This window comes from Gymnogyps californianus, chromosome 2 (assembly GCF_018139145.2).
Source record: "Gymnogyps californianus isolate 813 chromosome 2, ASM1813914v2, whole genome shotgun sequence".
Classification (NCBI taxonomy): domain Eukaryota; kingdom Metazoa; phylum Chordata; class Aves; order Accipitriformes; family Cathartidae; genus Gymnogyps; species Gymnogyps californianus.
This window is the reverse complement of record NC_059472.1, coordinates 93,388,361-93,460,449: the sequence shown is the minus strand read 5'-3', so window position 1 is coordinate 93,460,449 and position 72,089 is coordinate 93,388,361. Positions and strand designations below refer to the sequence as shown.

Sequence of the window (72,089 nt, the reverse complement as noted above, 5' to 3'; positions counted from 1 at the left end):
CAATGACACCAATCTTGTGCTGCACTGAGTAATACATATGCTGTAAACTACAGATTACCAAGCTTGTGCAATGAATTTTAAGATCTATTCGAAGGACTGTCAAAAGCAGTTGCTGATCCCACTAACATCCATGGATTTCAACAAAAGTGTAATCAGGACAAAATGAAGCACATCTAAGCAAGTGTATGTTGTCTATCAGGGGCATGACTAGATCAAGACTGGAAACAATGCACTGAACTTTTGTTCTAATCCAAAGAAAAAAAGTGTAATTTGTTACTGTTTTGCTCTTTTATAAGTAAATATTAAGTAGAAATACAAACAGTCAAGCAACACATATACTAAACACAACAGTTTCCAAGAGTCCCCCTTAAAATGTAACTATACATTTTTATCCATGCAAACAATATCTTATTATCAAACTTACTCACTAATTTAAGTGGGGTTCCATCAAAAAGAACACCTAAACTTCAGCTAGCAGAGTAAAATTTCTAGTAAAAGTGAGGAGTATCGAATTTTGGATCCTAATCAAGGCTATGGATTCATCTTTAAAAATACTCAAAGGACTGACTGAAGTCACCGCCTTATTATTGAACATCAGGTTTTGTAATTATAGGCAGGAGATTTGTTCCAGCCTGTGAAGTTTGTTTTCAGAACAATGTCCTCTCAAATGAGTCCTGCAGTTTACAAAACATTAGTGCACTTGACTTTTAGTAACTGAAGTTCATGATGTTTTTGTTAAAGGCATTCACTGCCAACTAATGGTTGGGGAGACAAAATAACATGCATTTGAAAAAGTAATCAAGTTTACCATACTTTAAATACATCTGAAATTGACTTAAGAGAACGCACAAATACCTTAACATTTGCAATATTCTGGTTCTCACTTGCTCAAAAAGGATGGAAGGGCACAAATTGGTCTACGATTTGTTCATAAAACTATTCATATAAAATACAACTATTGCAGATTTCAATAGCTGAGCTGAGTACAAGCCAAGTTCTATTTAGTCACGTTTATGCAATCCTTCTGGAGTTAAGGGCAAGTCAAAGAACTGGGGAAGTCAAAGAATTGGGCCTTGAATTTATCCAAAATATTAATACTCCTGGAAAGCTAAACAACAAAGTAATCTGACCGAAACTATGGGATAATTTATAATAAAGTCTGCTGGCTCTCAGGATCTTGGCCCTGATTATGCTTCTACCAGCACCAGCGATGTGTAATTCAACTGGAGGCAGTGTAAAATGAGTAGGCAAGACCACAATCATGCCTTTTGAGTCCAGTATCAACCTCTTCACAACTTTTATTTAAAACAAAAGTTTTTTCCCCTTGATTCATATTACACTTTTCTTCCTAGAAATCCTGGCAGAAAAACAGTCTCTCTTATTCCTTCTCTCTCTTTTACTCTTTTTCCTCAGAGGTACATAGAAATTACACAGCACTTAGAGAAGCTGCCAAGGACAGTTCAGCTATAAGTGTCATGACAGGCATCACATTTCACATGTTTCTTAGCCAGCCTTGATGTAATGCAGGAAAGATCAGATGATCTTTGGCATGTGCGAGTGGAGGACAGACCAATCTACCAGGTCAAAGCTACAGCAGGAGGAAGCTGGTATGAATGCAAGGAGTTTACTTCCCTGGAAATATTCCAGCCTTGAAACTCAGGGAAAGCCCCTCAGGAAGAGCTTCAAAGCTTAGAAAACTAGGCAGGGAGCTGAATACTTGTGTCTTTTGCACCTCCTGAATCTCTCTGTGGGCATTTACTGCCAAACTTGCACTGACTGGGTTACTACACATCAGATCGACTCCTCATTTCTGCCTCCCGCCTTCTCATGTACAGGCTGTAGAGTAAAACAAGGGTCTCCGGCAACCAGTAGGCCTGCAAAGAGGACAAGTCTATTAAAGGCCAGGCTTCTGGGAATCCAAGCAGGGACAGCAGGGAACCATGGCCAGTAACAAAAGGGAAACAGGGAAATGTCTGTGACCTCTGTTACAACTCAGAGCACCTTCAACCTCTATAATGCTGTGTTACTGACAGCCAAAGGTGAGCGTCTGGAGGAATCTTGATTAAAATAAAATACAAACCAGCTGAGCCCAGTCTTATGCCTAATCACCATGCAGAAGGCTGGTTTGGATCTCTTACTGCATCACTTCCTTTGTGCCTGTCAGACACAGCTCCGTCATCAGGCTGTACCTCCTGTAAAAGTTCCTGAATCTCACATTTAAGAACAGCATCAGTTTGCATTGGTGTGTTTAGGAGACTTCCTCGTTGGTTCAGGAAGTGGCAATTACTACTGTCATCGGAACAACCTCAACAATTTCGCAGAAAATTTGGAAGGTGGGTAAATAAATTAAGAAAGGACATTTTTAAACTTTGGTCCATAAGAACTGGAGCCAAAGACCACCGAAGACAGCAGAAAAACCTGGTGCAAAACCTCTGCTGATGCTGCTACACTGTTTCCAGATCTCAGCTAATATCTGTACTCTAGACTGAGCTACAGCCTACAGACGGAGTGGCTCAGGGGACTAGTTTGGAGATTGCTGTGTTGTTATCTGTGACACAGGCAAGCTATGGGCACTGTTCTGAGACAGATACAGATGGATTTTAAAAGAGCATTTGTCCACCACAGTGGTAGTCAGTTGACAACAGTAGTTTTTTCCAGGAAACTTCACGAGAATTCAGGAGAAAATAGGACTGTCCCTACATTGGTCTATTCGCAACGCAAGTCCCACAGCTTTTTCAGCATCTCCTCCCACTACAGATCTTAATTATTCATGTATCCAGCCTCATTTTACTGCATCTCAGACTCCTATAAAGGCTTTTGCACTCTTCTTAACTCTCATAATTCTAATAACAAACAATTTTGTGGTGGGTTGACCCTGTCTGGACGCCAGGTGCCCACCAAAGCTGCTCTATCACTCTCCTCCTAAGCTGGACAGGGAAGAGAAAATATAATGAAAGGCTCATGGGTCGAGATAAGGACAGGGAGAGATCACTCACCAATTACCATCACAGGCAAAACAGATTTGACTTGGGAAAAAAAATTAATTTCATTTATTACCAGTCAAATCAGAGTAGGATAATGAGAAATAAAACCAAATCTTAAAAACTCCTTCCCCCACCTCTCCCTTCTTCCTGGGCTTAACTTTACTGCCAATTTTCTCTACCTCCTCCCCCAAGCAGCACAGGGCGACGGGGAATGGGGGTCGTGGTCCGTTCATCACACATTGTCTCTGCCGCTCCTTCCTCCTCAGGGGGAGGACTCCTCACACTCTTCCCCTGCTCCAGCGTGGGGTCTCTCCCATGGCAGGCAGTCCTCCATGAACTTCTCCAATGTGAGTCCTTCCTACAGGCTGCAGTTCTTCACAAACTGCTCCAGCGTGGGTCCCTTCCACAGGGTGCAGTCCTTCAGGAACAGACTGCTCCAGCGTGGGTCCCCCATGGGGTCACAAGCCCTGCCAGCAAACCTGCTCCAGCATGGGCTCCTCTCTCCACGGGGCCACAGGTCCTGCCAGGAGCCTGCTCCAGTGCAGGCTTCCCACAGGGTCACAGCCTCCTTCGGGCATCCACCTGCTCTGGTGTGGGGTCCTCCACGGGCTGCAGGTGGATATCTGCTCCACCGTGGACCTCCATGGGCTGCAGGGGGACAGCCTGCCTCACCATGGTCTTCATCACAGGCTGCAGGGGAATCTCTGCTCCGGCGCCTGGAGCACCTCCTCCCCCTCCTTCTTCACTGACCTTGGTGTCTGCAGAGTTGTTTCTCTCACAGATTCTCATCCTCTCTCCGGCTGCAATTGCTGCTGCGCAGTAACTTTTTCCCCTTCTTATATATGTTATCCCAGAGGCGCTACCACCGTCGCTGATGGGCTCGGCCTTGGCCAGCAGCGGGTCCGTCTTGGAGCCGGCTGGCATTGACTTTATCGGACATAGGGGAAGCTTCTAGCAGCTTCTCACAGAAGCCACCCCTGTAGCCCCCCCGCTACCAAAACCTTGCCATGCAAACCCAATACAAGTTTTCAGGAAAAATAAGTTTTTGGTCTGCTTACAAGGGTCTTCGTACATAGAATAAGATTTTTAAAGTACTAAAAGTCCTGCAAATTTTATTTAAGTAAATATTGAGCCACGCACAATGAGTTCAGAGGTAGCAGGTTTCTGTTGTGACTTACTCCTTTGTACAATGGTTGAGATAGATAGTTTGAGACAGGAATGGCAAGTTCTTACTGCACCAGCTAGAGCAGCAGAGAGGCTCCTGGGCACGTATGAAGGGAGGGAGGGAAGGAAGGAAATGAAGAGGGGGGAGCACCATTTTTCAAGACAGGAAGAGGACAATAACCTCTCATCTCCTTTAGCAGAGAAACACGGGTGTAGATGGAACATCATAAGTTAATGTGTTCAAGTGCCCTGCTAAGGCATTTCTGCTAACCTCAAGATTATTATATTGATGGCCAACTTATACCCATTTGTTCTTGGGACAAGACTGAGAAGAGCTATATGGCTTTCCCTTATTTAAAACTCAGTGCTTGCTTGTTGATAATAAAGGCAGATAAAACAAGATGTCCGTTTCATTCTTATTTAAGCAACCTTTTATCTAATTAAATCCAGTTCTTATGCTTCCCTTCCTCCCTCCCCAAAAGGGACGAAACCAAAATAATCAAGACCTTCTTTTCACTTTTACTTTATTAAAAAGGTTGTTTTAAAAAAAATATATAGAATTTTCTTCAAATGTCAATGAAAGTTAAAAATAGGAAGGTATCAGAAAAGCCTTTTATAGTGCAGTCATAACAGTACCACATCATTGTTGAGCACCACAATTAAAATGATACATTATGACAGTGATGTGATACATCTCTGCATTTGGTCTTTCAGGATGCAGAAAAAAATTAGTACAATTTTTGTTCTGTCTGCCAACCATTTTTTCAAATGGGGTACTCATATACTTTGAGATGGTAAAGTATTCTTTCCTTTAGATGCTGTGAGATGGGTATTTTTTAAACACATTTTTGAGGTGTTAAAGTAACATTATTGTATAGCCACCAAACGTACTAAGACAAGAAAAGGAAGACTAAGAAAAACTCTGGGATACGTAATACTTTTAGCTGAACCCAAGAGCCACAGTTTGTTTGGAAGACTGCGACCAGGATAGTTATGTTGCCTTTTGTGAATTAGATAAGAGTTGCAGGTGTGAAATTACTTTTGATATTTAGATAATTAAATTAATTTAGGAGACAAATTCATGCTGACACTTGTGAATGGGGATGCTGCTACAGTTCAGATTGAAAATGAAATGTGAAAATCCTTTAAAGCTGAAGCCATTTAAAGAGGCATTTGTGAATTATATGAATACTGTGTTTTCTTTGCAATGAAGGACCATCACAAAAGAACGTTTTCTTCAAAAACCAATCCTGTTCTATAATGCATAAATGATTATAAGTGTCTACAGTACACTAAAATTTAAGTAAGTCAATCTTAATTTATAACCAGCCTTATTAAGATATTAATGACTCTTTTGTTCCTTTATACTATATGAATTAAGATCAAGGAAAATTGCAAAGTGAAATGAATTTTCAGATGCATTTATTAAGTAGATAAAAGGCAGAAAATTCACCATTGCACCAAATCTTGAATATGCAATGAATCACACCAGTGAATATGAATCTAAGTTTAAGCACTCATAGGTATTTGCAGCATTGTGTTAAAAATGGATGAGAACCCCAGTGGCCAGCCTATTTAAGACCCATGCTCATGAAGCTCCCCTCCAAGTTGATTTGGCCATAGAATCATCTGTTTGTGATATGAATGTTATGTACTCCAAGATGTTTGGTTGATCTCTCTTTGCAGAGAGGACTTTCAGAAACTACAGATTTTTTTTAATAGATGTTTCTGCCTATACAGATGACACAAACTTGCATACATCAAGGTGTCTAAGTCAGTAGTATTGCATCAGTGGAAAAACTGGTGTAGGGAGGAATAACCTCAGAAGGTAAGACTCTAATTGCTGTTTAAGCAACGTAACTATTCTTCATAACTCTAAGGACTGGGAAATTTAGATTATTTATTTATCCAGGATCGATAGGTCAAGACTGCAATTGGTAACTCAACAACAAAAGTGATATTGAAACTAGAAGGCAATTCACAGAAGAGCATGCTACCAATGATGTGATAAAAGTGTTGCATGAAGCAACACTGAGAAGAACCAGAGTATATAGTGATGACACTTAACTCAGAAAAAAGGCAACAGGGGCAAAAAAAACCCAAATCCACAACTATCTATCCTAAGTGGGGCAGGGCGTGAGGGGGGATGACTTGTTCGCCAGGACAGAGTAAGTTATTTCATATCATTACATCTGAAAAGGAACATTGATAGAAAAAAATGTTTCCTGATGTTAATTGTAGTGGTAAGAACAACTGGAATATGGGACAGTATAAAGGCCATTTGTAGAATCTGTACTACTGGAAACACCCAAAGTCAACTGAAGAATAAACTGAGACTATTCAATTGGCAGTTTTTCTACCACCTAGACTGTAACACCCCAACCTGGGCAGAAGGATGCTGTGTGAGACCCTGTCATCCTGCTAAAGTCAAAGTAGACAACATCCACTCCTCCTTCCTCATCCGTAGATCTAGTAATTTCATTATAACATGAATCAGGTTGGTCAAGCATATTACCCTTGGCAAATCCACACTGTCTGTTCTCAGTGACCTCCTTCTCCTTCACATGCTGAGAACTGGCTTCCAAGTGGACTTGCACCATAATTTCCTAGGGACATAAGCAAGGTTGACCCATCTGGTCCCATGAATTTGTACGGGTTGAGATTTCTCAAGTGAACCCTGACTCGATCCTCCTCCACTACCAGTAGTTCCTCTCCTGTTTGAACCTGTCTCCAGGCACAAAGGCCTGGGAGATGCTGGTAAAGACAGAAGCAAAGAAAGTGTCGAGTACCTCAGTCTTATTTGTATCTGCTGCCACTAGTTTACCCAGCACATTTAGCCATGGGCTTACATTTTCTTCATTTGTTCTTTTGCTGCTAATGTAGTGGTAAACATCAAGGGGATGTTTATTGTCAGTTTCAGGTCTAGCTGAACTTTTGCTTTCCTACTACCACCCATGCCATCCTGGGCAACTTCTATATTCCTTCTTTGTAGTCTGCTCCTGCTTCTGCCTCTTATATATGTTCTTTTTGCATTGGAGCTGAGTCATGTGTTCCCTATTTGGTCAAGCCAGTCTTGTGATATGTATACTCATTTTCCTGAGTCCTGGCATGGATAATTCTTTACTCCTTAAGGACGGTATCTTCTGAGTCAGCTCTCTTGAGCTCCTTTGCCCTTCAGTGCTGCCTTGTACAGGATCCCACCTACCAGCTCCCTGAACAAGCCAAAGTCTGCTCTTCTGAAGTCCAGGGTCTGTCCCCTGTTCTTTGCCTCCCTCACCCCCCTCAGGACCTTGAACATCGCTGTTCCATGGTTGCTAGGGACAAGGCTGCCATTGATCCCATCAACAAACCCCATCATCTCAGATCATAACGTTCAAAGGGCTAAGGTACTCAGTCCTACAACACATGTAGCAGAGATCACTCCTTTAAGGCTGAAGTCCCAAGACTCAAAACACTTGCAGAGGAAGGTTCATTGTGCTGCAGAAAATGTGTTTATTTTCTTTTCCTTCCTAAAAATGTAAGAAATGGCAAAGGCTGTAGTGTGCGTATGTATGGATTTCATTATTTAGGGGAATTTATATCAGCTTTTACAAGATACAGTTATCAATCCTGACATGTCACATAAATACTTTTATTCTTTATAGAATAGGGCACTGGGGGATATTGAAGATGTGCTCTTATCCACTTTCTTTTAAATGCCCAGCAATGACAACTGTACCAGTCTCCTATGAATTCAGAGGCAGCTGTTTATTTCTTTATGCTTCACTGTCTTTCTCCACCCTGTTGTCTCTTAAATTGTAAGCTCTTTGTGGCAGAAAAGCCTTTTGTTCTTTGTTTTGTGGTGGGTTTTTTTGGACAGCACCCAGCACAATGAGGAATGAGGTTCCTAAGCTTTACCGTAATGCTAAGTAACACATGTTCATCCCTTTTTTTCTATTTTTATATCTATATAGGTGACATTTTAGACCCTTTTTATCCAGCTCAGCCAAACTCCAGAAACTGCTCCATACACATCTCCCCAAAGACAGTGGTTTCAGCTGCAGTGAGCAGAAGACGGTTCCAAATACTCTTCTTCAAATATGTGTAACTTAAATACTGCCCAATATGTCATCTACAGATAAAATTATCTTTCTGAAGAAAGACAGAGGCACAAAAAGGTGACCAAGTTAGGGGCTGCTATTGCCAGAAAGAGCAAAACGATCTTTGTTACAGTGAGTGGTTTTGTTCAAAAATAACAGAAAGACAAATTGGAAAGAACACGATATTGTTCTTCATGAGAGAGGAAGATAGCTCTTATTAAGTGCCACTGAAGAACTGGCATATTTGTACTTAAGTTTTTACAGTATGCACTTAGGTCCAGAGAAAGGTTACTTTTTATTTTTGAAAGCTTTGGAACACCAGAACACCAGTGTTTCATCATGCCTTCAGTGACACACAGTCATGTAGAATAAACTTCACCCTTAAAAAAATTACACACTCCCCACAAGCATAGGTGCACATTCATGGACGGTGAAGAAAGTAAAAACAGCTTGCCTCTAAAGGCTTCGTTCCTTGTTTCACAGGTACACACGCTGTTCCTTCTACAATTACTTGGTAAGTTGAGTTCCTTCCAAAGCATAGCAAGTGCTGCCTAAAAACACCACTACCTGCTGGGGAGAGGCAACAAAATATATGCCTCTTGCCTCTGGAGATGACACTACTCAGATCAACAGAGAGGTGGTCCAACTACCTGACACCTGACCCATGTTTTTCAGACAGTTCAGTACTGACAGTCACTCTCATCCCAATAGCTGCAGTGTTTAAGAACACAGTCTACAGCTATGTAGTCTCTTCAAGCATAACCAAAATAGCACAGGATTTCAGGAACACTGATGAATGACTGTATTTTCTCATTTGTGTCTACGTGTCAGAACCGTTTCATTGTGGTTGTACTTCGGGTGGAACACCTTTTTGTTCCAGCAGTGACTATGTATTCTTAGCAAGATATGAATAAATTAGTCTCTCCTTTCACCTACGTGAATAAATTTCCCAACACTTCGGGAAAACAAAGTGGAAAACAAAAAAAATTGACCTTTCTTGAAGCGTGACTTGCATAATATTTTGTACTTTGTGTGTATTTTTCTTGAGAGGATCTCTCATGCTCTGAAACCTGGGTTTATGCCACAAGAATCTGTTAAAATTTCAACTGTTTAGGCCTGTAAACTGTATTAAATACGTCTGTAATAAACTCCTGAAGCAAATTCACCACATTTACCTTACACCATGCAATTCTATCAAAGATCGAAGAACTAAGAAACAAGCTTTATCTCTGAAGTGCAGCTGTAAAGTTCTTGCAGCCTGCACGTGCAAAACATTTAAGGTGTGCCTCTCAGAATTTTTCTTTTATCATTTAATATTTTGTTCCCAAGTCTGCTAGTTTTTCTGAGATGCTTATAATAACCACTTTAAGACATGAGTTCTTTTTACTGCATGTGAAAAAGAAACAGCTAGATAATTTGAGCTCATTTTTAAGTGATCCCACAAACAGCAAAGGATTCTGGTGCATCATCTTACAAGGCTGACTTTTCTTGTTTGTTTTACACTGAGAATAGAGTCCCTCACACCTCTACTGCCTTGCAGTACTCCAGGTATTTCAGCTGATGACTCACAAGGGGAAAGAGACTAACGAAGCGACAGTTTTCTACCTCACCCCATCAGTACTAGGCATACCAGGATATCATGCAACACAGAAGACTGTGCTGCCTTTTCCCAGCCAACATCAAGTCCCTTAGAGTGATAAACATCCAATGAACCACCAGTGGTACCAAGTCTATTTATAGGGATTATCAGAGTCTTATGGTATACAGGGTGGCTTTTCTGTATGAGCAGCTTTTCCGAGATGGTCACTGAAATCAACATTGAGTGCAGCAAACTCAGTGTTGTTCCTGCACCTACTGGTACTGCAATTATTTCCATAATACTAGCAAGTAATTGATGCTGCTCACAATAATACTGAATGCATGTTTGAAGGATAAGTGCCGAAGCTATGGAAGTAGCAATGAAGGAGGATCTAGAGTATGCCATTCTAAAAGAGAACATGTAACATAAAATTCACACAGCCTCAGAAGATCCAGGTGTCCACCTAGTGTTACTCCAAAGCATTAATTCATGGGGTACTCTCCTAAGAGCTCCCCAGAGCTTCAATCATATTGTGAATCCACATGTTGCCTGAACACCTGAACTAGACTTAAATAAAACGCATTCAATAAAGTGCTGCACCCCTGTTCTCAGTGAAAACGTGTTCAAATACTATTGTGTCAAAAGAGGAAGGCAGCTATAATTCCAGCAAGGGATAAATTTCTAGGAAGTGACAAACAAATTTCATGAGAAACAACAATACAAAGGCAGAATGTTTCTTTTTTCAGACAAAGGCCAAATGCTTCAAGGCATAAAGGAATCACAAAGGATTAATTAGTTCACTGACATTGTCTACTTGAAGTGGGTACTTCAACCAGTCAGCAGTACTTATGGTGACATCTACCAAGAAAAATTTAATACCATCTTTCAGACTTATTCATTTTCACAAATCATATGTTTACTGAAGCATTCTTTGCTTACCCATGAGATGGTAGTAATGGAAACCTAATAGTTTTTTTGATATTTCTCCTCGGTATAATGCCCATCACGTCCATATAAGTAGAGGCTTCTAATAAAAGGAACTGGATGCTACGAGTGTAATTACCAAGGGGTCAGAGACTCAAGGCACAGAGGGCCAGACAAGCTGAACTATCCATGATATCTGTTTGTCTACAATGTACATAGAATACCTTTGTCAGCTAGCCATCCGGTTGCCTACACACATATTGAAACAGAAGATTTTTGTTCAGGTTGTATTTCAAAGCCCTTTTGAAAGTACTCCCTTAATCTAGGTGGTAAATAATGCTTCTCAGACTTCAGGGTTTTTAAAAGGATTTAGTTTTATGAGAGGACTAGGTATCACAGAATTGCTGACCACCAGAGCACTTGTATACAGACATTTGGATAAACACAATACAATTGAATAATTAATCTGAACTCTTGCAGATGACAGGGGCCTGGGATTCAAAGAAATCAAGAGGATCTTGTGATCTTGCTCAAAATACTCAAGAACAACTTGAGTAGAACAACTGAGAACAACAGATCCAGCAAGGAGTTAATCAGGCGGCTGTCAGCCTGTGAAACTAGTCCTGCCATATGTTTCTTCGGAGCAAAGAGAAGATAGCTTCCAGATCTGCCTTGAAAGAAAAGAGAAATGTCATAGTAATATATCTACTAGAACTTTACATGGTTTTGGATCTCATCTGAAAGAAAAGGGTGCAGACCTCTCAGGAAATAATGTTATAGTCAAACAAGACAGGTTTATTTGGACCATGTTAAGTGTTGCTCTAATGTCCTATTTTTGCTCTGAGAACTGCCCTCCTCCCCCCATAGTAGGCTCAATTTCTATAGATCATGATTAAAAAAACAGAACAAAGCAACTTCAGGAAAGGAGCAGCAAAGAATGCAAGTCATGCTAAAACCAGCCCCAGGCCAGGTTGGTATTATTGCTGGTGTAAGTCTCAGCCAAAGAACAAACAGTGCGAATAGTAATTTGCAGAGTTTCTGGAAAGTGCCCTGTCATTGGCAAAGCAAAACAGCGCAAAAACCTAGAATTGATGTGGTAATCCATACATGCTGGGGCATAGCAATAAAATGTGCTGACAGGTACAACAGAGACTTACAAAAGTGTTTGTTTTAAGAACACACCTGCAGATCACAACATGATAGATGAACACTTTTTTGCATAGCTTCATCAATAAACTGCATTTTATCAAATGCTTGACCAAAAGCACAGCTAAAAAGATATTACAAGCATAAGCATGACAAAGGTATCTATAATACTTCTATAATACTTAAAGCAGTTCCTCTGCTTTAAGCTAGCCAAAGATCACTGTGAGGAAGCCTGACTCCTCAAATTATCTGTGGAGGAGAGATGCACTCCTGTTATTTTGCTCTCAGTAGGTATAAATAAATCAGTCATTTCTGAAGACACAAATGTACCTGTACACCAAGCGGGGGAGTACAGCAATGAAATCCTGCACAACATACCAGAAAAGGGGAAAACCAAACCAAAGTTTAGTAAGAGGGTACGCTGCCTTGGAATTGATACCTGCTGCATTGGGTTTGCATGGCAAGGTTTTGGTAGCGGGTGCGGGGGGCTACAGGGGTGGCTTCTGTGAGAAGCTGCTAGAAGCTTCCCCTATGTCCGATAAAGTCAATGCCAGCCAGCTCCAAGACGGACCCGCTGCTGGCCAAGGCTGAGCCCATCAGCAACAGTGGTAGCGCCTCTGGGATAACATATTTAAGAAGGGGAAAAAAAACTGTGCAACAGCAACTGCAGCCAGAGAGAGGAGTGAGAATCTGTGAGAGAAACAACTCTGCAGACACCAAAGTCAGTGAAGAAGGAGGGGGAGGAGGTGCTCCAGGCGCCGGAGCAGAGATTCCCCTGCAGCCTGTGATGAAGACCATGGTGAGGCAGGCTGTCCCCCTGCAGCCCATGGAACTCCACGGTGGAGCAGATATCCACCTGCAGCCCGTGGAGGACCCCACGCCAGAGCAGGTGGATGCCCGAAGGAGGCTGTGACCCTGTGGGAAGCCTGCACTGGAGCAGGCTCCTGGCAGGACCTGTGGCCCGTGGAGAGAGGAGCCCACGCTGAAGCAGGTTTGCTGGCAGGGCTTGTGACCCCATGGGGGACCCACGCTGGAGCAGTCTGTTCCTGAAGGACTGCACCCTGTGGAAGGGACCCACGCTGGAGCAGTTCGTGAAGAACTGCAGCCTGCGGGAAGGACTCACATTGGAGAAGTGCATGGAGGACTATCTCCCATGGGAGGGACCCCACGCTGGAGCAGGGGAAGAGTGTGAGGAGTCCTCCCCCTGAGGAGGAAGGAGCGGCAGAGACAACGTGTGATGAACTGACCCAAACCCCCATTCCCCGTCCCCCTGTGCTGCTTGCGGGGAGGAGGTAGAGAAAATTGGCAGTAAAGTTAAGCCCAGGAAGAAGGGAGAGGTGGGGGAAGGTGTTTTTAAGATTTGGTTTTATTTCTCATTATCCTACTCTGATTTGACTGGTAATAAATTAAATTAATTTTTTTTCCCAAGTCAAATCTGTTTTGCCTGTGATGGTAATTGGTGAGTGATCTCTCCCTGTCCTTATCTCAACCCATGAGCCTTTCATTGTATTTTCACTCCCCTCTCCAGCTGAGCAGGGGAGTGATAGAGCAGCTTTGGTGGGCACCTGGCATCCAGCCAGGGGTCAATCCACCACACCTGTAAACCAGTGACCAGCCTTTGCAGGATTCCTGTCTACAACTTGCATCAGCAGTGCAAGTGAAAAATGAAAACACCGTAGTCTTTGCAAACGGGTGAATTCATCAGCAGACCTCTTCTGGGCTTGAGCAAGTCTGGAGTTTTCCCAGCTCTGTGTCGTGGTTTAACCCCAGCCAGCAACTAAGCACCACCCAGACGCTTCCCCCCCCCCCCCCCCCCCCAGTGGGGTGGGGAGGAGGAGGGAAAAAAAAAAGTAAAACTCGTGGGTTGAGATAAGAACAGTTTAATAACTAAAGTAAAAATAAAATACACTACTAAGAATAAGAATAATATAACAATAATAATTGTAATGAAAAGGAATACAATAAGAAAAAAAACCCACCACAAAACCAACACCCAAGAAAAGACAAGTGATGCACAATGCAATTGCTCACCACCCGCTGACTGATGCCAGAGCAGTGATCCGCCCTTCCCGGCCAACTCCCCCCAGTTCATATACTGGGCATGACGTTCCATGGTATGGAATATCCCTTTGGCTAGTTCAGGTCAGCTGTCCTGGCTGTGCTCCCTCCCAGCTCCTTGCACACCTGCTTGCTGGCAGAGCATGGGAAACTGAAAAATCCTTGGCTTAAGATAAGCGCTACTTAGCAACAACTAAAACATCAGTGTGTTATCAACATTATTCTCACACTAAATCCAAAACACAGCACTGTACCAGCTACCAAGAAAAAAATTAACTCCATCCCAGCTGAAACCAGGACACTGTCTCAGAATTTGCAGGAATTCACATGGCACCTGTATGTCCCTAAAAGTGCAGCAACTGCTATTAGTGAAAGCCATTAGCAATTCTTCTGCTCCAGAAAGTTGCTATTTCACTCCAGACAGCTCCTGCTGTGCAAAAGCTACCTATACCAGCTTGTACTCTATGCAAAAGTAAAGCTGGATTTGGGAGATTTCTGCAGTATTGGCCCACGGTATCACTTCCAGACAACTAACTGGCTGGCTTGCAGCAAATGTCCTAGAACATAGAGCTGTATTAGCTATAAACTTACACTGTTCAAAAGACCAGTGAAGTAAAGGATGCTAAAGATCATTTTGAGGTGGATTGGTGGGAGGAGAATTAGTAGGTTGTCTCAAGTTTACATTTAATGCCTTATAATTAACTAACAGTACATCTAGTGGCCTTTCTCCAAGAAGAAAGATAAGGTGTTTATTTATAAAACAATGGGTATATGTTATATTTCCTAGATTGTGTTAAGAATCTTTAATTACTAAAGAAGCATGGCTTAAGCATTACAACTTGTGTTTGCTAGTAGCGGGGAGGGTAATGTCATTAAAAATACACATCAAAGCTGCTATATTCCAGGTTACCAAAGGCTACTAAACCCTGGACGTAGAGATATATTTTCAGAAAGCATCATTAGAATTTATGCTTCAGATGTTACCGATTGCTAATGTTTCTGATCTTACTGCATTTACTTATTGGGGTTGCATTCAGCCCTGCATTTTCTATTCTTTGCAGCTTGCAATCTGAAAGCTATTCTACAGGAAAGCAAGCATATACAACACTGGTATTTCTCCACACTCAGTTACTTTAAGGATTTGACAGATTATGAATCATTTGATTAGTGGGGTTTTTTACACTGTATTTGATTATCTGTGCTGCTCCAGTACAAAGGATACCGTCTTAACATCTTCCTTGTCCTCATTTTGCAATGTTTTACCACCAGGAGGAGCTGTAAGGTGCCTTGTAACGAGGTAGAAAACTCCGGGAAAATTTACCTTTGAACACACACGTAGCAAGCCTTTGCTCCAGACTCAGCCACTGCTGGAACAAGTATTTCAGCCAACTGCTTACAACAACATTTATGATCAGAATACTTAACACGGCTGAAAATCAAAGGCTACACGAGACTCTTGTCTCCTAAAATTATCCAATGCAATTTCTATTCTTTTGAAAAACACTTTTAGGTTACTAATAAAAAAGAGTTAGCTATTATTCCTAGCTTCCACTTCTTCTCCCAAATGCAGGATGAGTGGAACCAACTGTTAGCACTGGGATTCATGCATAGTCACATGCATGTGTGCGTGCAAAGGTCCCTCCTGTATGGGAGGTTTGTTTTTTTTTCAAGCAGGCAAGTCTACCACAAGCTTAAGCCTATACTAAACCGGCTGAGTTGTCTCCAGAGAACAAAGGAAAATGGGTTAGCATATATTACATTCTAATGTCTTCTAAAAATTTAGTGTACACATTATTTTTAAATCCCAGAGGAGAAATTAGTCAAGAATTTTGTTTGAAGCCTATGGAATTTTATGTTATTTCCTGCTCAATTTTACAACAGCTTTACTATTTAGTTATAGAGATGTAAAACACCAATAGCATACTGTGAACATGCTATTCAAAGCAATAGTCATAACAAATATTTTACAAGCCAACCATACTTTGAAATGTTTTAACTTTTTTCCTAACTCAGATTAATGACATATTTCTTTATGAAGCAGAAAAGGATGAGAAAATTACCACATATTTTTCACCAATTAACAGGAAATAAGTATATAAATGAAATAGTACAACTATATCCTTCTTCTGTTTTCTGTGTTTCAGCATCTAGCCTTCTCTATCCTGAATCAGATACTTCAGTCATTTGCTGATATTTCTTCTGTCCCAACCTTTCCTTCTCATTCTCTTTCTCCCAATGTATGAGCAGTAGAAATCAGTTCACTCTTCAGGTCTGTTCATCCTTTTGCTTCTCTACTGCATGCTGCTGTCTACCAGCATGACAACCGGTGCTAGCGACTGGTATGATCTGGACACCTATTTGCTAGGAATTAGAAGCAAGCTTGATCTAATTCCATCATATGCTTCTTCAGGACTGCATTTTACTTTGCAAAAGAAATCCCTATTTCCAAACTTGACATGTTCAAATACATCATCCCAGGACATTCAGTCAACAGTAAAGTTTCATTTTAATTGCAGGAACTTTACAATTTTCTTTCAGTGATATAATAAACAGGATAATTTGGAGCAGTGAGATGTTTTACTAATAGCTTTCATCACTTACGCTGAGGGTCTCTAGGCCCTCATATGAATTGGAGCTATACATAAAAAAGCTGCTGTCATGAATATAACTGCATACACTATGTACTCTTTCAATAAACTAACACTCCATTTTCTTTCTGTATTGCCAAAACAAATCCAAAATCCACAACACATATATTTAGGGTCTCCAAAGATAAATCAGTTCAAATCTTCTGAGAGGCATACTATGGCTCTGCACCTTCCAAATAAATAATAGCGCAATGTTAAGGCAAATAGCTGGAAAACATTCTCCACACATGACTAAAAGCACGTTTTAGAGCTGGACTATGAAAGGGTATCCACTGTGTATTGGAGGAAGTACGCCTTTATCCTTTCCTCAACCAAGCATTTCCACCACGACAGAGAGAGTAAAATTCTACTGACTTATTGCAACGACACTAAATTCTTTGTCAGGCATGGTTCGCCCCTTTAAGAATGAGGCAATGCTTATGGCTCACAGCGTTTATAGCACTGGTGGGATGCACAGATTGAGTGCATACATTCAGGAAGAAGGCATCGTGCTTTTCAGCAAACTTTACCTAGTTGCTTGAGAAACAATCTTCCTTATTGGAACAAAATGGGTGACGTTAGACTGAAAGATGCTAACTTCTACTCCCGGCTATGCCAGATCCATTTCATCCAGCTTGGGCTTCCCTTTTGAGCAGAAGCAGTCTTGCCTTTCATTGCACCTACAACTCAAGGCCATTTACTGGTGACGGTCAAGTTCTCTCAATGAGAAGTACAGTGCCCCAGGATTGCCCCAGTTCATTTTGTAATCAAGCTGGAGCCCAAGTTCTCACTTCATTCATAGTCATGAGATCCCTGATTTCATTAGGGTGCTTCCATGCAATGGAAAGAAAAGTAGCAATGGAGGGTCAGAGCATTGCCAAATGGATAAATGCAGGTAAATGCCTTGGTCTCCATTACAACTACATGATTTAAAGGTTTTCTCCATGATCTTAGCAGCGAGATTTGCACCAAAACCAAAATATTCTAAAACATGATTGGGAAAAGGCATTTTCATAAACACTCCCCTCTAAGAAAAGCATCTCCACCATGTGGATTACCCTGTTTTAGATTATTATTGATTGAATTGATTTAAAACAACTAGTAACACAGGGGCAAATCTGAGGTCAGGGGGGACAAGGGGGGAGAGGGGAGCGCAGGAGAATAAAGACTGAGAGGGTAATTTGAGAAAAGGAAACAAGATAAAAGGAAGAAAAACCTACAGGAAGAAGAGAGAGAAATTACTTAAGAGAAAGCGAAAGGAGACTAGATTTTAAGTATTGAGATTTGAAAATTTTGACCAAGTATGGTAAGTTTTTACTTGAATTGACTCTCAAATTACAGGATTCTTTAAAAGGGCGGGGATTTCCCCTAGGAAAGTACCACTATTATTCTACTGATTAATACATTCCTTTATACGTGCTGTTTATCAACCCAATTTAAAAAATAGATAGTTTTAAAACAAATGAAAGAAATCAGTCAGATTAGTTACACATCAGTTCAGTGTAATATACCCCTAGTATCAAAGCATCTAGGTAGCAGGTACACTTCCTTAACCTCATAAGATGCCTATGATGTAGAGGCATTTCGATCCAATTCATGCAGATGTGGAACAAAGATGCCTAGAGTCTGTAAGGGACGGAAAGAGTTAACGTCTGTCGATGTCTCAAACATTGTAGCAACCAAGGTACAGTCTGCATAACAAAGACGGCCATTAGCAAGAAGTTGGTTGGCATGGACACAGGGGGTGTGCCGGAGGGTATGCAGTCCCGTGTTCTGGCAGAACCAGCCTGGTAACCCACCATATACGGCCAGAGGCCACACACAGCTTATTTGAGGAGGCGGCTTGTAGCTCCTTGGAAAGTCCCTAAGATCACCACCCCCATAAGCCACACATGCTCAGTAGGTGAAGAACTATCTGGAATACCACCATATATGTCAAGAACTGTCTAGAATGAACCCATATAAGTCTTCAGGAGGCGTGACTGTGGACAGAGATTTAGACTATAAAAGACACAATTGCGAAGAGCCACGTTGTGTTCACCTGCCACTGGAGGACTACAACCCAGAGCAGAGATCATCGCTGGATCCAAGGGTGGTGATATCTTTCTCTCTCTTTCTCTCCCCTTTTCTTGTATCTCTCTTTTTCTCTCTCTGTTTCTGACCTTATTCTGGGCACATAAGGGTAATATCATTGTGAGTTTGTTGTGGTAATATCATTGCGAGTTTGTCGTGGCTATACTGTTACAAGTTTTGCCAAGCCACTATCTGCTTTTTTCTACCAAGTTTTAAGTTTTGAGTAAAGTTGTGATCTGACTGAACCTCTCAAGTAATTGTCGTTGCTCCGGATTACCGCACAGAGAATCAAAAGGTTAACCTCACCCACTGAGTGGGATGGGACAGAGTCAGCTCTCTGTTTTAATTGCTATTCAGCACAAAACTGATGTTACCACAGAACTATCTATTATAACTCTATTATTCACCCTGAGTAGAAGTAAATACTTTAGCATCTCTATTCAAAATAACTATTTTCTTCCTCACATGTGTATCATTTAACATTTATCTGGACTGAATTCATCTGCCTTTTTATCATCCAGTCACTCATGATGTCCTTCTGCACATCCTTGCCATTGGCATGCATCATTCCTGCTGTGAATAGCTCCATCAGGAGTTATCAGGTCAGTGGATGAGGAAAGAGCAGTGCATGTTATTTATCTTGACTATAGTAAGGCTTTTGACGCTGTCTCCTCTAACATCCTCATACACAAACTGATAAAGTACAGACTATATAAGTGAACAGTGAGGTGGACTGAAAACTGCCTGAACTGCTGGGCTCAAACGGTTGCGATCAGCTGCGTGAAGCCTAGCTCGAGGCCAGTCACTAGTGGGACATCCCTAAGATCGATACTAAGACCTGTACTGTTTAACCTGGATGACAGGACTGACCAAACCCTCAGCAAGTTTGCAGATAATACAAAACTGTGAGGAATGGCTGATACACCAGATGCTTGTGCTGCCAGTCAGAAGGACCTGGACAGGCTGGGGCACCAGGCAGACAGGAATCTTACGAAGTTCAACAAGGTTCTGCACGTGGGACCGCACACCAAAACAGGCTGGAGGCTAAGTGGCTGGAAAGCAGCTTTGCAGAAGAGGACTTGGGGGGTCCTGGTGGACAACAAGTTGTTCATGAGCCATGGATGTGCCCTTGTGGCAAAGGTGGCCAACAGCATCCTGGGCTGCATTAGAAAAAGTGTTGCCAGCAGGTTGAGGGAGATGATTCTTCCCCTCTACTCAGCACAGATGAGATACATTTGGAGTTTTGTGCCCAATTCTGGACTCCACAGTACAAAAGAGACATGGACATGCTGGAGAGGGTCCACTGTCCACGATGATTAAGGGATCAGGACATCAGACGTACAAGGAGAGGCTGGGAGATTATGGAGAAGAGAAGCCTCGGGGATCTTATCAAGGTGCGTAAATATCTAATGGACGATGTAAAGATGATGGAGCCAGACCCTTCTCAGTGCTGCCCAGTGATAGGACAAGTGGCAATGGACACAAATTGAAATACAGGAAATTCCTTTTAAACATAAGAAAAAACTTCTTTACTGTGACAGTGGTCAAACAGTGGTACAGATTGCCCAGAGAGGTTATGGAGTCTCCATCCTTGGAGATATTCAGAACCCAATTGGACATGGTCCTGAGCAACCTACTCTAAATTTACCCTGCTTTGAACAGGTCACTTGGACTAGATGATCTCCAGAGGTCCCTTCCAAACTTAACAATTCTATGACTCTTTAGAAAAAACATGCCAAAAGAATACATCATATTTATCTATGTCGTTACAAATTCTATTCTTTTTTAATAATTTCTATCAATCCTACATAATTAAGAGGTCTTTTTAATATATACTGACTAAAATTGCATTTCAAAACTAAACTTGCCTTAAAGCAAAGAGACAAGCGAAGAAGAATTACAAAGGAAAAACGTTATGTATTAGGGTAGCTTCCAAGAACATCATCAACACCCAAAAAAATCACTAGCTCACATTTAAACAGAGGTGACCAGCCTCTGACACCTGAACTTTGCAAGCAGTTCAAGCACAGCTCCTGACACGGATCTACGTCATACCCTTGTCAACAGGCTTGTGGTGGCCTGGAGTCTGCTAGGTCATCTAAGCCCTGGGCTGTGCGAGGAAGTGACTTAGCAGGAGCTAGTCTCCAAACTACACTGAATCCTAGCCACATGCCCTGCCGCACTTACCTCCAACCCAGCTGTGATTTACTGCTAAAATTCCTTCTTTCCCTAGCTTGCTGATACCTGTTTTCTAGCTCTTCGCTAGATTAAGATTTTGATACATGACTATAGTCATGGGAAGATCAATTATCCCTATATTAGAAGGTGATTCTTACACTTCTGGATAAATACATAGAAAATATTGATATTAATATAAACAATAAGAATGAGAGAACATGATTGCAAAACAGCACTTAAATAAACCTATACCAAGGCTGCTATGCTGCCAGCACACATGTATTTTATTCTGTTCAGCTGAACAGTCCCACTGAGATTAACAAAAATAGAAAGCATGTTACAGTTCCATACCTTACAGAATTGATGACTTCAGAAAATTAATCAATTGGAAATAATGAGCTATACAGCGCAATTACAATCAAAAGGAAAGACTGGTGTCTTTCAATGAAAAAGGCTTAACCAAGATCTAGTGGCAATTTTGATTTTTTTTTTTTTTTTTTTTTTAATGAATACAGAAATCCTTACCTGGAAGGAAAACCAGTAACAGTTTTCTTCTCTTGAGCTTGCAGCCCAGGCCAAATCTGAACCAGCTATTACTGCCTGACAACTTGTTGCCATGGCCTCCAGCCAGCCCAGCTGTGGCTAATTTAATTTGTCACAGGTGCAGCAGTAATCAGCCGGCAGGAGCCAGGGCAGTAGCCACAGGCATCCTGCAGAAACCAGCCGCTCACTGCAGGCAGGGAGCTTGAGGAAGTCAAGGCTGAGAGGACGGCTCAAAACACATTTGCAGCCAGCTCAAGATACAAAGTTGCCTGGTTCTCTTTCCCATCTGCCCTCTGCTAATTTTATTTGCCATTAAAATCAATGTAAGAGGACAGCCTGTACATGACTTAAGAGCTGTGGAAACTGCAGAACACTAGTAAAGCAATACTTAAATTTAAGGCTTTTTTGTAAGAGATAGAAGCTTGAACCTAAGCCTCTCAAGGCCTGACTGGGTGCGTTCACCTGTAGGTAATGTGTAAAAGATGGGCAGAGTCTACTTTTCCTGCTCCATCCCTTTCCCTGCTATTCCCTTCATTCCTATGTTAAGATAAGAACAAGCTCTTTAAAATTGTTTCAAGAAATGAAGATAGGTATGTACCCTTGGGGGAATCCTATGGACACTGTCCCTCATTGGAGGGTCATCCTGTCTGCAACCCTGTGTCAGCTCTAGCGAGAAATGGGACTGAAAGCATTCCCCTAAACTTAGCAATTCATGCCAGTGAGCTTTAGGCAGCTCCCTAAACAGAAGATAAAGTTTAATGTCATCCTTCTGAGGTCTTTTTCTCTCATACAAGTGCATGGGAAATTAAAAGTTGGGCAACAGTAGGAGGCCCTTCAATCCTTTTGAGGTATAGATCTCTTAAATAAAATTAAAGCAAGTTATATGCCACTTTTGGATGCCGAACCTATCAGCAGGTACATAGACTTGTATGGCACTGTGACTGTGGCTATAGATGCTTTTCCACTGAGAATGTTTTAGAAGATCAGGGCCTAGAATTTATTTTGTTGGGTTTTTTATTTTTCCATCTGGTTAAAAATTTGTGACAGTTCAGACATATCTACCACCACTTCCTCAGAACCATTGTTTTAGTAACCTTTCCTAGTATCATCACCAGTACACCTCAGAATGGGTCCTGTTCTCAATGTAAAATAAATTGAGGCTACAAAAATTGTAAGATACAAGTATTTTAATACTGTTTTGTACCTGGCAAATATGAAGTACCTGACATGCTGAGACCATTGCCTGCTCCTTTGACCAGTGTTGTCACTGCTATGTCTTGTCTCACTCATTCCTATCTGTATGTTGTCTCTTGATTTACAGTCTTACAAGACACTGTAAACTTTACTCCTTCTGACATAGAAAGTCTTCTTGTCTTGTGTCTGTACAGAACCTGTCACTATGGGGAGCAGGCCTGTGACTCATGCTACCACAAGACAAGTTTTAAACAACAAAGAAACAAAACTTGGGCTTAACAACCCTCCAGAAGAGATTAATGCTCTGCATAGTCCCCTTGGGAAATTCAGAGCTGTTCTGTGCTAAACACAAACTAAACCATGCATATGTATTGACCATAAAGGATGATTTAAGCATGCACCTGAATAAATCAAGGAGTAATTAAAAATCACCTAAATCCTAAGAAGTAAAAAAAGTATGAGTACTGTCATCTGAAAATGTCAGCTGGAATGCCAGTCCTCATTTAAAAAAAAAAAAAAAATTCCTTAACCAGAAATTCACTACCATTCAAGACCATTGCTAAGTAATAAATACCAAATTGGCTGGGTTCCAGTAGGCTGCACTGTGGCGGATGAGCCCAAAACATTCTGACAAACCTTCTTTCAAAAAAAATCCAAAATAACTCACACTAATAATTCTTATTTTTCAAGGACGTTGTTTGTGATTACTTTGGCTACCTAATTTAACCAAAAACATTTCTACAATAAAGCAGGAGAGGTGCTATCAAGGAAGGTGAATATCCTGGTGATATCCTGGTCTAGACAAAAGCAGAGAGAGATTAAGGGTTGCGGAGGTGCAATGTAGATATCAAAGAATAATCACCAGAGCACAGTATGAAACCTGTTTATTGAAGTGGCATTATTTTATAGTTTATTTAAAACTTTTGTTTTTTCACCGTAGATTAACTGTCTGAATGTATTATCGAAGCCTTATGTCAGGAAAGGTGAGAAACTCCAGGAAAGCTTTGTAACAGATCTAGATGAGTTACTGTCCATCAGATTTGGGGGGAGAAAAGGGGATAGTGGCATACACTAAAGGTCAAAGCAACACAGATACGTTTTGCAAGACTGAAAGTTACAGCTTGAAAGAATGCCAATAGTTAAACTTTGTTAGGAGACAATGTGATTACCTATGACCTCCTAAAAGCTAATACAGAGAGGGATGGAAAGGGGTCTGCCCTCCCTCAAATGAGAAGGATGTTACTATCTTAAAGAGATCCACGAGGGAAATTTTGAGGTGAATGTTGCCTTTACTGGAACAGAATTGCCCTGGATGAAGAAAATCACATCAGAAATCCTCCCTTAGCAAAAGGATGTATTAAGTATGTGCTGAAGTATTTTGGCAACATGCAGACAAAAACCATGTTGAATTACTTAGCAATCTAATTGAGACCATCCTGAAAAAAACTCTGCCCTTGATAAGTAAACCAGTCCTGCACAACAGGCAGCCTGCAAAGCAAATTACACACTGAGCAGCCAAAAGGCAGCACATACATCCTGCAGTCTGGATGCTCACTGGGCCAAACTGGGATTGCTGAAGTGCTGGAGTTGTAGGAGGTGCAGTCCAACACTGGTAAACCCAAGTCTTAAATGGTTTAACTGCTCTAAGTTTTTGCTGCCCTGAATTCAGCAGCTTGGTAGGAGTCATTAGATAGTTGATACCTTTTTCACTAATGTTCATGTTAATAAAGCCAGGCAGAGATCTACCCCAGTTAGACTGTGGTCACCATATGGAAAGTGAGATATACTAACCTAGTGAAGGAACTAAGTCTTACTAGACATAGGGATGTAGTCCAAATATAAATGTTTCAGCAATCATGCCATCTTGAATAGTGACTATGCTCTGAGCTGTGTCAGCTCCACTGATTTTGTGGAGAGAGTAAATCAAAATGGGAAACTGGCCCAGCTGATGGGTTTTCTTGGGTGGATTATTTTTTAACTGGATCAGTTCTCTGATCTGGTTCACTGAATGCCCACACAAATACTGGTGTTGGCACAGCACAACAGGCTACGCAAGGGTGAACACAAACAAGCAGAGGCAGAGATTGCTGTCACTTACAATACATCGAGGCCCAGAGAATCCCACATATGAGAAAAATGTTTACTGTGACAATTGTTTGATAGAGGGTGAAGCTCATGATGCAGTCTTTTGCTTACTGGGACCATTAATAGTTTCCCTTTCCTCTGTCAGCCAAAAAAATGTGTAGGGACTTAATATCTTCCCCTATCTCTCTGTCAACTTTCATTTTAACATGCTAATAGATACACATTACTATTGCTCTATAACGCACTTCCTAGAGGAGCAAGCTAACAACCCTATTTATACCTACTTACAGAGATACTTTCTGTGATATGAAAGTAAAACATTTTAGCAATATAAACAGCCCAAGACAGAAAGCATACCAAATCCCTCAGAGGCAATGCGTTAATGCTTTAATGTCATAAGCTGACGTAACAAAGCACTGCTGCCGAAAGAAGCAATCCTACTGCCTGTCAGGCTCCCTTACATCTCCCTCCTTGGCACTGACATGAGCGTGCATTCAGCTGTGTGATGAAAAGGATCAGGGGTTTGATCTGGGTCACAATTAACCTTTAGTCATTTACTTACTTGGTTTCGCCTGGTTAATTGTAACTCAGATCAATTCCCTGAACGGGTTCAATGCTTGGCTGTGAAAACAGCCATGTCAGCAGAAAAGAAGGCATGGGAGTGAACCGGGAGGGACTGAGGAAAATAGAAAGACTGCTCCTTTCAGCAGCAGTGTTTGCTTATCCTCACTGAAAGTTTAAACTGTGAAATGATGGCCCAAAATACTTTTTAAAGTGAAAGTACAAAAAGTAGGAGTGCCAGTTCTTTGGCAAAAGGGTCTGAGAAGCCCACAGCCAACACCTGCATCGTTTAATGGTTCAGGAAACTAAAAAGGACTCCAGCTTAGGAAGATTTCAATTCCTTTAATTAACAACAATTCTGTTGTTAGTTGATTCATATGTAAAATAAGACTCCATTGAACTCCTGCCAATAACGTTTCTTTCCCAGGTGCTCTTAATGTGAAAAACCGATGCAACCCAACATACCACTTTAGATGCATTCAAACAGTACTTTCTCATTTCCTGCATTTCGCAGATTATTTTTAAGTGGTTATCTTGCCAGTTCTGGAAAATAGGATATGATATGTAACCTTTCACAAATAATTGTAGCACTTCAGAACAGCAGCATGAGAATGTACACATTCCATAGATTGTTAATAGGGGTTGCAAATCTACAACATATTTAAAAACATGCAGGTCTTTCAAAAGCTAAATGTACAGATTTGCTAGTTACCAGGTAAACCTCTACAAAATCTCTTTGAGGTTGTTTTGTATGTTTTTTCCTCAAAAAAATATTATTTGTAATTGCACTTTTGTTTCTATTCTGGTTAAATATCTTAAGAATAATATTCCTATGCAGCTTAAATGTTCAGTCAATACACTGAGCAACCTGCTGAGGAAAGTGTAGCAATTTCTGAACACCAACACACTAGTTACAGAGAGAAGCCTCAAAACAAGATTACCAAATAGTTTATTTAAACATGCAACAGTGACTTGTAAGAGCAGCTAAGTGCTGGTGATAAGAAGCACAAAAGCTATTATGACTACAGAGTATACAGCCTTCTCCTGTTTCTGAATACTGGAAGCAAATGGTGAATGACCGAAGTAAATAGGAATCTGCCCATGTTCTACCTAAGGAAAATTGTACTAGACCCTGCACAACACAGACGCCTCCTGTAGCTGTATTGTAAAGGGATCAGAAAGACTGTACAGTGAAATACTGAGAGAAAATATTGAGAGACACTACAGCACATAGAGCGGAAGACTAAGCAATAAAAATACAATGTGACAGCTAACTTTATGACACACTTGAGGCAAGTCCTTCAATAGCAGCAAAGTGCCTAAATAATTACAGTACTTTCCAGACATGAGGCTTAGCCCTTCAGATCCTCATTTGTGAAAATATTTGTGAGGTAGGCCTAAACTTGTAGTCCAGCACATAAGATCTTAATAAAAATGATACGTGTTGTCCAACTTCAGTGAATGCTGAGAGTTTTGGAAAGATTTATAATTCAAGAAAGAAGAGATTATGTTTTTATTAGATGAGGATAATCTGCAGCTAGATGGGGTAAATTAATTTGCATTCATGGTAAAAGAACTGCAATGATTTGGAGCAGCAAGGGTGCTTTTGGATGGAACATTATAGCAGAGTGTGAGAAGACAGAGACAGCTGAAGGCATGCACCACGTGGTCAGTAGAGGTGATTACTGAGAATTGTGGACTAAGAACTTGGTATTTTAGATCCAGACTAAGGACAATGCTACAAAAAAGCTATTTCTCCAGAATTACTGATTGCCTGGGAATGAACCAGCAATCCAGCCAAGAAGAGTGGAGTAGAGCACTGTATAATTAGTTAGCTCCTGATTAGAGCTCATGTTTATATTTCTCTGTCAATAAAAATCTCTGCTTAAGTAAACGGGTCCAAGTGTAATTTCTTCTTGGGTGTTGGGAACTGAACATATCTTTCATGCTGAGGTAAGAATGTGGCCCACGTAAACAGGGGTTTCCAAAACCAGGCTTACAAAGACGTCAGTGATTAATGCCCTTTTTGCTAACGTTGTAGTTTCCTACACTGTAGCAGCAAAACTATGAAAACCCCTCTCCCACGTCCGAAATGGCTTATCATCATCAATGCAAAAAATATGATAGTATCACCACACAAGTAAGTCCTGCAGGATTTATTGGACTGATTTTCAAGGGGAAGGTGAATAAATCATCAAGATAACTTTCTGTTAAATATGTATTAAAGTTCCCTGTAGTGATAATGCAAAACCATTTGCCATGGAAATCAAATCCTGAATAATAAAGTACCCAACACATCTGCTTCCTGGATAAACAATTTCTATCAAAGAGAGAACAGCTGCCTTGTCATGGTAAAGGATGACAAATATTCAACTCCTTAATACTGAGTTCAGTTCAGTGGCATTACAGAAAGCATATTTTAGAAAATCTATGGGAAAAACTGTCAAACACTTGACATAAAGACTGCAGAAATTATTGTAAAGATGCAAGAATTATCATTACAGCAAAAAGAAGATGATGGTGCTGGTCAGATTGTAGAATATTTTGCAATCTTGAAGAAACTGGAGATGCAGATGATACAGTGATCACCTTGATGTATCAGAATCTGCTCCCATGATGTCAGCACCATTCCTCCCTTCCACCGTGAAGTTACGCAAAGCACTTTTTATTCAGGCTTGTATCAGCATGTCAAAGAACCTGCAATTACGCTGAAACACATAGCACATAGGTATAGATTACAACAGCCAAACCACTCATTCTGCAACCAAAACATCAGGATCCAGTGGTCTGAAAACTTACTGCGTGATTTTGTGCTTTGTAATAAGGGCACAATAGTTTCTCTAGCATATACATGGCTTATAGTTATTATGACAGGACATATACGGCAAGATGCACTTATGCACATATACAAAGGGCCAGGAAAAAAGTGTGTAACATTAAGCCAACTTTAATCCCATTCTGTGAGGTATGTGACTTTGCTCCCCCAAGATCCCACTTCCAGGAGTAAGAATACATTGCAAAGAAGAAACGGTTAAAAGCATGCTAAGAAAATAAGTAATATCATGTATGTAAGGAAAAGGTAACACCACCAATAGAATAGAAAGATGTTTGTGTGACATGCTATTCACAAAATGCTTTTTTAATATCTTAGCTCACCTGAGCAGTCAGATGGATCGCCGCTTGGGGACTGGGCATCGATCAGCGAGTGGTGAGCAATTGCATTGTGCACACTTGTTTTGTATATTCTAATGCTTTTAGTATTATTATTGTCATGTTATTTTATTATTATTATTATTATTTTCTTCCTTTCTGTCCTATTAAACTGTCTTTATCTCAACCCATGAGTTTTACTTTTTTCCGATTCTCTCTCCCGTCCCACTGGGTGGGGGGAGTGAGCAAGCGGCTGTGTGGCGCTTAGTTGCCAGCTAGGATTAAACGGTGACAATGAGAAAAAGAAGTCATTGTGGCTACTACTTCTCTATGCCCCTCTCTGGTGAGCACTGAATACTGCTGGTGTCGTATTTAATTCCTATAACATACAATCCATCTTTGACTGAACACAGAGATGTCTTTTTGCTGTCTTCAGGTAAAACTGGAGAACGTTCATTCATTCTCAGAAGTTCCAGTGTGACTTTATTAAAAAGGCAGGCCTATTTAAACTGACATACATTCAACAGAAAGAATTAAGAAAAATAAAATCTAAGATATTTAATCTCAGAAATTTAACTGCAAAAGCTTTCTGCAAGTGGTATTGGGTGAGAAGGAAGCTCCCAAATAAAGCACAGCTGCTGTGCTTTGTATTCACCTGCATAGAGGCAATAGAAAACATACTGCAAGAGACTATTTTGCCTTGGAATTGAAAGGGGTGAGCTGGGTCTAATGGGTCTCTTTCATCACTGTTAGTTATCTTCAACTAAGCAAATATATAAAAGGCTCTTATATTTTTAAGAGGGTAATAATTTAAAGGCAAAGAGAATTCAGGAGAAGTGCACTTTTTTTTTCGTCCTCATGTAGCTTCTAGACAGTAGCACAAAATGTGAAGCTGTACTATTTTGAACTAAAGGAAAGAATATGAGAATTTTACACAAGGATAAAAATGCAGCCAGGAAAACCCCTTCATCTTACCATTAACAATAAAATGCTAGAGAGGGCATTGTCATTAGGGACTTCGTCAAACAATAAATCTGAAGCAACTTACTAAATGAGTTCTCTAGGGAGTCCTCTCTAGATTCATTACATTAATGCTAACAATACTACTACAGTAGACTTTCAACTGATGTTCATTATATTACAATTCTGTAATGATTTTTCTGGCCTTTTCAAACTACAAGACTAAAACTGTTGTGTGCATAAGGTTTCAGTAAAAAAAAGTGTTATTATTTGACAAAACAAATGCTAGCATTTTAGAGCCAGATTCTCCTCTTTCTTATTCACAGAAAGCCTCATTCCTGTATCTCGGAGCAAAATTTAGCCCTTAGTTTGGCTTTATGCATTCAAAATACTGTCTCTGTCTAACAAGGTACATACTTAAAAGCCATGAGTTTTGCTTGAGTAGGGCTATAGATCAACAAGAGCATTTACTACAACACTTTTGGGAGGGTGCTTTCAAAGTCTTCTACAAATGTGAATTAATTTCACCTCACAGCCCTGTGTAGCAGAGAAGGAAATTGCCACTGAGAGGCTAAAACGCAAATAAATACCTATTTTAAGTAGATCAGCAAGAGGTGCAAACCAGTAAAGATTGTGTCTGAAATTGAGAAATGCTAGGCTTTTGGATCTGTAATCGTAAGTAAAATTCAAGGTGTATCAAGTTCGAAGAAGAACATCCGTACTTGAAATCCAACACTATGTCAGAAAAAGTCAGCTACGTGTGATTTGACCAGGGTCACACATCACAACCTTCACAGTACAAGGGGAAAAAAGTGCTATCCTAATTGCTAGTCACCAATGGTCACATACACTTTTGGAAAACTGTAATCAAACATTTAAGAAAGGAGAACCCCACAATTCATTAACAGCTTTGAAACATTTATCCTTGAGGGAGAACTCCAAGTCTTAAACGCATCTACTTTTGGGAAAGAGGAAAAAAAAAAACCCAAAAACCAGGACTAAAAGGTGATTTTATTGGATGTGTTTTGAAAGGAGACTGACAGAGCTGAGTATCCGAATCGTGAAGATCCTCCCAGCACCTAACCGAACACAGAAACATCTTTCACAGAGCCGATAACGTCAGCAAGGAAAAATTAAATATACTCTCAGGAGCTGAAGCTGAAAGAGCAAAAACTTAGCAATAAATAGCGGTATCTTTTAAGTCAGGTGGGGCGGACACTAGCATTTATTCCACCTTCACACAGCGCCAGCCCTACTGAGGTACCGAGACAAGGCCGTTCAGCAGCCCCCCAGGTGATTCGTGTGGAAAAACAGCAGCGCAAACATTTTTAAGAGCTACCTAGGATGCAAAAATAGAAAGATAATACAAGTAACGGCCCTGATTAATGACGTGATGTCCACTACAAGGCACTTTCGGGGGGCTGAGCCGAGTCCACAGCTGACTTTTGCCCACGGAGAGGTTCTGGTTTCACATCCGTTCATTTTCCACAGACCGCTCGGGTGACACTGGCTGCCTGTCAGGTTTGCACGACAGCCTGCTTCATTTCTGACCCCGAAGTGCGTTTTCTAGGGCATGGCTTCAGAGCGCTGCCACACAGCTGTGCGCGGTTCCTTGGAGCCACGGGAGAGGGGATTTGCCGCCCGGCCCCTCCCACACCGCCGCCTCACGGCTCCCGCCAAGCCCGCCCCGGCCTTGCCGCTGTCCCTCACCGGCTCCCGGTGAAGCCACCGCCCGCAGCCCGGTCTCCCCGCGGCGCTGGAGGCGCTGAGCTCCCCGGGGAAGGAGTGGGCGCCTCCCATCTCCTCAGCCGAGGGCGCAGAGGCTCGGGCGGGGCGGGGTTTGTCGTCGTCTCCTCCTCCTCCTCCCGCCCTCGCTCGCCCCTGTCATGGCGGCCCCGGCCCTGACCTTCGTCCGGAGGTTGTGCTGGCGGCCGCTCTGCGAAATAAGGTGAGCCCCGATCGCCCGCGCACCGTCCCGGTGGCCGGGGGCCCTGGCGCCGTCCTGCCCCGGCGAGGGACCGCTCCGCGAGCCTCTGTCTCCCCGCCCCGCTCCCGGCGTGAGTGGCCGGCAGCGGGCCCTGGGCGGCCTTCCTCCCTTGCCCTGCTCCTCCGGGGCTGCTCGGCGGGGTTCCCTCACAGGGGTCGGGGGGCCAGGGGGAGGCCGGGGGTGTAAGTGCCGTGGGGCTGGGGGAGGGCCGGCCTTTGCCTCAGGCCGGGGCAGTCCCATCTCTCTCCTGCCGGGGTCCGGCGGGGTAACCAGGTGCGCTCTCCTGGCTGTGCCGCTTGATGAACTGGGTTGGCTTTCTCTGGATGGCCCATGTGTACGCGGTTAATGCACAGGACGAGACATAGCTTTCATCCTAAGACGAGGAAGATCACTTTCTGCTTAAGTTGGGGACACTTCCAGCCATACCAACCCCCTTTTAAGTGTTTGAACACAGTGTGGGAGTGGGAAACCTGCATTTGATGGTTTCCACAAATAGGGCCTATGCCCTCATATTTCTGTCTCCTGAGGCAAATGTTTGACCACCAAAGAAATTGTTGGTTAGGCTGGGTGTAAGGCATCTGAAACTGTACTAAAATACAGAGAAGAATGTGTGATTCTGTGTTGGCTCGATCCCCCGGCCCCCCCCCCCCCCCCCCCCCAATCAGTGCCACAAAAACAAGCTTAATTTTGTGTCCAGCTAACTAAGTCTTCTTGCTAAGAATACTCCAACTTTCCAAATAGTGATGTAGATTCTCCTGCGGTGTGCTTTTATTACATATTGCTTTTAAGCTGTTTCCAAATAAAGTGCCACATGCAGTAGTGTGTGCTGTGGCAGCTGTGCACTGTCAGTGTTAGTTGGGCTGTGGAAAGCAGAAAGGGTGGCTTGACTTGCAAGTAGACTGAGAAATGCGGGATTGACATTTTTATTGAAAATGGTTAAACTGGAAATGCACTGTAAAATTGCTTGTGTATGAATAAGAATCACAAAGTATGTCAATTTGTAGAATTTCCTCTTCCTATCAAAAATAGCTTAATAAATACTCAAAGGAAAGTAAGCATTTGGTGTGTTAAGTATACTCGGTAAGCAAGTTCCTAAGTAGAATAGTGAAGCAGGTGTCATCATACCAATAGATTAAAGACTTGTGGTACTCTGATTGTTAACAATGTGCAAATTCGACTGTTGTAATGCACACTTTCATAAGTGAAATGCTTTTGCTTAAGTATCTCCATTGGGCATGAGTGCATCTTGACCAGAAAACTGTAGTCATTTATGCATTAAATTGTAATATTTTTCTCCCAAAGCTTTGTGAGAAATTGTTTGAAGTATGTACATGAATATCTTAAGATACAGGGAGAAACAAAGAGAATGCGAATTGTGTGATCAGTGTGACTTCTGCCCTCATTTCAGAAAAAGAACTCTTTAGGCAAGCTTTCTACAGATAAATAATATTAATTTCATATAGCTAAGTTGTTACAATGACGGGGAGGGAAAGTAATTCTGAATTGGAAAACACTTAGAAGACTAGCCTGCTGGACATCATTAGGCTGGTAGAGTCAGATGTATTTGAAACGGCAAGATTCTGTAAGTGAAATAAGGTCATAAATCAATATTAATAATGGGTAAATGTTTTTAGTATATGATCAGATATAATATAGAAAAATGGTGCAATTTTTCCAATGGCAGAACACCAGACAGGTGGGCTTTATTTTCTATATCAGCAGTACACTAGCAGAATTATATCAAAGACACTGGCAGCCTTGCTGTGCCAATGAATTTAGGAAGCTTTTTTTGCAGCCTAAACTAAAAAAAAAAGAGGCATATCCTTGGAGCGCTGGGAGAGGAAGACTCATACAAATATAAGGGCAAAATGCAAGAATTCCTCTTATGTTGTTGGTTTGTGGGTTTTGGTTTTTTCTAAGCAGGACATTCCTAATCCTTTCAGACATGGAGTTGTGAGTTCCATGGGCTCCTGTCCCACATGCCCACTTCTTGTCTTGCCAGGTTGCGATATGTAACTTTTCCAAGTTTGAATTTGTCTGAGGAGGGGGGACGCTGACACAAACTCACATTCAGAAGAGTCTTACTGGGGCTGTACCCGTTCGACAATCTTTGCATTCAGCTGTTTGAGATCAGAGGCCCCACAACTCTGCTGCTGTGTGGCCGTATCTGCGTTTGCAGCAGGTCTGACCACTGGGTGTTGCAGGGAAACCTGCATCCACACTATCCTTGTTTTGGGGGTTTCCTTCAGGCTATTTGTAGTATGATCCCAGCACTGAATGCCTATCAGCAGCTGGAGGTCATCTCCTGATTTTATGTAATCTAGAAGGGATTTAACTTGTATGTGCCAAGACAGCTCTGCAGCACAAACCAGGGGAATGGAGTTGGTGACACCTTACAGACTTGCTCCAAGAGCACTCTCCTGAGCCAAACTAAGACAGTAACATAGTCACACCCTAACTTCCTAGTGTGTTCCTTGGTACAGTTGTCTCAGGAACTTTAAAGGAGGTCAGATCTTATCAAAGACCAATCTTTCCATGAGCTACTCTTTATTTCTCAGCAGCTCTGAAGAGCCTTTTTCAGAGGAGTGCTATTAAATGCTGGTCTTTAAATAAAGGGGATTGGAAAACAGTTAATTTTCTCTTAAGCTGTTGGCTTGTCCTTGCTTATGTGGCCTTGTTGGTCTTTGCCCGTGCCTGGAATACTTCCTGCTTACAGTAAATCTGTCTGTACTACAGTATCTGCTCTTCAGCTTGGGAGGCAGCAGTCTTAAGGGTTCAAGTTCACTTCCATCCTGGCTCTTGAGCAGTGTCCCAAATCTCTTCTTGGCTTCCCTGCATCATCTCATGAAGAGACATCTGCATGCTTACAGCCCACCCACATGGCAGGAGCTCAGGTGCTATTAAGTCCCAGCACAATATGCAACAGTCCTTATTCAGTCTGTGCAGCCCTTTTCTGTTTCTGTCTGGGAATTAATTGAACCTCTTTCCTGAATTGCTTATGCTTTACTTTGTAGTGCAGTTGCATTCTTTGGTCGTTATATCAAGGACCCGTTGATACATTTACGGCAAAGCAGGATATTATAACCCTTCCATCTCCTCCTTTTCCTGTCTCTGCAGACCTTATAGCTCTTTTCTCCCTTCCCTCCCACTGTGTTAACTAAGCCAGTCAGATGTAAGGTCCTGGGAAAAGGCCGAGGGGGATTGTCTTTGCCCTGGAACTGTGCGCGTTATGAGGAAACTCCTCCGTTGAGGGTGGAGGAAGAACTGATCTCTTGCGGCTGAGGGATTTTTTTCTGGCTGCATTGAATGGCTGTGCTCTGGGGCCCCTCAGTGAGAAGAGGCTCAATATTCCAGGTCATTCCCTGCAATTCTGTCTTTATTGCTGTTAATGGTCTGTCGACTGCATTGTGGGGTTTTGTTTGCTTGTTTTTAATATGTGAGGAGGATGTAAACACAGTCTTCCACTGGTACAGACATGCAATGAAGTTTCCTGCATTTGGGGATAATTGCAGATGTCAGCACACCCAGAGCACATGTAAGCCTTGCCTTGTGGAAAACCTCTTTGAGGCTACTATCATCCTGGAGATGACCAGTAAGTTTGGTGGTATCCCTTCCTCTGCCCTGTTTCTTTTTTCCAGGTTTGGCCACGAGGAGCTAATCGGCTTCAGAGGGAGTCTGCCTTGTATCCCTGTATTGGGAAATGTCTAGTCCTTTCTGTCAATCCTATTCAGATAGCTGTGGTTGGATACAGACATACAAATTTTGGTAGCTTTTCTGATATTCTCGTGCCGGCTAAGCAGAAAGGACACTATTGCCTCTCACTTCTCGCCCACTTTCTCGCTGCCAGGCCTGGTTTCTGTGTTGCCTTCTCTTTCCTGCTGCCTGCTGTTACCCTCAATCCAATCCCCTTTTACAAGGAGGAGGACTGGACTTTTATAGTGTTGCTCTCAAGTAATATATCAGACTATGTTCTTAAAACCCCTGTTTGCTAACACTCTTGAGTCTTCTGTGGGTCTGTACCAAAACCTCTGGTGCTGGCAGCAGAAGTTGCTTTTATGCCTGAAACTTCTACCCAGATGTTAGGTCTTGCCTGAGTTGGATAAGGTTTCCCTCCTGATCTGAGTGTGGCATGGGCAGGAGGTGTCCTGCAGCCTCCTGGACATCTGCCCACCAACTTCCCCACCCACTAGCAGTTGGGTGGGAATGCATCCTGGCACGTTGACATAGGAAATGTGTCCATATACAGGATTGTGTTTTATCCATGGAACAAAACATATATCCTGATCCTACACCAGGGATGCCCTGTGGAGTATGCTTTTTACTCCCTGTTGCTGTCTTACATGGGCTCTTGTGTTTTGGTTTCCGAGTCTCTTAAGTCGTGCCTCTCGGTGCTGTGTCTCAGGCTGTACTATCTTGCCTTGCTCAGCTGTTTGCTATTCTCTGTCAGCCAGGCAACATTTTTTTTTCTGTGACAGATTTCTGTTTATCAGCTCTCCTTGGCTTACGCTGGATTTTGTAGGTCTCAGGTACTCTGCTCTGCTCCTCCTGCTCAAGATAACTGTGCTTATCTTTTCAAACTTCCCTTCGGTAGGTCAGGCCTCTAGTTCTAGTTAATGCTTGTGAGCCAAGTTGTCTTGCCGAACCTTTGACTAACTGTGGACCCCAGGTCCTTGCCTGACCACCAGAAAAGCAAGCAGAGCACATAACTGCCTTGATTTTAGATCTCTCATCCCAGCCCCCCCCCCCCCCCCCCCCCAAGCTTAGTCTTTTCTCTCTTGGTGCAGGTCAGTAAAAAGTTTAGAGAGCGCGTCATACTTCCCTTACCTTTTAAGTAGTAATAATTTTCTCTTTGTATTAAAAAAAAACCCAACCAACACCTTCTTTCCTTTCTTGAAACCTTGCCCCATTTGACTTTTGCAGTAACTTTTTGCAAAATGCTGGTAAAATCAGCTTCCCCTAACATTGTGACTGTAAGGCAACTTTCAGAGTCTTTCAGAAAGGGTTTTGTAGCACCGATGAATCTTGAATTTCTCTTTTTCTTTAAGACTTGGGATTCTGAAACATAGCCATTAAACTCATCCACTGTCTTTTGAATACTGAGCCTAACTAGTCAATGGAAAATGAACAATTAAATCTCTTAATGGGAGGCTTTTTGTGCAAATACCAATGTTAATTGCATGAGTTACTACGTCTTGTTTGCACATGCTGGTTTACCAATATGACTTAAAAGACAAAAGGTAGTGGTGAAATGATTGAACAGTTGTCCAGAAAAGCATCTTAATAAACTTATGTCCTTATTTAAGCACCCTCTTAAAATGTTTTGAACAGAAATACACCCAGCAGTTAAAATCAACAAAACAAAATCTGGAGCAGCAAGCTCACTAACTGTATGTAATTCAGCTGGATTTGACAGTTCATAGCTAGTATCAGGCCAAGGTGTCTGGAAGTCTTGAAGATGGATTGGCTTGGAACACAGCTTTCTGTTGTAGTTAATTTGCTTTGAAGCAGCTGTTCATTGAAGTCAGCGTGACCTTGTCAGCTTTGCCTGCTTAAGTCAGTGATCACCAGGTGGTTCTGTAGCAGCTTTGCTGCCGAGTTCAAAAGAGTCTGATAATGTGAATCCAAATAAGGTGGTGGTTAACTACACTTTTTGTCATTGAATTTTGCTGGGCTTGAACAGCCGTTCTCTCCAAAGTGGGCTCTCAAGTAGCTCCCACTTGACATGAGGAACCAAAGTTTCTTTCTGCCCTTGCTTTTTAAGGTTTCTCTCCCCATCAGAAGTTAGTTATGAGTTTCTTGAGGAGAATGTAAATACATTTTCAAATGTGTTGTTTTTTTTTTTTTTAATTTAATATGGTGCTAGGCATTAATTTTGAGCTTTTGCCAGGGTAGCAGATACTATCTTTGAATAGTACCATTCTAAGAAGCCAATTATTTCTCTCTTCCCTTGTACTTCTCCCCCTGTGCAAATTGTTCTGTCTGCAGCTGCAGTCTAGGTGAAGAGAGCAAGCAAGCTATACTTCATTCGTGCATAGCAGTCCTCATTAGGGTGGAAACTGGTGTAATTATTTCTAGCAAAATTTTTGGAACATTGCACATACGAAGAAATGAAAAACACTTGAATGTCAGGAATTCAGAATTCGTAGTGCAAAACATGACGTTCTACCTGGGCTTGATATGCAGACTTAATTCACTGTAATGAACCTTGTTTACAAATAACCTCCATTTATAGTAATGCCAAAGTAGACCCCAGAGGTTTCACTGGTAGTTGTCTTTGTTAGAGTGAACACATACAGGAGATTGAACCAGTTACGTCAGTCTCTTCTTTTTTCCACTTTATTGTTGTATTCAGCATAAGAATATTTGTGATTTTTTTCCTATTTCTTGACTGTTCTATTTTAAAAGAATACTTTAAATGTTGTTCAATGTGAAATAATCTGCCTAAAACTATTCTATATTGATATTCAGCTGAGATTGGATGTTTCTTCATTATTCTGATGTAGTAAATGGTTGAGCCTTTCTTTTGTGATGAGCCCACTGATTACAGCGAGCATTTTTCAAGTTCCCTTGAAGTTCATTATAACAAAATTTAGACTGTAATCAGTACACTCCAGCAACTGTGAGCTAAGATTTTAAAGGTCTTGTTAAACCATCCTTTATTTCACAGAGAAACAGAAACCATTGTCAAGTAATTCAGTACTAGCTGCTCCACCAGAAAAGAGGAAGCAGAAGCTCTCTTGGAATTGGTTCTGGAAGGCTTCTTTCTTCCATCAAAACTCGGACTTTAAGTCATTGAATAAGTGGTGCTATTTGTTTGGCTTTTGAGAGCTCTGGTAGCTATTGACACATAACAACTTGATAATTTCCCAACATCCTCATTTTAAATTATCCTGGCAGTAGTCTTTTATCACTGAAAGCAATGATATTAAAGAAAAAAAAAATCACTCTTACAATTGTCAGAATAGTATTTTATCAGCTAGTGCTTTTAATATGAGCAGTGGTAAGTAATGCAGGTTAGCCAGCCACAGAAAGGAGACCATAAGCATTATTGGTGAGCTACTAACTTCATTATTTTGTTCATAAGCTACTGACTTTTCATGTTGACCTAAATACCTACAGAAAGGATAACAGCACTAGATAGCAGTAAACTCAGTAGGCAGACAGATTTCATTTGTGCTGAAATCCAGAGGGAACTTGTGTCATGTTTTGTTATGTTGTTGTTTTGCTGTGTGTATGAAAGCTACCTTTTTTCTGATAACGTGGAGTACTGCAAGTGGAAACTTCTGTGATCCAGTCAGTGAATGAAGTCTATTTTAATTGAAGATTAAATCGAAATTATCACTGTGTTGGTTTAGAAAGAAGTAAACACAACTTTGCCCTCAGTGCTATCTGACCACATAGTTCATAGTAGCTTTTTGACCATGGTAGCGCAAAGCCACGTTTAAAACCAAACAAATTAAAAAACCCCACCCATCACCCCCAAAACCAAAAACTTCCTCCTATCTGAATATGGTAGAGTCCTTTTAACCTGCTCACAAAAGTGTTGTCTTCTGTTGGCATCTGACTCCCTAGAGGGAAAGGTTTTTTTCCCTTTCCCCCCGCCTCGTTTCCCTTTCCCCCCGCCTCGTTTCCCTTTCCCCCCGCCTCGTTTCCCTTTCCCCCGCCTCGTTTCCCTTTCCCCCCGCCTCGTTTCCCTTTCCCCCCGCCTCGTTTCCCCCTGTAATCTTATTGCTCTGCCAAAAGTAAGGTTTGGTTGGAGAAGGAAGCCACACAAGAGTTGTCCCTTGTAGGTCCTGATGTAATTCTTGATATTCCACATATTTTGTCTGTAGGTAGGGTGGCTTGCAGATGAACCTCTTTCCTTGTGGCAGAGGGCATGCGCACCCACCCTTCATCCCAGCCTGGTCTGTGATTGTCTGAGCAATGGCAGAGGGGGGAACTTTGCTTTTGGCAAGTGTTATGATTTCAAGGAGTTCATAGTGTACTTTGCTCTGTGAAAGATCTTTACTAATTCAGCAGTCAGTAGTTTGGGGGATTTTTTTCTGTCATGATCCTGCAGGTGGATCTTTGAGTGGACTTCCTGGCTACAAAGACTGGATGCGTACGTTCATCTCGGTCCTGTTTTTGTCCTTGAATGTAGACTGACTTACAGAGTGAGCCTGCCAGCTGAGGCTGGCAGTCACTGTGCAATAGCACAGTGTCTATAGCAATATAGACTCTATAGTGCAATAGCACTGAGTCACAGTGCAATAGCAACTGTAGTCTTCCTATTTTCTGAGTGTCCTAGAACAGATCATTCCGATTCCTCCCCTGAAACAGACTCTGAACCTTTCACATGAAGGCTAGAAGAGCTGTAACTTCAAAGTCTAGTCTAGAGATGAACTGTTAAAGTTAGTGGGCCGGTTGTGTACTCCTTCAATATAGCTAGCAGGTTAAGTGTACTTGTTTTTCACAGAATCACAGAATGGTTGAGGTTGGAAGGGACCTCTGGAGGTCATCTGGTCCAAGCCCCCTGCTCAAGCAGGGCCACCTAGAGCTGGTTGCCCAGGACCATGCCTGGACAGCTTTTTAATATCTCCAAGGATGGAGACTCGACCACCTCCCTGGGCAACCTGTGCCAGTGCTCACTCACCCTCACAGTAAGACAGTGTTTCCTCATGTTCAGGAGGAACCTCCTGTGTTTCAGTTTGTGTGCATTGCCACTGGGCACCACTGGAAAGAGCCTGGCTCTGTCTTTATACCCTCCCTTTGGTTATTTATATACATTAATAAGATCCCCCTGAACCTGTTCTTCTCTAGGCTGAACAGTTCCAGCTCTCTCAGCCTCTCCTCATATGTGAGATGCTCCAGTCCTTTAATAATCTTCATGGCCCGTCGCTGGACTCTTTCCAGTATGTCCGTGTCTCTCTAGTACTGGGGAGCTCAGGACTGGACACAGTAATCCAGGTGTGGCTTCACCAGTGCTGAGTAGAGGGGATTCCATTTTTAAACGGGAATAAAAATTATTTCTTGAGGACTAGATTAATTGTGTTGTATGGATTCTTTGCTGACTCTTTGACCCTCCAAAAAAGTTGCTACTGTTTTTGTAGTAAGGTGCTCTGATAATATTTATTCTGAAAATATGGTATAAGAGGTATATAACTTGTAGAAAGCACAATAATTCTTGAATAATTTGGTCCTTAGAAGCCAACCATTAAAATGGAGTAAAATTTTTATTTCAAATATGCTGTCATTTTATACCATGATAAATGCACTTGTAAAATGCTTACTGCTTCAAACACATCAGTATAGCAAGCCTGTTCCTGAAACCAAAGAATCTTCCTGGTTGGTTTTGTGTTGTTTTTCTTAATTGCCAGATGAAACACACTTTTATTCTGGGGAAGAACTTCCAAGTTATTTGGGTTGTCAGCCACTTTCACAGACCGATAGTTCTTCATAATCTCTACAATGATAGTAGAAGCCAATATGACTCTACATGTTGCATCCCCACTAATAACTTCCACAATCCAACCTGAGCCTCTGACCTCTGTCTTGGGAGCTGCCGCTATAGGTGCCACCTTCTAAATGCTGTGATTTAAGCTTTTTACAGTGTTTTAGGAAGACATGACTTGAAGTCCCTTGGAACATGTGTAATTTTCATTTCTAAAAGTGACAAATATTCTCAGTGCTTTATTTCGTACGCAAGACAGTAGTGTGTCACATCTACAAGCTTATCTGTTTCTCTGATAAAACTAAGAGCAAGGTATATTACAGAGGGTATCTGAAGAGAAAGTTACGAGTTGGAAATTGATAAAACTTTTCAATAACGTTATTCATAAAGCAGCTGTAAATTCTGCTGTGACAGAAATGTACTTGCAAGTCTTGCATGTATGTGAGAACTTTAGCTCTAAACCCAAGTCACCATCAGATTTTTATCAAGTACATTGGCCCGGGTCTTTACAGGACACCTGTAAGTTTGTCTGGTTGTGGGTGCTGGAAGTAGTGCCAAAACCAAGAGCAGTGTGCTACTTTGTGTTTAGACCTAATTTGTTTAATTCTACATTATCTGAAAGAATTCTGGATTTGGACAGGATAAGCTATTGACAAATACTGCTTCGTTATTGTCATATAGCTTGTTCAGTATTCTTTGTGTCCATCCCCATTGTATCTAGGTGTCATGGATTCAGGAGAGAAAGTAAGCTTCAGTCAAATTAATGGTCTTCTTTCACTGGTTCAGCTGAACTAGCAGGAGTGTCAGTGGGTTTTCTAATGCAGATGGGAGCTCCAGCAGCTGGTTGTATCCTTGTCAGAAACCTGCCTACCTTGGCCAAAAGCCATTAACATCAAACCAAACATAACTTTCTTGCTCTCCATACAGTCAGCAGGATTTGTCCTCAGAAGCCAAATAAAAATGGCTTTTTCCTTTCTCCATTAGCAGCAAAATTATTTTGAGTATTTTTTCATAAGTGTTGTGTTAAAGTCACATTGGATAAGAATGTATAAAGAACCTATTTGAGTTTGTTGCTCTCCAAATACTACAACAAACATTCATGTTTGTAACTTTTGAATGTGTTTCAGAGGATATCTGTCTGTAAATCTCTCTGCTTGCAGAGATGTCTTACATGGACTGAGGATGTACAGGAAATTCTCTCATGCTTTAGTCATTCACCATGTCCAGTTAAATCTGCTGGAAAGAGAGAGCTCTTGCAGAGATTTCAGGAGATGATCCCAGTTTCCCTCCCAGCAGCTGTGATGGAGAATAGTAACTGTGCCTGTATAAAGCACAAAGAGCAGACCATTTCAGATCTCAGTGAATGGTAATCTAGATCTTTGATTCTTAGCTATTCTTTAATATTAAAAAAACCCCAAACTATCAAGCACAGCTGAGCCACACTAAACAACAGTGATTCAGCACTTCATTTTGCCAACAGACACATCGTTATCTTCTAGTTTTTATATGTCAAAACAGTGTGGGAGTGTAAAATAGTAAAAGCTGATAAGGATTTGTACACCAAACTTGTGTTTAGAACAGCTATTGAAATGTTCTAATGTAAAGGAGGAAATAATTTGACTTTTGTTTCTTTCTGTTTATTAAAGCAGCAGTAAGTGAATTGGTTATAGAGTATTTGCACTCATGTTTTCTGCTAGCTAGATATATTGGAAATACCAGGACACTAGAAGCATTCCTATTACCTCATTGCAATACATTTTAGTTACTCCACGCTAGCTACAGTACACAGGGGTACTGCCAGGGACTGTGTTGGTAGAACAGGGAGGGGTAGTTATTTTCTTACGTTTTATAGGAAAACTGGGGTTCTGTCTACTGAGTCATCAACACCTCCATGTTATCACCATGGTTAATAAGACCTTGTATTTCCCCAAGTGAACCAAATGTATTGATTTCTAGAGAATAACCTTGGTTCTGATAAGACTTTCTTAGGCTACTGGTTTTTGGTCTAAGAGGTGATGCGCTTGTTCTGATAGATCTCTGCAGGAGCTTGGTGAACAGTAGCATTGCTTTACCAGACAGACATGTGCATTGGTTCTTGCTGCATGAAGAAATAAAATGACTCTGGCTGCTAAGCTGGTATTAATGTACTGCTAACCTGCTGCGACCTACTAACTTGCATTACTACTAACCTACTGCCATGGTGCATGTTAGCAGGTGATAGCAATGCAGGGCTTAACAGAATGAGCCTGTGAACTTATGTGTGGGGAAAGAACAGACTGCTTTGCATGCAGTAGTTACTGCAAGTTAGTTGACTTGTTGATTGTAAGGTGTAACGGTTGCTGTCATGAAAAGTGTGGGGTTTTGGTTTTAACTTGAAGGAGCAACTAATTATTTAACTGTGTTTCCTTCTCTTGTAGTTGCTAGATATTAGAAAATGTACCAGTTACTGGAATTTGAACAGGCAAAAATTCTTAGAGATAGTCTCTGCTTCTTCATCTTCTGAATGAAGACTGAATTTCATCTGCCCATGTTCTGAATTGTTTTAGTTTTGATTAAGGGCAGAGGATCTTGAAAGAGGTGGATGCAAATGAGGGGAAGTGGAAGTTTTCGCATGGGATGGTTGTGGAAGCAGATGCAGGCTTTTCAAGATGACACAGGTTGCAAAGGAAGATGTTCATGTGTCAAATATGGTTAATCCACATTTCCCAGTATAAGAGAAGAAACTTGAAAGGACAGGACTAGAAATTAACAGCTGAAGTAATTTGACTTTATTAGTGTAAGAACTGTCAAGCTGAGGTTTCTTTAGTATGTCACTGTCACTGCCTACTACACAACTCCTATTTGTAAGAAAGTCTGTCTGTACAACTTACAGGGATACTGCTTTCCACCTAGAACTCTGACAAGATATTGTAACAGGTATCATTCATTTGATACACACTCAGGAAAAACAAAATTATTCTGCAGGGAGAAAAAAATCAACCGAACAAAACCACACCTGAAAAGAGTATATGACAAGAAATAGTGTGTATAGTCAAATGATCTGAAGTTCTTTGGGAGAAGCCTGTAACAGGATGGCATAAAGAAAGAGAGGGTTGCTTTGCTTCTACAGCCAGAAGAACCTCCGCCCAGAATTTCTGTATTAATTAATCATCCACTCCCCACATATCATTCCTTTTTTTTCTCCAACAGCAAAGGAGGAATGATTGCTCCAAACATGCCACAGGCTGCTCAGTTTGCTTTAGCACTGTCAGGTGCCTCTTCTTTTCCCAGCTCAGCTCTAGGTAGCTTGTATGGAGAGAATAACTGGAGGACTGAGAGGTATGGCAGAAATTTGACTTTAGCCCTCTCCACCTTCAGCTACATGGGGAGAGCTCTTATATTGCTGTGTAAGTGCTCGGGCTATGTGAAAATTTATGAATCCTTAATGTTACATTATTGCGTAGGTAAGTATCTATTTGGATTCAGTAGTATATAACCAGTGGCATGATGAATGGTGATTTGGGCAACCTGCAGATTAAAATTTATAATGATTTTTATGTTAACAGCATAGACAGTAGCTTCCTCTCACTCAGCAAAATAGAGTGAAGTACAACTTTAAATGTTGTTTATGCATGCATGAAAATACTGCAAGTGAATATGGAAAACAGTAACATTATTTTTGTAGTTACCAAGAAAGCTACAAAATAGTGGTACTGCTAATGCTTTGCTCATTGTCATTATATGGTTATCAACCCTTCTTTTTCCTTTTTTAAATCTTCTTTCTAGAGATTCTGATATGAAGTCTTGGGGGAAAAAATAAGAGAAGTCGGTGTCTCAGGTTGAATTTCTTTTTCCAGATGGTCCACTTATTTTCTCACAGTTACAGTTTAAATACTGATTTCTATTCCCCTCACATGCCTAATTTCCTAACAGTTGCTGCAATTGCCAAAAGTGGCAACCTTTCCCACCAGCTCTGCTCCTGTGTCCCTTGATGTAGCTGAACTAATGATCAAAGGTTGCTATTCCTTCTCCAGATCCCTTTCTTTCTCCTCCATGGAGAAAAATCAGGATAATTTTGAGGGAGGATCAAAATGGGAGAAGTGCTACTGAAAGAGGGGGACTAAAGCCTGAGACTCTGCTTGGAGCAGGAATACTCCATGGCCAGGTGCCAGCAGGCAAGGACTACCCCGGTCACCCCACCAGGGAGGGCTTGTGGTTCCTCCGCTGTGGATGTGTGTGTCCCAACAGCAGGAGGACAGGGAGCGAGGAGGTCTCATTTGATTGCTCCCCTGCTTGACTTTGGAGGAGGCTCTCAAAGCGGTGATTGCTGGTGCTGGAGCAGACCTGGTGAAGTGCTTGGGATGAGTTTTGGACTCCTGAACCTTGTAGAACAGTTGAGGCTCTAGCTGGCACCTCAGAAGCGATGATGGGCTGGGCTGGGAAATGTGTTGTCGTCTCCTCTTTGCAGGGACTCTGAAGAGGCATGGAATCAGAAGCTTGTTTTAGTTTATAACCAAACACTTGGCACCTTGAGGTTTGTGGGAATTGATTGCTTTGTATCCTAAGTAAAAAAAATAAAAAAACCAAACCAACCTATACAACTCTTTCTACAGTAGCAGCAGCAAAACAGTATTTTGTTTAATTTTCTCTTAAGGTGGAAAGAACATGAGCAGAAATATTGCCACTTTATGATGCTGTAATACCAGGTCTGTGTGAAATGGCAAGGGGCAGTTACCGTGCTGCTCACTGTTCTGCATGAGGAATGTATGGAAAGAGCAGCACAAAAGATCACAGCACCTTGAGATAGTGATCATGGCAAAGAAGAGATGTTGTATGCGTTATCAAGTATTACGCATAATGTACAAAAGATATCCATATCTTCTATTAAACATGTTCCAGGATTCATCCGAGTGACAGTTCAATGTACTGCTTATTTCTGTCTGATAACACTTCCTATTCTTTTTTTCTTCCTTGTCTCTCTAAAGCTAGTTACAGTAATGTGAAATGAGCATTTTCCAGTTCTGTCAGGAGTTTTAAACCCACGTGTTTCTAGCACCGCCCACTGCTTTTAATCCTAATAGGGTTTTTAACTGCTTTTGTCTGTGCTTTATTTCCCCAGGATCTACTAATGTTTAAAAGAAAACCTTTATTAAGTAAATGGAAGATGGAGTTCAGGTATATCCCTCCCTTTCTTTTGCTGAGCATGTCTGATGTTTCCTATGCAAAGAGATCTTTTGGCTTCTATTTAGTCTTAATGAGGAAGCTGCTAAGTTGCTTTAAAAGTTAGAAAGTGAGCAGCCAGCATTTTACAAAAAGTTGGCATTTTTAACTCTGTGAAAGTCCTTATGCAAGTGACAGAACTACACTGTAATGAGGGGCCCTGGCTTTGTAGTCTTTGTTAAACAATGAGAAACTACTTTCAGTGTAATTGACTTTAAAAATCTTAATTAAAAGCCTTATGTTTGAATGTTTATCAGGAAGAGACACACGTGAACAGGTAGAATGAATAGGATGGGCTTACAAAATATCCAGAATAACTGAATGGGAACAAAGATGTCCAAGGCAAGGGAATAAATATGAAATGATTGTCAGCCTGGATGTTTCAGGTTCAGGCAGTGATGCCCAGGATTTATTTCTTTTTTCAGTGTGTACAGCTTGCGAAGTACCAAGTGAATGATCTTGCAGGAGCGCGCAGACATTTGTCGTGGACGTTGTGGCTGCTCTTGCTACTTTCCCTCTGGTGGGAGCTGGTTTTTTTACCCAGCTGGGGGAGGTTGCCAGGCCCTCATCACTCTTCCATGGATGCCAGTACAACAAAGGTAATTTGTAGCAGTGGGGCAGTGGCAGCTAATTGCCTGCCAGGTGCAGGGCAATAAAGAGAGGAAGCTTTGCAAAGGGAATCATTTAGCTTTGTTGTAGTGAGTAAATGAGAAGGGGGAATACAGAGGGGGTTTTGATTGCCTTTCCTAGGCTGCTTTTTCTGCTTGGATTGAAACAAGTGCAGGTTCGACACCAGTAGTTTGTAGGTCAGGTTCCAGGCTCTCTGCCTGCCTTGTGTGGCTTCAGCAAAATCTTGTGCGGTTCCAGTGAGGCCGCTAAAATGAGGTGTGGATTGGCTCAGTGAGGGAGTAAGAAGGATTCAGAGTCACAGCAAGGGGGCAGCAGATGGAGGGAGTAAGTCCTCCCCGTAGCCGGCTACAGCAGCCTCTCCTGCTCCTTGGTCTTTGGGATTGTGGCACAGGGTCACTGTGTGGTCCCAGAGGTGGCGGTGCTGTTGTGTGTGCTGACAGGTGGCAAGTGATGTCTTCCTCGCTCCTTATGTGATCTGCTTGGAGTCAAGGAGCTCTGCTCCTGCTATTCGTGTATCTTTCTGAAGAATGAGGTCCTGCCCAAGACGAATAAATTGTGAAATAACCTAATTTTTCCTTTGCATTTTCGTCCTTTGTTATTTTAATCGAGAAATAGTAGCAGTCAGCTTAGCCTTAGCATGTTGAGAACTGGTGGTCATCACTAATGTATAGTAAATGTACCCTGAGATCAGGAGGCAGAGAGAAAGGAGTGCATCATGGATATCCTGCAGAGAACTGAGCTATAAGCAGCAAGGAAGAACTAAAGAAAAGAGGCCTCTTCTTATAAACTTTAGACTTTAATGAACAGCTAAGTTGCACAATCTCCTGTTACAAAGCAGTAGGTAAGGAGGAAAAGAAGAATGAAAGATGGAGTATTGGAAGTGGATAGATAACGTGTTTTACCCAGACATTTTTGTAGCTAAGAAGTAAAACTGGATTTAACCAAACAGCAAAGGAAAGTAGCTCTGAGTCTGCACTTACTGAAAGATCATTCCACTTATCGTCAGCCAGATTTTTTTTAATTCACCTAGTTGTTTTCTCATCCTCTTCTAACTTGTCTACTTTGCATCCTTAATAAGGAAGAGAACTTATGACCTGCTAAATGCCAAAACCCCTTAACCCTGAATATATGTGCATACATACCTTCAGACTGGCTGCTGTGCTGTTGCCCTCTCCCCAGCTGCCCATGCTCAACTCTTGTTAAGTTATGGTCACTATCAAATTGTATATAAAAGAGATCTTTAAAGCCTATTTATAATATTGACCATACCCAAGCTGGAGTGAAGTCCAGATTGTCAAACATGTTGTAAACCCAAATCTCCCTTTTTAAACATTGAATCCGCTTCAGTATAGTCACTGCCTAGACTGAGAAAAAAAATTTGTACCAGATACATGGATCATCTTGGGAACAGCAGCATTCAAGTAGTTCCAAAGATGGCTAGCAAAATTGGAGGAAAAACCCCCAAAACCAAAAGAAACCACTAGTCTTCTGCCTGCATTCTCATTTTCTTCTTCCTGTAAATGTGACTTCAAAAACATGTTTGGGGGTAGGATCTGAAAGCGAGCATCGTGTTCTGTGACTCCAGGACAGACTAATCAGGGAAATGCAGTATTAAAAAACTTGTATCTGTATCCGTTTAGGTACACTTTTCCTGTCAAAGGGGTTTTATTGATGCTGGAGGTGAAGTCCACAAATTGGCTAAACAGCCTCCCAGTTGGTTAAGGGATAAACTTGTTAAACTCTGACACAGTCTTCTGAACGCATCAGTTTGAAAGTTAGTTAAACTGGCAGATGGTTAACCCACATACGTCTGGGTGCACTGCTATGTTAATAAAGGCCTACAGCTGATCAATTTAAGTAAGAAGACTTTCTGTTCCTGCAGCCTTTTTTGATCGCCTATTGCATTTTGTATTGTTCAGATAGATTTCTTTTTGCTAGCATAAGATTTTGAAGCAGATTCTGGAATTCTTTCTTTTTGAAAGAATTTCTTTATATAACAGAAAATATTCTTTCCGTTTCTGTCATTCAAACTCAGTAGCCCCAAAATACCGAGAACTTAGATTTTATTAATACAGAAGGGCTGTAATAGGACATAAAACCAATAGACCTTACAAACGTTTTTACAAGACAACTAAAACCTTCTATCTGCATGAAATGAGAGTAATAAAATTAATTGGACACAGTTGGCATTCTTCACATTTCCTGCCTGCAACTTTTAGGCTTGCAATAGAAAATAAATTTTGTTTAAGAAATAAGAGCAATGAGGATGTTTTTGAAGTAGGCAGTAGAATTTCTCTAAAATTCTTATTAGGTGTGTATAAAAAGGCAGAATTTTCATGTTAGGTATGACTTTTAAATGATGGTTCTGTAACTGAAATGTTAACAGATTAATGATTAAACATTCTGTCAGTCTGCATTTGAGAAAATCCTTAATTTTTCAAATGTGACTGGTTATGAAATCTATCATATATGATGTTCTAACATGACAGCTGTGTCTGTAAGTTAGAATGGGGAAAGTTGGGGGGTTTTTGTTCTTTTTTTACTAAAATAGAGACGGAACGATACGTAAACTGCTAACATTTTAAAAATAGTAAAAATACTTAACATGTGTTGAAATTTAACCAAAGAAAGCTGAGACAACATGCTTTTGCCCTATTGAAACAAGCCAAAATTATTAGACTTCTTGGCTTTTGATTCCAAACTCTGTTGATGTAAACCTACTTTTACAAAACATTATAGGGTTGGGTTAGGTTTGGTTCTTTGGACTGGGGTTTGGGTTTGGGGGGGGAGGTGTTTGATGGAATTACCTTTTTTTTCTGGTAGAGAGTCTTCTCCCAGAATATTTTGACCACCTCTTTTTTTCAAGTGTCTACAGGCTCTGTTACAGCCAGTCCTTTTCCAAAGTACAATTTGAAATTAGTCTTCATTTAGGCTGCCCTGATTGGAGAACCAGGCTTTCAGATTGAAGTGTTTCTAGATAGAAGCACACAAACTTGAAAAGATCACAAAAACCAGACAGGCTGCATACTCATTTTAATTTATAGACATATAAAGGTGTTAATGTTGCATACAGAGATTTGAACCATTAATAAAAATGTTCTGTGTTTCTTATTTGTTTGTCGTGGACAGAACCTGTAGAGCTGTGATTTATTCCAGAAACAGCAAAACATTAGTTTACCACTACTGCCATTTAGTGGTCTATATGTGATCATCTGGTATATTACTGCATAGTTTCTTTGTCATCTGGCAGCATTAAATCTAGCACTTTACATACTGGAGAGAGATAATGTCATATTCTCCAAAGGTTAATTATGTTGCAGCTAAAGCAAACTTCTAAAGCAACTTTCCTGTAATTTTTAGTATCTTGCTTTTTGTTGTTGTTTTAATCAGTGCAGGTACAAATATTTAATGTTTACATTTACTTTAAATGTCTTTAAAAAGCAGCATATTTGTTTCTCCTCTAGTCTTACACAAAAACTAAGCAATGGGATTTTTTTTCCACTTACTAACAGGCAAGCACAAGCTGTTTGCATTCCAACAATTCACCTGCACATGACTGCAGCCACCATGCAAGTCAGCCAGAAAGACTTTGAAAAGGCTCAAGAACAATTGAAGCTTTTGAAAAAGGATCCTGGGAATGAAACTAAGTTGAAGCTCTACGCTTTGTTTAAACAGGTAGGCTTGACTTGTTTTGTTTCATAAGGGGCATTTATAATCCGAGGGGATGGACCTGTAAAATATTTACTTAAAATAGGGGTTGTTCAAATGTATTGTGTCTTAACAAGCTCTTCATTTCAGGTGCTCAAATTCTGTTTTTGAAATGCCAGCCTCTCAAACCCTGCCTGAATTCAGAGGGAAGCCAAACCTGTTTCATCTTATAAATCATGCTTTGAATAGAAACCTTTATTCAAAAAAATAGAGCCAATTTACATCAATTGTGTGATGCCTTCCGTATAATATAGCATATATTGATGCAGCTCTGGAAAATGGCTTATGCATAGGAAAAAAGAGTATGCCACATCCTTCCTTTTAAATTTGTTGTATCTACAGTCAGTCAGCTGGGCCTATAATATAATGGTGTTGACATTTGAAGGTTGATTTCTGGGTTTTTTTTTTCTTTATTTCTTTTTTTTTTTGCATGGTTGTGGGGTTTTTTTTGTTGGTTTGTTGGTTTTTGTTTGTTTTTTTTTTAAATTCAAGGAACTGTTCCTCCACACTTTGAGTGAAGGTTATTCTTTACTACAGCATGGAAGGAGACCTTTGTAGAAATAGCTGCAAGTCCTTAGCAGGGTTTGTACTGGTATTTGGGGAAGTATTTGTGGATCAAGATTGGCTGCAGGGTCAGTACAGGCTGTGGCTTGTTATATTGAAGAAGGCAATCAATTGCTTCTTTAAATAAAGACTTAGACAGCTGACTGTTCCAGGTAGTTTTACTAATTAATAATAATGAGCTCATAAATGTATTCTTTCCCGCCTCCCACTTGAAATATTTCTCTCTGATAGTGTACTTTTCTGCAGGAAAACTGATCATAGAATACTTCAGGATAGCTCGGACTCTTGCAGTTTAACTGGTCCAACACCCTTGCTCATAGCAGGGCCAACTTTGAAGTAAGATCCAACTTAATAGATCCTATGGAATGGTTTCTTTGTTCACACAGCTTACAAGTCTTTAACTTTCTTTTTAAGTATAAAACTTACACAATTTTTGAGATAGGAGAACTTAAAATGCATGGGTGTTTTGGAAACTAGTGTCTCATATTGCTTAGGTGCTTCTGAAAGCCCAGTACCAGGTATTAGGAAATAGCAGATACTGAAAACTTCATGGTATGTGAACTGTCTGAATATTGCCTGACCACTAGGTTTTCCTTCTATCTCAGAGTGGAATTCTGTCCTGATCAGATAAATATTCCTAACAGTCATCATCTTTTCTACCAAGGCATCTGAACTTTAATCAAAGGTTTAAAAAAGTTTGGTTTGCTCTCTTTTCAGGCTACTGAAGGTCCCTGCAATTCTCCAAAACCAGGTATGCTGGACTTTGTCAAGAAAGCCAAGTGGGATGCATGGAATTCTCTTGGCAGTTTGTCTCAGGTGACAATACCTATAATTTCACTTAGGTACTGTGTAGATTACTCTACCTTGAGGTGCCTGGTCTGTAAGTGAATGGCTGATGTCTAAACGTATTACATGCTAGTTGAGCGACTCTGCTTCAGAGATGAAAATGTTTTGCACTGCATTCTACAGTCATTTCACTGCTTCAATGTTTGGAGATTTTTTTACTGCGTAAGCCTAGTTCTACATTATTACTACCAGCTTACCAGTGTAAGAGATCTTACGTATGTGGTGACTTCCAATAAAAATAGTGTTTTTCACATTATGTTCTATTCTGCCATTCTCTTCAAGAAAGATGGATTGAGCTTCTTAGTTCTTACAACAAAGAACAAATCTGTGAATCCAGCGTATTGATAACTTCGTAATTTTAAAAAGTCAGTATCTTATGCCACTGACTAAAAGACTAGAAAAAAGTGGTGTATTGAGAGCCTCTCTTCATTCTTTCTCAGTATATCTTGACATCTTTAATACCTTTCATAACCTTTAGAGAAGTCTTTACTTCAAGTGAAGCAAGCAGGAAGAATATAGATGCGAAGATAATAAGCATTCTGTTTTCATCCAGAGTCTAGTAAGTCTGACATAGCGTATAGCTACCACAGTTTCTTCAACTCCTAATACATGAAGGAAACATAAGCTTTACAAATCATCTGTGTCACTGCTGCATTAGGCCTGATGTTCAGAAGTAGTTTCTGAGGTCAGTCAAAGATATTACTTAATACAGAGGGGTTTTTTTTCATTTTTTCTCTTAAAAGAAAACGTGCTTGCATAATTTCATGAACATAACACATTCTTGTGCTGCTTTGGGGTTTTTGGGGTGTGTTTTGGTTTTTTGGGTTTGTTTTTTTTTTTTTGAGATGGCTCTGCAGCTTTTAGGAGTAGCCAAGAAACACCAAAGGAAAAGAATCTGCTCTTGAAGTTATAGTGGAGAGGGAATAGACAATTTCATGTGCTACAGATTATGGATTATAGAATTGTTCAAAGTATATTATCCTTTCAAGAAAATAGGTTCTAACAACCAAGAACTTACAGTTCTTTTAAATGACTGCTTACTGTAGAAATAGGGAGGCAGGATTCTTTAGGCTTTTGCATGTTATGTTTGTGCTAAATGAAAACTAGTGTCTTCAAGCAATTTTAAAATGCCATAGACCCATTTCAGCACTCTTATTTTCAGTAACAGATGTTCTAAAATAAAAACTTTTATTTTGTTGGAGAATTGTCCAACTGGAAAGTAGAAACAAAGGATCCACAGAAATGTGTAAATACTGGGAATATGACAAAAGTCTCTCTGGTAATCTTAGGTGTGGATGGGGACACTTCTCCAGCAAAATAAGTGTCATCATCCCAGCATCTGTGCACTTTTATTTCACGGATCCATTGCTGCTGCTTTTCCAGATGACTTTAAGCATCATCTGCAGTGTTTAAATACAGCATGTTCCCCTTCTCGCCCTAATTAGAATGCTTTCTAATTGAGATTTTTTTTTTTCTTTTGCCCTGAAGCACAGTTGTGTGTGTGTGTCCCCCCCCGGTACCTATTTTATGAATAGCATAACAAACTGATTTCCATTTCAGCCTTTGATAATCTTGTGTGGTGTTTTTTTTTCTTTTTTTTTCTTTTCTTTCATTACAGGATAATGCCAGACAGAAATATACTGAACTTGTCTCAAGTCTGGTCTCTGCAGAATCTGCTGGCCAGAAGAAAGATGCTTCTCCAGAAGAGGGCAGACACGATGGCTATGAAACAATACTAGTTACCACCAAAAACAATATCACAAAGATAATGTTTAACCGACCTGATAGGAAGAATGCCATCAACCGTAAGGTAAAGAAATTAACTTGGGAGGATTAATGATTTTTTCTTTCCTGGGTAAGCTACTTAAGTTTTTCAAGAATCATTACTACAGGTTTAGCAGAACTGACTGAAGCATGGTGGTCTGAATTTTATGACAGCTTAGTATCTTGACTCCAATGACAACCTGAGGAATAAATGTCCAGTACAAAATGAAACCATTCAGCTAAATTTTTACGGATTGGGCTTTTCTGAGTGTTTTGGTTTCTTTCAAACTTAATATAGGATTACAGTCTGCACTAAACTAAAACGGCAAACTGCAGGAAGACTAGCCTGTTTTGTGGATACAAGATTTGACTGTAGCCTTATGTATAACAAAGCTCGTGTGCAGCCTACTTTGGCTCGGCATTGTTGTGTGTATGTCTAGATAGTCTTCTGGTTCCCATAGCTATCTTCATGAGGAAGTCCATCCTGTTGGAAACATCGTGATCATCCTGTTTCACAGCTGCAAAGATACCAGAGCAGGGACTTCACCCCACTGCTGCTAATTCTTTCATATATTATTTTGCCCACTTAAACTACTTCTCAGGTTTTAAAATTAGCTGTTTCCAGTTAATGTTTGTTTTCCAAAGGACCTTATTTTGTCCTTTAGATTTGCGTTGGAAGTCTCGAGTGTTGCAAGCATGTGTCTTTATGGTCAGAAATACCTCACATGTAATACTTAACTTTCTGTGGATGCAAATTTTTTTCATACTTAAAAGGACCATAGTTAATCTGTCTCTCAAGTTCCTTGTTGTCAGTGTGAATCTCTTTTTTTATGATCTTTTGCAGCATCACATTTGTACTTTGTTCATTTTCCTCTTATGCAGATGTACAGAGAAATTATCAAAGCACTTGAAGAAGCTGGAAAAGATGATTCTACCATCGCAGTTATTACTGGTACCACACTTCATATGCCTCTCTTAGATTTGCTTTATATTATGCCAAAGTACAGTACTGACATGAACTATCTACCTGCATTTAGACTAAGATAGAATTGTATAAGTGAGGAAATTCTATCCTCTAGTGTAGACCAAAGATTTTCCAAAGTGTTTTGGCAAAATTCTTTCAAGATGGTGTTTCAAATTCTTTAGCAATCTTGCTGTTACATCAAAACATCTTTCTGAGATGAGAAGATAGATATGGAATACTCCTAAGGGCTTTATTACTTTTGAGTAGCTGATATATCTGCTCCACAGCATTTTTACTGCTGCTTTTGAAGTTCATTGGTATGGGTTTCGTAGTTTTCTCTACTTCTGTGATACATTGGAACATACTAAAAACAAGCCCCTCAAATCCTGCACTGACATGGCCAGTAGAAAGTTTACACTGCATATTTACCTATGATCATTGGAAAAAACTGATATTTTATGTTGATTTTTTTTTTTTTTTCTTTTCTGTGGCTGCCATAGGAAAGGATTGGCCAGGCAAGCTGCAACCTGGCCCAGCTGTATACATCCCAGTCACTACGTGTGCAGTTGGATGACTGCAGCAACAGTGTGAAAGGGCAGCCCAAACTCATGCTGCCTGTGAAGTCTTAGCTGCTCTGGAGACATGTCATTTGGATTTTCTAGAGGACCCTTTGGTCTGTCTCTGATGCTGACTGAATGACACAGTGGCAAGGGCAGGTGGGAGGGACAGAAAGGCTGAGGGCAGGTGCTGCCTGTCTGACCCATCCTCATTGCAGATAGCTGTGTGTTTAGGAAATTAGCCAAAGCTTGAGCTTGGCTGGCAGCTAAGTAGTGTGGACGCAAGGTGAATTTGGCCTTAAGCCCATTTACTTATTACTTCTGAGGTAATTGCATACATATTCTTCTCCGTTGTCATCTTTACCAACACCGTGTATTACCAGGATACTGAATTTCCTTTCGGTAGCAATGACTAGGCACAACAACCCTTACAAAATGAGAAGGGTAGTTCACACAACTGCAATGTCTAACACGTGTATAGCTAGGAGTAAATAGCAAACAACCCTGCACAAACCTTTCTGTTCCATTTTACGTAGTTAGTAAGAGCACTGCAGCGTAAAGTAATGGATGTACTAACCAGTGAAAGGTCCCATCCTATGAATGGCCTCATGGAACATAGGACGATTTAGACAATTAAATCATGCAGTCTAGCTTTTAAATACTCCTTGCTTTTTTGATGGTGCCTCAAACTGACTTATACATTCATTAACAGGTTATGTGCTTCTTATTGAAGAATCCATCTTTCAGTACAAGGATTTCAATGCAGTGCTGTCAGTCTTATCCTTAGACTGCTATGCCTTTTCCTTAATTGATCATAAAAAATGTGAAACTTCTACCACATACTAAATAGGTTATTCTGTCTACTTTTGATTCCTTCGTCAGTTTGAAGGGGGATGAAGGGAGACGCATAAACTTACATTTCCATTTTCCTGTTTAAAAAAAAAAAAAGTTTCTCACATCTTACTGTGAGAATGATTGTGAATTGACAGGAAAAAAAAACACAGCAAGTATGCAGGGAAAGAAATAAAATAAATACTTTTCCATTTGACACTATTACAGAAAAAAAGAAAAATTTTTTTTTTTTCCCCCTCAGATCTTTCAAATTTAATATTCTTTGGCTTTTTACCCATTGGTTTTCAATGAATTGTCAGTCAAAACTTACTTTTAAACCATAGATGTCCTTTAAGGTAGTGTGCATACTTTGAGACAATCCCTCTAATTACTTAATAATGTTAGACACTTAGAATGAAATTCTTTTGTAAATGTAATAAATGGAAGCTTCTCTTACCTACTCAGAAACCATTGGTGCATTTATTCATATGTGTTCTCTGCAGGAAATGGAGACTACTATAGTAGTGGAAATGATCTGGATAATTTTACTAATATTCAACCTGGTGAAATGGAGAAGATGGCAAAAGATGGAGCAGTATTACTCAAGTAGAACATCTTGGTTTCATATATGCATGTTACTGTAATGGGTAAAATATAATTTGCAGGCATTGTTAGAAAACATGACAGAAGGGACCCAGTTATGCTACAATACATCCATTTAGATGTTTTTTTGATATCCAACAGTGTCTACACTAGCAGGACATGCCAAAATACCTTCACTGTCAGACTTCTTTGAATAGAGACTAGGTGTAATGAACTTGTTCAAAATTGCCCTGGAATTCTGAGATCTTGGTTCCATCTTTGAGTCTGAATCTATCTGTTAAACTAATTTACTGCCTAAGGCCAAGGAGATCAGGGGCATCATCTGACACAGGGGCTAAAATGTTTTTTTGGGACAAACAACATGTTTGTTTCTTCCCTGTTGAAGCAGATTTTGTCTTCCCTTTTACTTCTGTATGTGGTAATTACATCTGAGAGATGCTTGCAAGTTGGATTGCTTCCTCCAGCACTTGCAATTGATGGAAAATCTAAAATACACAGAAAAGCCAACAATGTTTTTGATTTATATTTTAAAGATGAACTGCAAGTAAAGTACTCAGTTTTGCAGCTTTTACTTAGGCAAGCTGTCTGTGGATCACAGTTGCCCCAACAAAGTGATAATGATGCAGTCCGAATCTGTTGCGAAGATGTTATTCAGTGGTATCTGGCAAGCATTCCAGCCTGCAGTGTTTTGTAGGGTATTCAACACAGTGCATGGTCTCACATGTACTTTATGGTCTTTCATCTTGCTCTTGCGAGAAGACTGTATTTGCTATGCTGTTACTATTACACAAGCACAGTGCTTCGTTCCAACTGATGCACAGAGATGCCAGAGAAGTGGAGTTCTTGCAACACTGTTCACTCTTGAAAAATATTTTATTTTGAGAATGTATTTTGCCCTTCTTGGATGGAGAAGTAGCTGTCAAATGAAACAAAATGCTATTTCTCAAACCCGTGCAGAACAGCACTAGGGAATTCTGTGTTGTGGTAGCATCACGATTTTGGTGCCTGCTGGCGCTTCGCTGCAGAACAGAATCTGTGAAGGGAATGGATATCCCATGGGTGGAGTTGGGGTGGATGTATAGGCAGATGGATAGACAGGGCAAAAGACTGTTCTTGTTAGTGAGCTGTATTCAGTAACAGTAGCTGAAGAGGACAGCACTTTCATAGCTTGATTGCAGGAACTAGAAAAGCTGTGCTGACATGTACATGTTTGATTCTTAGTTCGTAAGGAAATGCAGGTATTTCAAATAGTTCTTTTTTCTTTGTCAGAATTCATTTGGGAAAGGGTCAAAAACATATGCTACATAGAATCTAGCTCATGGTTTTTGTTATGCAGTATCTAATCACGTGTTTTGAAAGTTGTTTATATTTGATGAAAAAAACTGGGATGTGTCTCTTACATTCTGTTTTTCCTTCTCTCTAGAGAGTTCGTGGGTCATTTTATTGATTTTCCTAAACCACTGATTGCAGTGGTAAATGGCCCAGCTATTGGAATCTGTGTAACAGTCCTTGGATTGTGTGACATTGTCTATGCTTCTGACAGGGTAAGTACATTACATAGCTGATCCCAAGGCAGTCTTTAAGCCTCTTTCTGTAGCAAATATTATTTGGTTTGGGGTAATCTGACAGAAAAGAACACACAGGTGTAAAGGCTTTTTATATCACATCAAGAAACACCTATATTAATTACCAGCACAGGGGTGCATCAACCAGTGGTTTACACGCGTGGAATTTGCCTGCTGTAGTTATGGTTATCAGGTTACTGACTCCAGTTTAGAAACTCTATACTGTATCAGTAGGTACAGTAAAGAGTAGCTGATGTGAAATGATGGTTGTAAGGCCCCTTTCAGGTGTGGGAGGGGGAGCAAAAGATTATTATGGAATGGAAGTGCAGTAACTGGCATTTTATCTAATCTGTGTTCCAAGGTAACTTTGGAAAAGCTTTGGTTTATTCAACTTAAGATTCTTTTTAAGGTAACTTGCCAAATACATAACCAAAAGCTATCTTAAGGCATAGCACAGAATCCCATTATATGGCTTGTTTTTTATGTTCTCTGCTGCTCATTTGTATAAAGTTATTAAACAGATACAGAACTTAACCCAAGGTCTTAATTAATTTTAGGCAAGCTTTTGCTTGCAGAAGTGTCTGTGCTGGGTGGTACATTGACTCTTGCTTCAGCAATGTCAGATTTTTCCTCAAAGTCCCAGCTAGATTGGGTTTGTCACTATGAGACTTAAGAAGATTGGGCTGCAAGGGACCAGCTCCTTCTGCTTGCCCCATTACAGGATCAGCTAGGACCATGTTCAGTCCTGACATATGCTTGTATAATGTGCATGATTTATTCAGTCTATTCCGGTCCCTAGATCTCTTCTTTTACTAGGAAATTGTTGGATTCTCCTTCTTCCTCCCCTCCCATGTCATCTTTTTTTGGTGCAGGGTGAATTTATTGTTTCTTGTTCCTGAATTTAAAGAACAGACTATTTTCATCCTCCCTTACAGTAGCCATCAGTGTGCTTAGCCATCGGTGTACTTAGACTGTTAGATATATCTCAGGTTTACATCCACTCTCTCAATCTTTTTTTTTTTTTTTTGAGCTAAACAGTTGCAATTCATTCAGTTTTTTCTCATGTGGCCTGCAGTCACATTCCTCTGGACTCCTTCCGGTTGTTCTATGTCTCTTTAAGCATAGTGGTACAAACTGGACACATGACTCCAGCTCCTGTCTTACTGATGCAAAGTAGAGCAGAAAAACTTCTGCACATGCTGCAGGCTGTATTTCTGTTTTGACATCCCACAATGTTATTTGATTTACGTACTTGTGATCTGCTATAACACCTGGATCCCTTACTGTAGAGTTGCCCATTAAACAGTTGTTCCTGTCGTATACTGTATACCAAGTTACTCTTGCCAAACTTTAACTTGTCCATATTAAATAGTATCTTCTTACTTGCACCTCTCCATTTTATTAAGACTATTTTGAATTCTAATCACTTCCCCCTTGGCGTAATGTCTCCTTACAGCCATGAGTTAGTATAGATTTAGTTGAAGTTCAATCCAAATAAGCATTAAATGTTTTGTCCTGTTAATATTATCCTTTCTTGAATGGTTTGAAATTCATACTTGAACTTCCTTTTACTAGTCGTATACATAATCAATGGTAAATGCATCTTATTTTTGCCTTGTATTTTGATTTTTTTTTTTTTTTTTTTTTAATCTCTGCATGCTTATATTAGTTTCATACTTAGTTGTCTGACATTAGTTTTCACTTTCTGTGTACTTGTATTTAAAGTCAGTGACGGGCTCATGATTTAGCTGAGACAGCCTGTTAGTACCTTGCTACCTGCACTGGGACAGTTTTTGCGTGTGCCCTTGGTAACAGTTCTTTGAGGATTTCTGTAGGGTCTAACTTAGCCTTTCACTTAGGTTAGTCTTCATGAGAACTTTCCTATTAACTTCAAGTTTATTGAAGCCTTCTCAAAGGTGATTGTTCTCTGTTCTTCACTTTCCAGGATTGTGAACTCCCATGCAGTAAGGTCATTCTCATCCAAATTACTACTTCATTTCACATTCTCCAGTAGTTTGGTTGGAGTGCCTTGGGCATTGACTACCTACTTCAGAAGTGGCCAGCTTTGCTATGTCTAGGATCTGGTTTTATTCTCAGCCAGGTATTCCCAGAGCAGATCATTACCAGCCACATTTACAGGACACTGCACAGCCCAGTCTGACAACAGATCAGCATTTTGGGCGGTCAGTTAACATTGCCTTCTGCACTGGACTTTGCTCCAGTTCATGGGGCACCAGTTTGTACCCCTGGTATAGTTAATCTCCCCTTGCTTAAGCATGGCCAATACTAGTCTGTATCCTGGCAGATGTTGTCTAATCTTTTCTTACAATGATATAAATGTCACTTTCTTGCTAGGAGGTCTGTTGCTCTGTATTACTGTATGGCCATCTGTAGTACAGTAAGAGGTGATTACCTTCTATTACAGTGAAAGCTGCACTGGCAACTTTTGCACTCTGTGTATTGGTTCATATTTTTAAATGGAAATAAAGGCAAGCATTTTGTCTTCCTTGCTTAAAGTTGATGTGAGTTGTCAAAACATAAAATTCTGTAGTTCAGTTCTAATTTGCAATTAGGGTATTGTTTTGTATGACCCCATGATGCATTTCTGCCACAGGTTCTTTTTAAATTTGCGTAAAATTTGAGGAAAGAAGATTCAGTGACTTGAATTTTTCTGGAGTAGAATAAACAGTGTGCCTTCAGAAAGCAAAATGTTCTTTACCTCTTAAGTTATTTGGGCTATGTATCTAATAACTTTTAGGGCAGATGTGTATGAATGTTCTTTCCATAAAGATTTTGCTCATGCAAATTAGTTTCTTTAAGCACTATATTCAAATAAGGTAACTTCATTGATGGGGTTGTTATAAGGGAATTGAATTACACAGCTGAAGTCAGCTCTTGGGTGCACTGAGAGGATGAAGCAGTGTTACTGGATGGTGTTTAAAGCCTATTATGGTAACAGGTCAGACATACTTCTGGTGAACTCTGTCACAGTAGAAGCTGTAAGATGAAAACTAAATCCTAGTACTTTAGTACCGTACTCTGTTGTAAGGTTTGCTTTATTTTGTTCTGGGTTTGATTTTTTTTTTTTTTTTTTTTTCCCCAGGCTACGTTTCACAGCCCATTTAGTCAACTTGGACAGAGCCCAGAAGGATGTTCCTCCTACCTGTTTCCAAAAATCATGGGCTTAGCCAAGGTAAGAATGTCTGCACTGTATGTGGGACCATCTGACCTTTGTATGTTGGTATCTTCCAACTGTAAGAGCAAGTGGAGTCACGGCAAGAGTCCTCAAAGAAAGCTCCTGTTTGCATCTTTTGAACCAAAGATCAAGAAATGTGATGACAGTGTCAGCGCAGGCACTATAACGGAGTAGTGACCACTTCTAAAGCCATAGTATGATACTGATGAAGGTTTTCTTTCTCATGGCTTCCTCCACCTTCTTGAGAGAATTTCTGTATGGCGAAAGGTTGTATCTTTCTTCCAGCAATGGGAGGGAATAGTGTCAAGAGGGATTAAAAAAAGAAAATAAGAGCACTGGTAAGAAATGTCTTGGTAGGCTGCTTTTATCAGGCAAGGGAGCAAGTGTTGCAGGGCTTCTGCCAGCCCTGTGGGAAGCTTGTATTCAGCCATTCCTCCAATTGTGAACGTGAAGCAATCCATTTATGTATTTACTTCCAGGCCTTTTATGTTATCTGTTTTGTTCTAATATATATTGGTCTTCTGTCCATACTCTTATTTTCTCTGTCCACTCTAGAAATAAGGAAACTAGATAATAGTAATTTAAAAAAAAAAAGAAGAAAAAAAGGAAGAAAAAAGGAGAGACAGCAGAATCTAAATTTTCTTTTCTCAGAACGGCATAACTCCCTTTCTGCTTCTTTTGATATCCCACACAAAAAATCTGGATAGTTTAAAATACTTACCTGGTATTATTGCCTGCGTTCATATAATGTATTTTTGTTGAGCAGGGTCTAAATCTGTAAGGAGTAGAGCAAGTGCTTCACAAACGTCCAAGTATCAAGGGTAGTCTGTTCAGTGAGATATAGACTACCAGTACATGTTCTAGAAATCTTGGAGTCACCACAGGAAGTGAACAAACATGTTTATGATGACGTAATTTCAGGTAACAACCTTGGAGCTCTGCTCAAGAAGACATGTAGACTCTTGGTGAACAATAGGAGCTGGAGGCCAGTCACTAGTGGTGTAGCCCAGGGGTTGATACTGGGTCTAATACTTATTTAACCTCTTCATTATGGCCTGGATGATGGGACTGAGTACACCCTCAGCAGATGATACAAAACTGAGAGGAATGGTTGATACACCAGATGCGTTGCCATTCAAAGGGACCTGGACAGGCTGGAGAATTGGAGGATCTTGTAGACTTCAGCAAAGGAAAAGGCAAAGTCCTGTGCCTGGGAAGAAATAATCCCACGCACCAGTGCATGATGGGGGCTTACTGGCTGGAAAGCAGCTTTGCAGGGAAGGACCTGTGTGTCCTGGTGGACAAGTTGCCCATGAGCCAGCAATGCACCCTTGCAGCAAAGAAGGCCAGCGGTATCCTGGGTTGCATTAGACGGAGTGTTGCCAGCAGGTTGAGGGAGGTGATTCTTCCCCTCTGCTCAACACTCATAAGACCACAGCTGGAGTGCTGTGTTTGGGTCTGGGCTCCGGCTACAAGAGAGACATGGACATACTGGAGCAGGTCCAGCAGAGCCACAAAGGTGATTAAGGCACTGGAGTGTATTACATATGAGAAGAGGCTGAGAGATCAGGAATTGTTTTTCCTGGAGCAGAGAAGGCTTGGGGGGATGTTACCAATGTTTATAAATACCTGATGGGAGGGTGTAAAGAAGATGGAGACAGATTCTTGTCAGCGGTGCCCAGTGACAGGACAAGAGGAAAGGGGTACAGATTGAAACAGGAAATTCCATCTGAATGTAAAAAAAATAATTTTATAGTGAGGGTGGTGAAAAACGGGAACGGGTTGTGCAGAGATGCTGTTAAGTCTTCATCGTTGGAGAAGTGTCTTCATCCTTGGAGATACTCAAAACCCAACAGGACACAGTCCTGGGCAGCCTGCTCCAGCTGACCCTGCTTGAGCAGGGGGTTTGAACCAGACAGTATCTGGAGGTCCCTTCCAACCTCATCCATTCTGTGATGCTGTGTTCTTTTCAGAGGGCAGATGTTAATGAGCAAGAGTGTGAAATAAATGTGACTTGGAAGCTTGTACCTTTCCTGTCAGATTACTCAAGTCTTGTGTCTCGCTGAATCACACTTTCTACTTTTCTTTATATAGGCAAATGAGATTTTGCTTTTCAATAAAAAGCTGACTGCAGCAGAAGCCTGTGCCCAGGGACTTGTGACTGAAGTCTTCCCCGACAGGACTTTCGAGAAGGAAGTTTGGGCAAGATTAGAAGCTTATGCAAGCCTCCCCAAAAATGTCAGTATTTTAAATTTTTCTCCACCTTGTAAGCCTGTAGCATTCCTAAACCTCCTGCCAAATGTATCCTGTTACTTGGTTTCACTTCATCCTTAATTGAAATAACAAAGCTCAATATATTTTCCTTCAAGCACAGATCTGTCCCTGTCGCTATGCTGCTGGGAAACGGATACCTCTCTTCTACCCTGGCTGAATCTAAGACAGTGCACTGTACAGAGAGATTCAATGGCTGAAAAGCCTTAAAAACTAACTAATTAATCCACCTGCAGTCTCTGTGTGCGTGCTTTGGATGCCTTCTCTTAGATTTTTATTTTGGCAATAGTTCGGGTTTAAGAGCCTTACCACTGGTTCTGCAGTATTAATTGTGCTGTGTGCACTGTGGGTGTGCTCAAGATGATGCTGGGTGGCTTTACTTTTTGCTGAATTCAGTCATCCAGCTCACTGGTTTAGGTTTTGCAAAACTACTTGAGTCACAATGGTATTATGTTACATTGGACGAGAGGAGACACTTGCGCCAACTGCTGATAATGTAGGTTGCGTTTGGCACTGCAGACAGTTGAACAGGTTTCACTTCTTATGCCCATCTACTCTGATTATGAGCCCTTAATGGACTGCTTTTTCGCTTCCCATGAACCTCCTCTGCTTTATTAGCAGTCTTAGTAATTAAATGCAGTAATTACTTCCAGTGAAAAGGTTGACTAAAAGCTAAAAAGTACGATGTCAATACAACTTGGTTTGAATTCTGAATTTGTTGTGCTATTTTCTGAAACATTAAATTAGGGTATAGAAACCATAACTTCTTAATGTTCCTCTCTTTCTCCTCCAGTCCTTGGCAGTGTCAAAGCAACTGTTACGAAGTGTGGAAAAGGAGAAGCTCCATGCAGTCAACAGTAAAGAGTGTGAAGTCCTGAAGGAGAGGTGGTTATCTGATGAATGTGTAAATGCTATTGTAAGCTTCTTTCAGAAGAAATCAAAACTCTGATCTTCACCAGTAGAACAATTCACCTTCTGGCAATAGCTTAATCAGCCCTTATTGTTAATAAACTTTCTCTTCAAATAATAATTCTTATACCTTTTGATGTGGTGTATTTGTGTTCTGAGTACTGGGTTAAAACTGGTTCATAAAATTAATACAACGTTATGTGCCTTGGATCCATTATGGATATTTAGGTTGGAGAAAAAAGGTTCATTATTCTGTAGGCAGCAGTGATGTTTCTGAATAATACTAAAGCAGATTGTCTTCCAAAAGAAGCAACAGCTTCAATAGCAGCATATTTTGATAGCTATTCAATAAATGTCTTATGAGTGATTCTTTTTATTCATCTGTGGGGAAGGAAATACTGTATTAGTAAAAAAATAAATAGAAGTATTTAATTACTGTTGTGCTGATTCTTACTCCTTCTGTTAAACATCCTCAGTGAGAGGAAAAGTAGTTCCTGGAGGTGTATTAATGTGATAGTCTTGCAAAAAGTTTTCACTTGACTAACTTGAAGATTCTCAAAGATGTTTGTTGTGAGTTTTATGGTTCTAATCTTAAATATATTTTTCCATTAATTGCTTCATATTGCCCTTTTTCTGTGAAAAATCCCATTAAAGATAGTATGACCTTTTACTGTAGCCATTTTGGAGTTAAATTAACAAAACAATTATTTTTCAACAGAACATTTCTCCACTCATGGATGTCTTTGGGTAGAGAGTGTACCAGGCGCTGCAGAGGACAGGGTCAGGCTGCTGGAAGTAGGTAGGCATTTAGCTCATGCCAACGAAAGGAACCAGTGGAGAAGCAGCAGTTCCTCATCCAGAAAAGCCTCTCAATGACAAGGAGCTGATTGCGTTGGTTTGGTTTTTTTTTTTTTTCCCACAACAAACTTTAATTTCAGTGCTGTAGACTCTGAGCCTCAAGAGCGTTGACAGTGAGAAACCCAACAGGCAGCACTCCAGTCCTGGCCCCGTGTGCTTAGGCAGGTACGCACATAAAAGCAGGGGTGCAGCGGGTGCCTGTGGGCAATGCAGAGGGAGGCTGGTGTAGGTGCAGCAGAGGTTGAGGTGGATGCCAGTTTCTCTGGATGCAAGTGCCAGAGCATGGGGGCACAGCACGGGAGTGCGAGCTGCTGGAGCAGAACAGTGAGCCGCCAGAAATGGACGGCTTCGGGTGCTGCCAGGGCGCCTTGGCCAAGACTTGCGGTGCCGCTGCCGGAAAGTCGCCTGCGCCTGGGCAGCATGGACGTGCCGGTTGGCTGCTCAGCAGCGGCACCGCTGCCTCACGTGGTAAGCAGGTCTTAAAGTCCAGACTTTGCTTCCAATGTGGTACCTGGCCATTGGGATTTAACTACTGAGAAAGAGAAATGGGATCAGAGAAAAAGAAAACAAGAAGCATGGGTATGCATCAGTCAGCTATGCTACAGCAGTTAAATTTGATGCTAAGAAGTATTAAATGGATTTAGGGTCCTCCTTGACCCTCAGAGAGTTGATGCTGCCACACAGGATTGCCAGCAAAAAGTCTGCTGTCACACACAGGATGGCAGAAGCAGGGCCAACAGGAACACGGGGAGAGTGAAGCAGTAGAGAGGCACAGGGGAGAAGGAGAGGGTAAAACTGCCAGGGAGGTCTGAGACTTGGACCCAGCTCACAGAAAAGAGAGGGAGGCCAAAACAATTTCCTGTTGCCATGAAATAACATGGAAAAGGGCTTCCAGCAGATGTGAAACAGCCGAGGGGCAGCAGGGCTCTTCCCCCTTCCCTCCCAGCACCCAGAGAGGGGATGCAGCTCCAGGCCCCACAACATGGTGGCCACCTGTAGCATGGCAGTGGTGGGTAGGGGAAGAGGACAGCTCTGCAGGGCGGCATGCATGGGTGGTGCCGTGGGGTCAAGAGTGGCGGAGGCCCAGGGAGTGGTGGCAGGAGAGGCAGTGAGAGAAGAAGCTGAGGCAGAGACCTGGGTGGGAGCTGAGTGCTGCCGGCAGGCTAGGCAGGCTCAGGGCTGCCATGGCACCCTAGCTGTGTGAGGTGGCGGCCTCCGCCATCCCTCCTGGGCATGCCCTGCTGTGGCTGGGGCAGCTCTTGGGCCACCGGTGGGGCGCAAGGCTCAGTGCTGGCTGCAAAATGGCAGCAGTTGCGCAGGACAAGGAGGAGGCCGAGAGCTGCGGCCCTGGCCCGTGGCAGCCCCCAGGGCTGGGGCAGCACAGGGGAAATGCCTTCGGGACCGGAGGGTGAAACATGGCTTTGTCTTGCCAAGGCTTTTGTGGCTCGTGTGCTTTTTTCGTTTTCACGCTGCTCACGTGAGCCTGAGTCCCTGAAACACTTTCTGTGGGGTTTTTATGGCACTGTGGTGGTGGCACCATAGTGGTCGCCATTGTTGGTGTACCCAGGGATAAACAGTAGTTGTTCAGTCTTTTGAAAGCTCTTTGTCAGTGATAACATTTAGTAGATTCAGTAGTGCATCAGCTATGTTACCAAGTGCATTTTGTATGTGTGCGATGTGTTTGTTTTCCTCAAGGAAAAATGCAGCCATTAATAATCTGTTGATGGATGAAAGAGCAGAAACAGGATTTTCTTGATCAGTGGATCCCAGCGTATCACTTAGAGCAATGGGAGATGAACCATTACTGGTTTTGTAATGAATTGGATTTGTTGAAATATTTTTTTTCTGTTCTGACTCTCCAATGAGAATAAATCAACATTGCTTCGAGGGAATGGTACTCCTGGGTGGTTTCAGTTAACTTTCGGAAAGTCAAATCATTGCCTGAGATCGCTAACGAAGTTCACTTCATAACGTTTTTTGTTGACAAAACATTTGTTTCTGCCTAGCAGCATCTTTAGTCATTTTTACACATTCTGTAGATGTCTGGTATTAAGAACAACAAAACAAGTCTGATGAATCACTTCAAACAATTTCTATTTACTCCATACAACAAGTTAACAATTTTAGATAATTTCTTCTGAAATACAATCACTTTTAAATGGTATTTATTATAATACAATTGTGAGGACTACATCAAATGTTCCCTATGGTCCCTTCAAGGTATTACCATTGGGTGGTGTACATCTTGCTAACATGGAGGTCCAATGTACAATAGGATTCAGGTCAGAGTTTGCACAATTTCACACGTGCTTAATAATCTGCCTCCATGCTTGTATAGAGTCACAGGTAAATAATGAAATACACCACACAGAAATACCAATAACAAGATATCTAAACATGGTTTTGGAAAATAAGGTGTTCTAAGCTTACACTGGATATACGACCTGCAACATTCATTGATTGTATTCATTATAGTTACTGTTAATACAACACCTGTTTGACTAAAAGTAGCTTTGAGACCAGCAATTAAAAATCCAAAGTCTGTCAAAACCACAAAACTCTGCATATAAGGCCATTGTGAAACATTAATAATACACTCCATCTTTTTATCGTAAATGATTCAGGATGTTCAGGCTGCATCCCGATGCCGGCTTTTGTGCTTCTGACATTGAATTTATAGTTCAGTTGTAAGTATCCTGTAACAACTCTGCTGTGTTAAAGTGCTTCTCCCTTGTTCCAGCTGAATGTGAACATGTCCGTGAGGGTAATGTAGTAGATCTCATATCTAAACAAGGACTTACAAGTTTTTCAAACAAGTTAGAATTTATGATGAAAAACTCTAAACCATGGCCATTCTTTAAAGGTTTCCTCCATCTATAACCTTTCCTAGATGCTTATGGACAGACAACTATGCACATTACATAATCTTCTTGTAGTAACTAAACAGAATATTTTTATTCTCAAAATTTTCTTGGAGGATTGGTTTTCCTTTTTGATTTGCAACCGAGCAAACTTTAAAATGCATTCCGTATTGCCTGCAACAGGTGAAATGTAGTATCAATACAGTTTAGCCCTAAGTAGGTGGAATAGGTCTAGAATGCAACATCTAAAACCTGGGGGGAAAAAACCCCAAATTAAATCCTTTTGTGGCTTATTAACCACTTCTCCATTCAATATAATCAAGATGTGTACAGTTGAAAGCAGTTTGTATAGAGTGTTTAACATGATATTGCTTTAATTAGTTGCAGTGGAACACACCTGTGATAGCAGTTCAGCAGCTTGTCACCGAGATGGTTTCACAGCACAAGATGACGACTAACAGAACTGGCAGCAAAGCCTGCAGAGCTTAGCAAGGCAATCAGTTTGGGGTTTGCAGAGGACTGGAGCAAAAAGGCTAAGGTTGCTATTGTCATATTGTCCGAAATTTTGGGATTAAAACATAAATCTGTAAGACTGAAAATTCAATAGTAAGCATGTCAGGCAGTAGCTACTCTCTGGATCAAAGGGTGTTTTTTCCTCTTCTGACAGAAAACACCCAGACTCTCCTCAGGCCTTCTCTCGTTGCCACCCGAAGGTCAGGCTGAGAGCTGGTAGGACACTGATGAGGACCTCATATCTAATAGTCTGCCACAAGTGGGTACAGGTGAGAAGTGTCATTTGAAGGAGTGCTGAGCTGCATGCGGACGGTTGGTCATAGCACTGCTGCAGAGGGGTTGCAGCGCAGCGTTCATCCCTACATGAATCCTTCTGCTGTCCCAGGGGTGCCCTGAGCTCTGCACTCCAGGCTGAGACATTCTTTTCTGGGAGTTGCAAACCTCATGAACCAGCACTTTTCATGAGTGCAAAGTTTACATGCACCTATATTATGTTAGAGACATAGTGTGCTAGGAATAGAAACAAAACAAGGTTTGTAGGAAGATAGCCTTTGTTAGAGTGGTTAGTGTAGTGTAAAAAGTTGAAAATTTTTCTGGGACATAGCTCTTTCTTCATGTGTCCTCAAAAGCACACCTCTTTTCTCCAACTATGGTAGTTAGTTTTATAGAAGTTTTTCCTCCCTACCTAAAATCCCCATCTTGTTCAAATGCAGACACAACATTTGAGGTATGTTGTTAAAAGCCAAGTTCAGCTCACTGAAACTAACAGATACATGCTTGTAACAGGTTAAAACTTTCCAGTAAAAGATCACAGAAAAAAAAAGTAAGCGATAATTTCTGAGAAGTGTTTTCACATGCACTATATTCCAAATTGGTTTGTTCTTTTTGCAGAACTCTTGCAGACTTCCAGCAGACCTATTGCTAGATTTGAGGTCATCTGAAAATAAGTGTAGCGCAACACAGGTGAACTTTGTTGGCCAAATAAATTAGGTATCCTCTTTTATTTTGTATTCCTTGTGCTCATTCTGAAACATGTTTCTGATATTTAAACAAAACTGTTCTCCTTGCTTTAGCTAACTCAAAATATCAGTGAAGAAGGAATGTTTCATGCCTGGAAGAAGACACATAATGAAGGCAAAATTGCTGTAAGCAGGTAAAATAATGTTTCAATAATTGTATCAAATTAAATTGAGTAGTTAATGTCATAGCCAGCCAGCCAGGCTGAACAGGTGAGAGCAATGCATGCAAAGACATGTTAGCACTCCGTGGAATTAAATATCAACAGGTAATTATCAGCTTATATATTATCTAACTGGAGCACTCAAAGGGCTTTTATTAATTGATGTAGATTTGTTTTCATTAAAGTTAAGGAAGGGCACTCAGAGGTAACAAACAGTATGTTTAAGTAAAAGCCTTTAGCCTCTTCTAGAGCATGTTATTTTGCGCTATAGTTACACCCTGAGGATGCTTGTAGATATCTAAGTATACAATTCGTTAACTCCATTATTAGTGTAATTTCTTCAATAGATTCCCTGTATACTCTGTCTGATGCTGGTTTTCATTATTAAAGAAGTAGTATACGGCAGAGAGCGAGATTTTTGTCTGGCCATTTTTCTTTTGTTGGCACTGGGCTTTCTCTTCCAATTTAGTTAAGACCCTAGAACTGTAAGAACCATGTCAGTACTTTCGATTGCAAACAACATTTCTTATGCACCATATGTTCTAATGTATAGGAAATGTTTATGCAGATCAAAAACTTCAACCTGAACTTTGAATAATTCACTTACCTTGTTTTCCCTAAAAGTATGTGTAAATAAACTGATGGTATCTCCAGTTTGTATCCCTCATGATAGTATACCTTCACCTTAATTAACCTTTTGTGATGTGTAGGGTTTCACATTTTTCAGCCAGTAAAATGTCTATTGCAAATGTATTTTTTTTATCTGGCATTTTAGATAAAAGTAGTTGTCGTGGTTTAACCCTAGCCAGCAACTAAGCACCACGCAGCTGCTTCCCCTTCCCCCCTCCCAGTGGGGTGGGGAGGAGGAAAGGAAAAAAAAAGTAAAACTCGTGGGTTGAGATAAGAACAGTTTAATAACTAAAGTAAAAATAAAATACACTACTAACTAAGAATAATAATAATTGTAATGAAAAGGAATACAACCAAAAAAGAAATAACACCCAAGAAAAGACAAGTGATGCACAATGCAATTGCTCACCACCCACCAACCGATGCCTGAGCTGCGATCCACGCCTCCCGGCCAACTCCCCCGTGTTTATATACTGAGCATGATGTTCCATGGTATGGAATATCCCTTTGGCTAGTTCGGGTCAGCTGTCATGGCTATGCTCCCTCCCAGCTTCTTGTACACCTGCTTGCTGGCAGAGCATGGGAAACGGAGAAGTCCTTGGCTTAAGATAAGCGCTACTTAGCAACAACTAAAACATCAGAGTGTTATCAACATCATTCTCACACTAAATCCAAAACCCAGCACTGTACCAGCTACTAAGAGGAGAGTTAACTGTCCCAGCCGAAACCAGGACAGTAGTGTAACTAATCTTACAGATATGAAATAAGGAATTCTTTACCTATTGATATGAAGGTTAATTTTAAAATCTGGAAAGGATTTGCAAAGATTAAAAAAATATAGAAATTAAAGTACCTACAGAAATTCCATGGAGTTTGTAACAACATACCTACAAGAAGATAATGAAACAATCTGAAAGTTGTTACAATTTGCATTGATTGAAGTGATATTTTTGCTGTCTCACAGCACTGCTGAATATTGTTCTGTTTCTTTTTGACATTTAAAGTGATTACATTTGAGTAGCATTTTAAAACTTTTTACAAAAAATATGTCTGAGGAACAAAAGGGCAGAAGCTAACTTCTGATCATATTGTTCCATTAGCCCTGATCTTCTAAATATGTGTGACTTTACCTTTCTTTTGTGATACAAGGATAGAATGCTAAGGTTTTTTATCAAGGTCTACTATTGTACAAGGAGAAGTAGCAGAAGGTACAGTTAAGTGCATACAGTTAGTGCAGAGAGTTTCTTGGAAATCTCCTCCCTACTCTGCAGTAATAAAACAGAAGAAACATAGTCTGTATTTGTCAAGGACAAACAATATCAAACTAATCTAATTTCCTTCATTAGTGTGACTGGCTTGGTGTATAAGCGAACAGCAGTGAATCTAATTTAAAGTTTGGTAAGGTTTTTGTGCTGTTCTGCTATGCAGCTGGCGTAAACAATTCCAGGAAATGTGATCTAGATTAAATCACAATTGTAGAGTTGTAGAACTGGCTGAAACACTCTACTAAGCAGATGTCATCAGGTTATCAAAGTGAGAGGGCATAGCCTGGGATCTGACAGGAGTTTATTCTGGTGTTGCTTTTGCTCAGTGTGTTCATGAATGAGTTGGATGTCAGAAGAGAGCATTATGTTATAAAATATGGGGCTAACACCAAGTTTCAAGGTCATCTTGGTGAGTTGGATTGTTCATGATCAACAGGCTGAATTTCAATAGAG

General features: G+C 40.8%; 1 protein-coding gene across 2 annotated transcripts; it reads left to right on the top strand.

The window, feature by feature from the left end:
- Nucleotides 1-31,110: 31,110 nt before the first annotated feature.
- On the top strand, nt 31,111-64,988 carry ECI2 (enoyl-CoA delta isomerase 2). Of its 2 annotated transcripts, XM_050892589.1 has the most exons (12): nt 31,213-31,253; nt 45,821-45,876; nt 46,347-46,520; nt 50,064-50,226; nt 51,541-51,639; nt 53,288-53,479; nt 54,316-54,385; nt 56,289-56,391; nt 57,812-57,932; nt 61,057-61,146; nt 63,244-63,387; nt 64,214-64,988. In XM_050892589.1, the coding sequence occupies exons 3-12, from the start codon at nt 46,375-46,377 to the stop codon at nt 64,367-64,369; spliced, it is 1,284 nt and encodes a 427-aa protein (XP_050748546.1). In that variant the 5' UTR covers nt 31,213-31,253; nt 45,821-45,876; nt 46,347-46,374; the 3' UTR covers nt 64,370-64,988. The 2 variants fall into 2 exon arrangements, with proteins under 2 accessions (XP_050748547.1, XP_050748546.1); XM_050892590.1 differs by lacking the exons at nt 45,821-45,876; nt 46,347-46,520 and having other exon boundaries at nt 31,111-31,253.
- Nucleotides 64,989-72,089: the final 7,101 nt, after the last annotated feature.

Bases quoted from the DNA above. Each gene is read 5' to 3' on its own strand.
- ECI2 (XM_050892589.1), top strand. From the start codon at position 46,375: ATGATCTTGCAGGAGCGCGCAGACATTTGTCGTGGACGTTGTGGCTGC. The intron at 50,227-51,540 runs GTAGGCTTGACT...CTCTCTTTTCAG, and splicing joins TCTACGCTTTGTTTAAACAG to GCTACTGAAGGTCCCTGCAA. The intron at 61,147-63,243 runs GTAAGAATGTCT...TTCTTTATATAG, and splicing joins AAATCATGGGCTTAGCCAAG to GCAAATGAGATTTTGCTTTT.